Source organism: Aedes albopictus, chromosome 1 (assembly GCF_035046485.1).
Source record: "Aedes albopictus strain Foshan chromosome 1, AalbF5, whole genome shotgun sequence".
In the NCBI taxonomy this organism is placed as follows: domain Eukaryota; kingdom Metazoa; phylum Arthropoda; class Insecta; order Diptera; family Culicidae; genus Aedes; species Aedes albopictus.
Genome location: NC_085136.1, coordinates 137,567,862 through 137,639,950, shown reverse-complemented (window position 1 = coordinate 137,639,950; position 72,089 = coordinate 137,567,862). Strand labels below are relative to the sequence as shown.

Below are 72,089 nucleotides of genomic sequence, written 5' to 3'. Positions count from 1 at the left end.
ATGCGGCGCTCCTGGTGGGATGAAGTTCCACTTCGTGTTGGTACTGGTGAACGTGTTGGACAGTCCCTGGCTAATCTGGTGTCGCAGTACCCGGTCGGCGCCTTGGAAGTTCGTTCCGTTGTCGCTGAAGAATTCGGCGGGTGAACCTCGGCGACCCACGAACCGACGAACGCAGGAGATGCAGGATTCTGTTGACAGCGAATAGGCGACCTCGAGGTGGACGGGTACTGTTAAACAGGTGAATAGCGCGATCCACCGCTTTACGTTGGATCGGCCCTGCTTTACCAGCAGCGGCCCGAAGTAGTCCACCCCTGTGTAGGTGAATGCTCGTTCATGGTGGGCTACTCGTGCAAGTGGAAGAGGTGCCATTGGTGGGATTGCAGGTCGGGCTCGACGGACCTTGCATAAAGCGCAGTCGCGAGTCACTTGCTTGACAACCAGCCGAAGTCTTGGGATGGTATACAGCTGGCGGAGCTCGTTAACTACTGTCTCTGCATTCCCGTGGCGGTACCGCTGATGGAAATGGTGCACGAGAAGCTCTGTGACTCGGTGGTTTCGTGGGAGGATGACCGGATGCTGCACGTTGTAGCAGACATCTTTGGCAGCGCTGATTCGTCCACGCTCACGCAGTACACCGACGTTATCCAACATCGGCATTAGTCGGTAGATTGAGCTCTCCTTCCCTATGGCCTCCTGATCGATTTCGTTCGGTACTTTGTTTGACAGTGCTGCGATCTCGTCTGGGTAGCATTCGAGTTGCACCAGTTTGAGGATAACTTCTTCCGCTGCCCGGAGTTCTGCTTGCGAGAGCTGTCCCGTGAATTTCGGCTGCCTTTTAGCCGAATTATGCAGGAATCGAAGTACGTATGCTGTCGCTCGTTGTAGCCGGCCCCAGGAAGAAAACCGCTCAAAGTCAATGACTGGTACGAACGAACAGTGGTGAAGGATCGATGCACGCATTTCCTCGGTAGGGGCGGTCACGCGCTGTTTAGGGCGAGGCCACTCGGTTTCCGGCAGACGAAGGAAGGTTGGTCCATGGAACCACTTGCTCCCTGGGTCGAAGTACGGTCCGCTACCCCATTTGGTAGCTTCATCAGCTGGATTATCCTTTGACGGAACCCAGCGCCACTGGTTTGCCGTTGTATGCTCCAGAATCTCACCTATTCTAAAGGATACAAACTGTCGATAATTCCGGGGGTCAGCTTTGATCCATCCCAGTGGTACTGTGGCGTCGCACCAGAAAACCATCTTTGAAATGGGCAAACTATGATTCTCCTTGACGAATTTCGACTAACGTACACCGAGAACGCATCCTTGGAGCTCGAGCTTCGGAATCGACCATGGTTTTATCGGAGCAACCTTCGACTTGGCGGCGACTAGGCAACAGCGCGGTTCTCCTCTATCGTCGATTGTGCGCAGATAAATTGCGCAGGAATACGCCTCTCCGCTGGCGTCGACGAACACATGGTACTCCGAGTTCTGGTAGGTCTCCCTGGTGGCTTGGTGGAAGTAACATCGAGGGATCCGTATTTCCGCGATGTACCCGATCATCTGTATCCATCTTTTCCACTTCTTGTTAACGTCATCGCTTATTTGTTCGTCCCACTCCGTGCCTTCTCGCCAAAGGTCCTGGATCAGGACTCTGCCGTGGATGATGAACGGTGACAGCAACCCCAAAGGGTCAAACAGTGTCATGACGCAACGCAGCACTTGCCTTTTTGTCGGTCGCGTTCCGGTCTGGATCAGTGTTTGCACCTCTTCGCTAAGCCGGGTGGAGAAACTCAACTCGTCGGCTGATGGGCTCCACAGCATTCCAAGCACCCTCTCGGACTTCCCACCGTCGACTAAGTTCAGCACCTTGTCTGCTTCGGACTGCACTTCGTCCAGCTGTTCCAGTACTCTACTGCTGTTCGATCGCCAGTTGTGCAGCTTGAAGCCACCGTTTCCGTGTACGTGTCGTACATCGCGTGCCACCTTTGCTGCTTCTTCCTCGGAACCGAAACTCGTCAAATAGTCGTCGACGTAGTGGTCATCGATGATCGCACTCGCCGCCTCGGGATACTGCTCGCGGTGTTGTTCTGCGTTTAGATTTTTAACGAATTGTGCCGAAGCTGGAGAACAAGTGCTCCCGAACGTGGCGACGTCCATCAGGTAGACAGTAGGTTCATCGGACGGCTTGGCACGCCACAAGAAGCGCTGAGAATGTTTGTCTTCCTCTCGGATACGGATTTGATGAAACATCTCCTGGATATCCGAGCTGATTGCCACTCCGTATTGGCGAAAGCGAAAAAGAACCGCCGGAAGGGAGGAAAGCTGATCGGGACCTTTGAGGAGTTGACTGTTCAACGATACGCCGTCTACCTTAGCAGCGGCGTCCCAGATGACACGAACCTTTCCCGGTTTCTTGGGGTTGATTACTGCTCCAACCGGAAGGTACCACACTCTCCGCGGATCGGCTGCTTTCATTTCCGCTTTTGTGGTTTTGTGAGCATAGCCTTTCGCTTCATACTCGGAGACCTGCCGATGGAGATTTTCCTTCAGCTCCGGGTTGCGGTCCATTCGGCGTTCTAGGCATTCTAGTCGTCGCACGGCCATAGAGTAGCTGTCCGGGAATTCCACATCGTCTTGCTTCCAAATCAGGCCCGTTTCGAATCGATTCCCCACTCGCCGGGTCGTTTGTTCCAGGGTAGTTAGCGCTCGTTCTTCCTCCAGTGTCAGTGGAATATCCACCGGACCTGCTCCAGCTGCTTCAACGGCGAAGAACTCTTTCACTGCTTCGTGCAGTGTATCGTCACAGGAACATTCACATATATGGAAGCTGTAGGACTCGCGATTGTTGCATCCTTGGGGACCGTAGACGCACCAGCCCAGTCTAGTCTTCACCGCCACCGGTGCTGTCCCCTCTCCTTCCCGTACCTTCAACGGAACCGCTAGGCGCAGGTTGTCGATACCGATCAGGATCCTGGGTATCACGTTCTCGTAGCTGCTGACCGGAATGCCCTTCAGGTGCTGGTGTCTCCTTTCCGCTTCGTCCATTCGGAAAGTTTGCGAAGGAAGTCCCAGGTTGTTCACAGTCCTCGCGTTCAGCAGCTTATGTCGCTTCTTCTGTCCCATTCCTGCGATCTCGATTGTGACCTGTTGCGATCCCTTTTCGGTTCGCGAAGTGTTCCCAGTCCATCGGAGGCATAGCGGGAGCGGGGTACCTTGGATACCCAATGACGTAACCAGGTCGTTTTCCACCAACGTCATATCAGACCCTTCGTCAAGAAAGGCAAAGGTGTCGATCGAACCGCTGACTCCGTGCAGGGTCACTGGGATGATCCGAAACAACGTCGAAGAGGTAGGTTGACGATGTGTATGGTGTTCCGCCACCTGAATCTGTGGAGCCGATGCCTTTGGAGGTCCTGCCGAGGAGTGAAGTAGCTTATGGTGGCTATACTGGCAACCGTCGATCTCACAAACCTTCCGAATACGGCACGCTCTTCGTCCATGACTGAAGAGACAGCTTTGGCATAGCTTCAGTTCCCGAATCCGTCGCCAGCGATCGTCCACCTTTAGCTGCGCGAACGCATTGCAATCTCGCAATCGGTGTCCGCTTTTGTTGCAATGCGCACAGTTGAACTGCTTCGACGTCTCCTTGGAATCATGCGACGAATCTCGTGTTCCGGCTGTCTCCGTCGCATGGGAGTTAACGAACCCCTTATGCTTCGGATGGTCACGAGCATTGATCCGCTTCTGCTCCGGCTCGAACGTTGTCACGCTGGTTGCGTCTCGTACAACCGCCGCCATGTAATCTCCGAAGGTCCTTAGATTGACGTCCTGGAAGCCTCGCTTGTACCCCGCCCACATCATCCGTTGATCCGCAGGCAACTTGGCGACGAGCTCTTGGAGAAGTGACGGGTTCGAAAGGTGAGCGCGTTCGTTCGCAGCTTCGATGTGGTCGCACAACGCTTGCACCGCCATACCGAAGTCGATGAGTCCTTCCAGCCTGTCGGACTTTGGAGCTGGTATCTCGCGCACCTTCCGTAGTAGCGCGTTGATCAGCAACTCCGGACGTCCAAACCGCAAGCGAAGCGTCTCGATCACCTGTGGCACTGCTGCTGGAAGCACCAACCGACTGCGCACCGTTTCCAATGCCGGCCCGGATAGGCTCCGCTGGAGACGAAGCATGTTTTCGCCGTCCGTGTAACCACAGGCGTCTGTGGTGTAGCGGTAGTTGGAGATGAAGATCGGCCATTCAGTTGGGTCGCCGGTGAAGCGCGGAAGTTCCTTAGCCAGGGACTGCCTTGCTGCTAGCTGCTGCTGTGTGGGACGCACTGGATCTGGATGAGGAATGGCTTGACTGTTTGACAAATGACGAGGGGGCAGAGACGAATCAACCGCACGCGAGTGTAGATTACGCGTTTGTAGATGGGTTGAATTGTGTTCAAATTGGCTACTGAACAAAGTCGCATCTCCCGAGCGCGCGAAAGATTCTCGCGGCTGCTCGTGGGAGTTTGTGGGAAGCGAATGCGATTCTCCCGGGCGCGCGTAAAAACGCGACTGCTCTCGGGTAGTTGGATTATTGGTCGTGGGGCAATTGTTGGAGGAGTATTCGTTTGTATTTACAAAATTATTCAAGGCTTGACGCTTACCTGAGGGTCCCGCATCAATCGGACGCGTTTCGAGTGCTGCGATGGATTGACTTACCGGGGCGCAGCCGGTTTGGCTTGCCGGCATCTTAAGGGGCCAGATGTCCTTCGAAGTGGCGATTCCTCCCACTGCTCCAGCTAGTGAGAGATTCAACTCGTTCTCCACGACCACCGGCAACGTCCGACTCGCTTTCGGGATTGCGCCGGTCTGCTTGTCCACGCGCGTCGAATTTGCTGCTGGAGTTAAATACTGAAGCTTAGCTGGATTGCTTGTCTCCGGTCGTCGAGCAGCTTTGCTCGGTTCCGCACTTGTCTGGAAACCTTCCAAAAGTTTCCGGCATTTCTCTACTTGCACCCGCAGATCTGCCAACTCGGCAGGTGTTGGATTGGCGCGATGCTCGCATTGCTCAACCCGGTTCCTGAGTTCCCGCAGGGCAGTTTGCGGATCCTCCCTTGCTTTAGGAGATTCCACCGTCCTCGGATCTAGGGCCGAAAGGGGAACCGATACCACCACCGATGAATCCTCCTGTTCAGGTGTTGGATTGGCGCGAATCTCGCACTGCTCAACCCGGTTCCTGAAGGCATCTAGGGGATTTTTTCTCAATTTCAACGATTCCACAGTGCTCGAATCTAGCGCGGAGAGGGGAATCGTTACCATAAGTGGTGCGGTGGAATCAGTCGTTTCGACGGTCGACTGTTTTGATCGGCCAGCAGCCGACGCAAGAGGAGCACCAGGAGGGGGTGGTGTTGGAAGTGCCTTCGATGAAGGGGGCGCTAGCTCGTTGTTTGCGGCACCCTTCGCACCGCTCGGTAGACCACCGCTGCGATGACTTGCTGTTTCCTCCCCATCCAGCACCTTGTCGATCAGCTGCTGTTGCTCGTCGAGATGACGTCGTTGCAGCTCCAATTCGACCCGTGCGCGCTCCAGCTTCTGCCGCTCCACCAGCTGGCTCAGGCAAACGGAGAAAGCCGACGTCGTACTAGTGCGGCTAGATCCACTGCACACAGATATCACGTCGCTAGCGCTCTTCTCAGTTGTGCTTCGGTTGACCGCGCTCTGCTGGGCGGTACAGTTGCCGCACACGAACGATCGGTTAGCGACGCTGTCGTTGACTCCGGCACACGTGTAGTGTTTCCACACGTCGCATTGGTCACATTGGACCATGTCCTCCGCGCTATCCGGTCGTTGGCAATCCGCACAGTTGGATTCTTGCACGTGGCCTCCTCTAGAGCCATCCACGTGGCCGTCCTTATCCATGTCGCCACGAATTTTTGAAGGTTTTGTTGAGGGAGGTAGGGCGGAGATTTGATAGACTACGCCGCTTTTGATAGCGCATATAGTTTATTATAAACTTCAAACTGCAATAGAATCGAAATATCAAGTTAGCATAAGTTTTTACAAATATCATCATTTTAACCTACAATTCGGTGTGCCTTTATCTTATAGCACGCCCTACGGTTCTATTCACACCTCTTCACGTGGATTTGTGACCTAATTTGATTAATTTATTAGATACTTTGATATTAGCACTATTTCATATATTCTTACTTTTCTTTCTTTTCAGGTATTTCACTGACGGACTGATCGGACACCCGGAAACGACACTACGGACCAGACTGCAAATTTCATTAGTTAATTTATGTTTCTAGCAAACTTTTATATAAAAACTAACCTCAACGAGTTGATCGCAAACTATCCTCAATTAGACACGACCCACCGACTGAAATTAATCTATCTTGACAATTTCGTATCATCCACAATTCAGACGCAGGTCAATTTCACAAATTTATTTTAATTCACAAACGATTCTTCACCTCTAGTCTTAACTAAACTCTCTACTTCTTCACTTGTGTTCTCGGTAGAATTTTCTATTACTCTGACGAGCTCTGACCACCGGAAACTGTTAATGACGGGTCGTCCATCTCACGATGATGTCTGTCACTCGTTATGCCTCGACGCTTTGACAGATGACGCGTCGCTTTAGGAACGGTGGCTGACAGGGTTGCCAGCTTGCCGACTCCTGCGCCGACAATTATTGTCACCAAACTACCACAGTCGCAAAGCGCTTTATACTGAAAATTTGTTCCAAAATTTTTGGCTCTGGTGGGGGTTTTAACCCTAAACCCCCCCCGTGGCTACGCCAGTGGATTGGTGATCGTTGTACATAACAAATCATGCAAACATCGGTCTTCAAGTGTCTCCCGTAGATTTTTTTTTTGAAAAATAAAAAAAGTGAATCCAAATATCAATAACCAAACCAGCTTAATAACATAACATGGCGACCGTAACAGGACGGCCAGACCTGAAAACTAACAGCGAGCAGTGAAAAACTGCGTAACCAAAAATCAAACCCCATTCATGGCAATATTTTGAACATTCTACAAGAAGTTCCTCCGGTGATTCCTCTAGGAATTCCTTTAGTGATTTTATCCCGGGATTCCTTCACTTATTTCTCATGGGATTCCTCCAGGAGCTCCTCGTGACCTTCCTCCAGAAATTTCAGCTGGAATTCATCAGGAAATTCTTCCTACGGTTTTTCCAGCTATTCTTGCTAGGACTGCTCCAGAAATTTCAACTGTGATATGTATACATATATACAGGTCGGACTCGATTATCCGGGGATTCAATTAACCGGGGGCCCGATTATCCGGGGCTCGATTATCCGGCAAAAACGGCTTGATTATCCGGGGAAAATATTGTTTTTGCTTTGTTTACAATTGTAATCTAAAAACAATACGTCAAAATATGTGATAAACATCAAATACAGCTCCTGTAAATAGGATTTCGCCTATTAGAAAATTGTTTTTATTTTTTAACATTTTTCAGCAAAACATTTTTTTTAAAAAAACCATGGTTAATAATACCAGATGTTGAGTTTAGGCACTACAACCTCATGTATGTTAGCTTATATGTTTAACGAACGGTTTTTGATTGAAGATCATTAAAACTAAAAGAAAAAAAAGCATGGCTCGTTTATCCGGGTGATTCGATTATCCGGGGTGAAATAATTTTGGAGTCACCCGGATAGTCGAGTCCGACTTGTATTTTGTATTAAATAAATATAACCATGCTTTTTTGTATTGATGAATACCTAAAGGAACAACTTTGCAGAAGGCCATATCATGATACATAAAACTTATTGTGAATTTAGCACCAAAATGATGTCGAAAGTAATTTCATTGACTTCCGCTGCCTTTCCTATGCGTTAAACATAACGTCGGAAGTAGTGCGCTGTATAGTAAATCTGATGCTCTATACAGCGCACTACTTCCGACGTTATGTTTAACGCATAGGAAAGGCAGCGGAAGTCAATGAAGTCACTTCAGACACCAATTTAGTGCTAAGTCCACAATACTTAAGTAGCGGTTTCAGCTAACGAAAGCAGGATGAGAATATCTTTTTTTCCTTTTACTCTCGGTTGTTATAGGGTAACGGTCGAATTTTGGACCCCTAGAGGACATTAGTTTGAATTTAAGCTGAAATCAAACAGATTCAGAGGGTGTTACACATAATGATGATGTTGGTATGACCGTAAAAGCCTCCACTGTCCGCCAAAAATACCTACAAGGTCATTTCTGGCTGGAAGTTTCATGAAAATAACTGAGTTTTGAAGCATCAGTTTTCACTGTTTTGGACACCCCAATGTATTTTGGACCCTCTTATGTATATATTTTGGACACCCGGTGTTTAAACCCGTTTGAAACTATTTCCAAAGAATCTGCCACTTGGATATGCTTGATCACATCCTAATTACTTGATTGACAAAGGCTGATTAGACGAACTTAGCGAATTTAATGCGCTAGAATGATAAACGTTTTTGTTTACATCTGCAAGTTTCCTCAGCACCACTTTCTTTTTTCGTAAACATGCCGCGACACTGGCACGGATGACGAGATTAACAAAAAATAATTTCAAGGCAAATAATGATATTTCTAGTGAGGAAATAATGATTGCTGCTCGTGCAGTACCATCTAATTTAGCGAATGGTTCTAAGAATTTCCGTCATCTCTTCATTAAATCTGTGAAAGTTATGATAATACGACCCAGGGGGTCCAAATTATATTGGTTACCCTATGCTACGCGTGTTTGTCAGTCGTAACTTGCGCGCTATATCATAGGCAGCCGGCACGGTACACTGAACGAAAACCCCCGCCGTATAAAAAATGATTTGTCATTCAATGCGATACAGATCCGCAGAATCTGAGTTTTGAATGATTTTACAGCGAAATGATTTACCGCGTCCTCTTGAATGAAAATCATCCTGATGCAAAATTAGAATCGACACAATTTATGAATGCATTTTGAGTTGGGGTTTGTTGTGATTGATTATCATCACAAAACCAGCTGAAATCGTTTCTCTATGTGCCTAATACTAAAAATCATTCAATAAATAGAAGGAAAATCTTTACCTCTCGAAGAATGATTCCTCATTCAACCGTGGACTCAATCGATCATTCCTGGAACTGAATGAAAATCATGATCAATGATTTTCCGCGCAATTTCGTCGGATTTTCGTTCCTCTTTTGTATTATTATTTTCTGCAAGTTGTCTGACAAATTTGATAAGGCAAAATGAGCATATGAGCGTAATTCGAAACCAAGCTGAATATATTTCATCACAGCCCTATTCCGAAAATCATTCTATTTTAGTTTGACTTTTCATTCTGATGTTGGCGCACCAGATAAAGATAGAAAAACAAATGTGGCGGTCGAGAAAAATCTTCTGAATTATTGGCAAAAAATATTGCGGCTAGAATCCAGTGATCAGTGAACTAGTGGGAGCTGTATAAAATTATTTTTGAGTAGGTTTTGTGTGATATTTCCAATAAAGTGTTTTTCTACGACTAATTTTTGTCTGTTATTATTTTCAAATACTATAGGAAAAATAATGTCATAGCCTTTCCAAGTAGTATGAGAGAAATTAACTACATTGAATGAAACAGGTGACAAGTTCATTAATTTTAGTAAATTTCTTTCAAACTAGTTACAATGGCTGTGATATTATTTTTTCTAGAGTATTTGAAGAAGATTTGAAACAAATTTCAAGAAAATGAGACCTATATGAGCAGCATTATATTTTATAATGACATTCATTTGTATTTCAAACGCACGACTGGATGAATTTTGAATGATAATCATCCCTACTTAGATTTGTTTTGATTCTGAATAGAATGATTATAATAATAACATTGAATGATTGCCACACAGGTATGTTTTGTATCTGTCAGATCTGGAATTGAATGACGGCCTTCTACAAATCATCTGATTTTAGGCATGGGGCTCAAATGAGGCACTTTTCATTCAATTTATGGCGGGGATTTTCGTTCAGTGTAGGCTGTGTATGCTGCGCAATTCAGATCCCATAGACCACCTCACGGCGAAATTCTATCTCTTTCGCTCTTTCAGAGAGTTTGAAAACAACAGGACCAGTACCTGTCAAATTTGACAGGTGTTGGTCCTGTTGTTTTCTAATTTCCCGTAGGAGAGAAAGAGAGCGATTTCTTGATGACGTCACCGTGCAATGGGCAATTGTGATCCACTAGCCTCTGCCCAGCAACTCCTATCCTAGCAACCCCGGTGGGAACTTTGGTCGTAGGGTGACAGGGAAGAGGGGGTTTGCTTCGGTAAACCTGAGCGTCTGTTCTCCAGGAGGAGCGGCTCACAACAGCGTCTGATCCCCATGTTAGGGGCGGCTGATCTACGTCCGAGTGCCAGGGAAGGACTCTAAGCTCAACTGTGCACTATGGTCCTCCGGAAAGTAGGGTTGGTGTCAGGCCCTACGAGCCAGCCGTAAAAAACCATTGTAACGGAAAATCAGCAACAGAATAATACGAACTGAGACCAACCCCAAGTAACCAAAAGTTCAGATAAAAGGATACTTTATAAGCTAAGCAGCTTGTTCGAGGTCGCTCATTAGCCTTCTAAGCAGCTTCATTTTTAAGTAATTTTGGAACTTGAAAGTTCACATAAGCACGCTTGATAGCCTTCTAAGCAGCTTCTGGCAGAACTTTGTCAAAATTCATTCAGAAACAAAAATGTGTTTTTCAGAATCACACCCTGTTGGAGATTTGTGATTCACGTCTGGAAATTGCTACTGATAATTATATTCTCACATATGTCGCTGCTATATAGATTTGAACTGGATCCTACTGCGTGATAGCCTGCCGACTTACCGCTGCGCTGCTGAAGACACTTGACAAAGTCAAGCTAACTTCACTACTGTACAAATGTGCAAAACTAGCTGCCGACAGAAAATTGATTCAAGTCAGACTTTACCTGCTGTCCACTCAATCGCAGCTGTAGTACTGTGGTAGAGCGTAGGGTTCTCACGCTGCGACTGTCGGTTCGAATCCGATGGGCGGCATTATTTTTTTTTTTGCTCAAGCCTAGTATTCATTGATTTGATAAATTAATATTTGTCTTTTATTCGTGAACGCTTAAACAGTTGTTTTCTGTAAAAGAAATAAATTTAATCTTCATTGAAACACAATGCTACTGAACTGAACTTCTATGAACTTGAAAGTTCCGACAAAGTTCAGATAAAGTTCCGAATGGAACTTTCTGGCTGCTTAAGAGGCTAACAATTAGCCTTGCCGGAACTTGTGACCGAAGTTCCAGCGAGGCTTATCGTTAGCCTCTTAAGCAGCCAGAAAGTTCCGTTCGGAACTTTATCTGAACTTCGCGGAACTTGAAAGTGCATTTTGTCATGGGAAGCGGAACTTTTGGTTACTTGGGACGGCAACGACCCGGCGAACAAAAAGGACTTGCGATAAGAAACTCGGTACGTGGAACTGCCGATTTCTCAACTTCATTGGGAGCACCCGCATACTCGCCGATCTACTAAAGGATCGCGGGTTCGGCATCGTAGCGCTGCAGGAGGTGTGTTGGACAGGATCCATGGTGCGAACGTTTAGAGGTAATCATACCATCTACCAGAGCTGCGGCAACACACGCGAGCTGGGAACAGCTTTCATCGTGATCGGTGATATGCAGAGGCGCGTGATCGACGAAAGAATAAGCAGGTTGAGGATCAAGGGCCGATTCTTCAACTTCAGCATAATAAACGTGCACAGCCCACACTCCGGAAGTACTGATGATGACAAGGACGCATTTTACGCGCAGTTCGAACGCGAGTACGGTCGCTACCCAAGCCACTACGTCAAGATTTGAACGCTCAGGTAGGCCAGGAGGAGGAGTTTAGACCGACAATTGGTAAGTTCAGCGCCCACCAGCAGACGAACGAAAACGGCCTACGGCTCATTGATTTCGCAGCCTCCAAAAATATGGCCATACGTAGCACCTTTTTCCAACACAGCCTCCCGTATCGTTACACCTGGAGATCACCACAGCAGACGGAATCTCAAATCGACCACGTTCTGATTGACGGACGACACTTCTCCGACATTATCGACGTCAAGACCTATCGTGGCGCCAACATCGACTCCGACGACTATCTGGTGATGGCCAAACTGCGCCCAAAACTCTCCGTCATCAACAATGTACGGTACCGGCGACCACCACGGTACAACCTAGAGCGACTGAAACAACCGGATGTCGCCTCAGCATACGCGCAGAATCTTGAGGCCGCGTTGCTGGACGAGGGCGAGCTCGATGAGGCCCCTCTAGAGGACTGCTAGAGTACAGTGAAAGCATCCATCAACAACGCAGCCAAGAACACTATCGAGTACGTAGAACGGAGTCGACGAAACGATTGGTTCGACGAGGAGTGCAGAGCGGTTCTGGAGGAGAAGGACGCAGCGCGGGCGGTAATACTGCAGCATGGAACCCGAAAGAATGTGGAGCGATACAGAGAGAAGCGGAAGCAGTAGACTCGTCTCTTCCGGAAGAATAAGCGCCGCACTCCTAAGAAATGGAACTGCTGTACCGTTCCCAAGAGACACGGAAGTTCTACCAGAAGCTCAACGCATCCCGCAGCGGCTTTATACCGCGAGCCGGAATGTGCGGTGATAAGGACGGAGGCCTCTTGACGTACGTACGTGACGTGATCGAAAGGTGGAATCAGCACTTCAGTCAGCACCTGAATGGCGTGGAGAACATTGGCACGGGAGACCACGGCAATGGAGAAAACGACGACGCCAGTGCAACGGAGGACGGAAATGAACTAACTCCCACGCTGGGGGAAGTTAAGGATGCCATTCATCAGCTCAAAACTAACAAAGCAGCTGGTAAGGATAGTATCGCAGCAGAACTAATCAAGATGGACCCAGAAAAGTTGACCACCTGTCTGAACCGGTTGATAGTCAGGATCTGGGAAACCGAACAGCTACCGGAGGAGTGGAAGGAAAGACTAATCTGCCCCATTCACAGGAAAGGCGACCATTTGAAATGTGAGAATTTCGGAACGATCACTATTTTGAATGCTGCCTACAAAGTGCAATCCCAGATCATTTTCCGTCGTCTGTCACCTAAAACGAATGAGTTCGTGGGAAGTTATCAAGCCGGCTTCATAACCGGCCGGTCAACAATGGACCAGATCTTCACCGTACGGCTGATCCTCAAGAAATGAATACCAGGTCCCAGACTGCTTAAAGCTACGATGGACGGTTTACAAAACTGCGTAAGGGTTTCGGGTGAACTATCCAGTTCAGTCGAATCTCGCCAGGGACTGTGACAAGGTGACGGACTCTCACGCCTACTCTTCAACATCGCTCTGGAAGGTGTGATGCGACGAAACCGGGCTCAACAGCCAGGGAATGATTTTTTTAAAATCCGGTACCAAATGCACCATGTACAAAACGCTAATAAGACCGGTGGTCTTCTACGGACACGAGGCATGGACCATGCTCGAGGAAGACCTACAAGCACTCGAAGTTTTCGAGCAACGCGTGCTAAGGACGATCTTAGGCGGTGTGCAGGAGAACGATGTGTGGCGGAGAAGTATGAACCACGAGCTCGCTGCACTTTACGGCGAACCCAGCATTCAGAAGGTCGCCAAAGCCGGAAGGATACGATGGGCAGGGCATGTTGCAAGAAGGCCGAACAGCAACCCTGCAAAGCTGGTGTTTGCTACTGATCCGGTTGCCACAAGAGGGCGTGGAGCGCAGGGAGCACGATTGGCGGACCGGATGGAGCGTGACCTGGCGAGCATTGGGCGCGGCCGAGGATGGAGAGCGGAAGTTAAAAACCGGGAATTGTGGCGCACTATTGTTGATTATGTCTTGTCTTAAATGTGATGTTGAGCAAATAAAAGTATATTTGTATGTATGTCGTGATGCGTAATCCACAAACGTTTTCATCAGTCTGATCAGTTTCTAAAGAAAGCTAAGCTGTTGTTTGGATTTTTAAAGGATTTTCTCACAGTAAAACGCTTGTCTTTGATAGATAAAACTGTAATCAATATATTAACTGTTAAAAAATAAATAATCTCGTTTCTACACAAATCACTGGTTTGTCTCACGAAATGAATCATTCTTATCACATTTAAGTACTTAGTGGACTATCTATATACATACAGTAATACTCTAATGATGTTCACCACTCTTCACCTTGTACGTCGATTTCCATATCTCAAAAAGACAAATAGTGGAGTGGAACCGGTAGAAGATTGCCAACGGCATTGACACGTGCGTTATGACCGTCCACGCCCAGGTGCCGAAGAAGTCCAGATGAGTTGGTCGGAAACTGGCTCTTCCCTTCACCAAGGTGTTGATGAACCACATGGCCATATTGGCCACCAGAAGAAAAGTCACAATCTCGCGACCGGGTTTTGTGCGATTCTGTTGAGTACCGCGACATTTCCGCCAAACTGCGTTGAGGATGAACAGCGTCTGCATGGACGTTTGCACCAAGCTGAAAACTTCGGCTATGAGTCCTTCCTGCGCTCCGTAGATGTTTTTCTGTATCGCAAAGTAGCTCCCAACGATACTGAACATGCCGTAGACGTACACTCCGGTTTGGGCCAACACCAGAAGGGTGCAGTCCAAACTAACGGAACTTGCATGTTTGTCGTTGTGTTTTTTGCAGTATTTGAGATCTCGCATTCTGATCATGGCCAAGATGACGCCCGCAGCCGTTATCGAATACAGGACCGTTTCGGCAATGGTAACTTCTTGCAAGGCAAAGTACTCGTAGCCGGGTTCGTCGTGTAGAACAAAGTACATAATCAGACAGATGATGGTCATGACGGTGATGATGATTCCTCCGAACATTCCACGGTGCGCTCGGGAACAGTCTACGGAGAAGTGGTGGGCACTCTTCGTATGGACTACGCTGTGCACTTTTTGAGAATTTCTGCGCGTTCGGTCGATTTCGGCGATGGTTTTCACCTTCTTCCACATTTCATACAGAATAACTGCGCAAATGAGCGAGTATTCGATGGTGCATGGGAACAGAAACGGAGATGCATTCTGCACCAACGTGCCCATAATGTTGGTACGTTGGCATTCGATGTATTCGGCTGCATCATGGCTGGCAGTCCGTTTGGTGCGGTTCTGGAATGCGGCATTGAGAAGAAAATCGGTGTCCTCTTCGCTACTGCTGTCGAAGTTTGTCGTTGCGGAAGCGATGGTCGTGGTTGTCGTGTTGATGATGGCAGACACTGGAAAGGGAAAGGGAAAAAGTAGTATATGATTTATAACTGATATTATTGCCCTTTCTAGATGGTCGACAGAGCAGTTACCGCAGATGGTGCACCGTGGAGTTTATTAGATACATGGGTGGGAGGCTCAGGTAGGGCAGATTAGGGGCCGCAACAAGCAACGAAGAAGGTAGGATTGCATCCTCGATCAACTAAACCGGTCGGGGCAACAAGGACGGTAGTCCAGGGGCCTAACGACACCTGCCGTGTAGTTGTCGGCTAAGAATAGGACTACTAACTCCAATTCAAGGTGTCAAGTGACCTGTGCTGAGGAATGAGTGATCGTAGGGATGAAAAAGATGATTGATCGTTATCGGAGCCTGTGGGGTACCTGGACTGGGCAACCCCACAGTATTTCGTCCCTTACTGCGCTAATGCAGGGCTGTGGCGTGGTGGACCTTCTTTTCCGTGCAACTCGTGGGATCTAACATGGCGATGCTAACCCCTTCGCAAGAAGAGGGTTGGCAAGATATCTGTTAAGGAGAAGCAAGGAGGTAGGCGCAAGCAGCTCCAACGTGGGAGCTCCGATCCACGCCCCGGCAAACCAGCCGGTGAAGATACTGGACGGAGCATGGTTGCTGAGCAGCAGAAAGGAGGAGGGCAGCCCGCAATCGAGGTGGTTGAGCAGCAGCTTGACAAGAACATCGACTTTGTGTCCACGAAGTCCAACATTAGTAAAGACCTGAGAACGGCACTGTTGCGACTTCGTAAGTCGATGGACGATACCAATCAGGAACACGTGAGACTCGTGAAGACTGCAGCAGCAGCGGAACCGGTGAAAGCAAAGGTTACGAAGTCTACCCAGATGGAGGCCTTCAAAATGATGTAGCGGATGCGACAGCTCGTGATAACCACTCCCAGAAGCGGGTAACGCAGCCGTCACGTGCCAGGCCTGCCAGGCGGTGCCCGCAATGCTAGGCGGTTACTAACTCCGAAGGCCGGCAGTAATACCGGTAAGAGAATCCCAGCCAGGCGTCTCGGGAAGTTGGGAAGGGTGGATCTGAAATGACTGGCACGTCCCGTATGGAAGAAAACAGGGCTGCGATCGTTGTTAGGCCCTCAACACCCATAAGTTAGGGCGGACCAGGGGGAGGACCCCCATTTGGACGACAGTTGAGTGGAACAGGAAGAAGAAAAACACGCTAGATGGGCATGAGCGTAGGGACACCAAACCCAGCAGACGTAGGAGGGTAAGTGCCAAGCGCGAGAAAGATTACGACCGAACAGTCTAAGCTAAGTACTCGGACGTTTTGAAGGCGATGCGAAGCGACGCCAAGTTCGTGGATCTGGGAGCCGACTTGCGCAGTATTAGACGTACTCGTACGGGTGAAATGACCATCAAGCGCGACAAGGAACGCAAGGGCGCCGCCTACATCATTGAGGTGGAAGAGCTCATCACGGCACTGCGGCAACAATGCGAGGTGCAGGTAGCCACCGCAGCCGTTCAGCTACGGAAGGGCCTGGCAGGGACAAAGGTAGCATTGGTACAGCTACCTGTGGCGGACTAAAATAAGTCATTAAACTAGGGAACCTCAATGTGGGCTGGCCAGTATGCCAACTGACCTTGCACGACCCACCGGAGGTTTGCTTCAGGTGTCTGGAACCAGGACACAAGTCATGGACCTGCAAAGGCCCTAACAGGAGCAAGCTGTGCAGGCCATGCGGTGGCGAAGGCCATAAGGCACAAGGTGGCGCGAGTCTACCCACGTGTTTGAATTGTTCCGAGAAATCTGTGAACAACAAGCACTTCAGTATCGTCTACAACAACAGTAGGCATTGGATGGAGGATGAAGGGGCTTGGCCTCATTATACTTCAACGACGAGAACTTAGAGAGGCGCTCCGCCTTGAACGAAGCCTACTTGGTTTAAGCAGTGACGAGCTGGTAGCGGTGGCCTCGCGTGTGTGCGATGCGACCATGTCTAAGCAAGTCCACCCTAGTAATGGGAGACCACCGACTTACTACTGTTGGACTCAAGCGATTGCGGACCTGCGCCGCGGCTACCGACGGGCAAGGCGGCGGATGCAGCGATCACAACGAAACTAACGGCGGGTGTAGTTCGCCGCTGCTAAAATCGCGCTGAAGACTGAGATGAGGGCAAGCAAAAAGGCCTGCTTCGAGGGTCTCTTTCAGAGTGCCAATGCGAACCCGTGGGGTGATGCCTACAGGATCCTGATGGCCAAGACGAGATGTGTAGTGGCTCTTACTGAGCAAACTCCAGAGCGATCCCAGAGCAATCTTCAGAGATGTTGGAAGGGAACATTGAGGGGCTTTTTCCGCGTCATGATCCTAGTCCTTGGCCTCCTTTCGTAGGACAGCTAGGGACTGGGACTGGTAATAAGGAGAGGGTCACCGATGAGGAACTTGCAAGAATAGTAAAGTTCTTAGTGTAGGTAAGGTCCTAGATTCGGACGGAGCTCTGAACTTGACCTAAAAGTAGCTATTGCAGAGGCTCCCGGTTTGTTCAGGTTTGCTATGTAGAAATATCTGGACGAGGGAGTTCTCTCAGAGGTTTGAAAGCGAAAGATCCTGGTTCTATTGCCATAGGCGGGAAACCACCCGGAGCTCCGTTGGCATATGGACTAATATGCTTAATCGGCACGACAGGGTAGGTGCTCGAAAAAATTATCTTCAACAGAATGTTTAGGCAAACCGAGGGAGTGAAAGGTCTCTCAAGCAAACAGTATAGCTTTCGGAGGGGGAGGTCGACCAGCGGGGAGGGGAGGATTCGATACTGTGCAGTAGTGACTCTGGATGTAAGGTTTCATCTTTGGTTTGGTGGAATGTTAAGCACGACGAGGTGTTGAGGTTAAAGTTTCCGGTAGGAGTGGCAGCGGAGCTTTGCTAACGACATTACGATGGGGGTCTACGGTGAATCGATCGAAGAAGTAGAATTGACGCTGCTTACACGATCGAAATTGTGGAGGTTGGAGGAAATTGTGAATGTTGTCAGATGTCGAATCGAGAGTTCGATTGAAAAGTAGCTCTCGGAACGCGATTTGCACAGTTAAAGCTCCTTACTTACCAACATCATTGTGGTGGTGCGAGTGCGCCAGGTGGTGAATTTCGTGCTTCGTTTCCTCAACCAGTATGTACAACCACTCGCAGAGATTCGTTGCAATCATATGCATCAGGCCGAACCGGGCGAACACCTTGTGGCGGGCCATGTCCAGCTCGGCGGTGTTCAGAAAGATGAACTGCATCTGTACAATGGACAGAAGCATGCGAGTCGCCGGTGTTAGGGCCACGTAGATGCTCGAACAACCTGGCGAAGCGTTCAGCTCGAAGTACTGCCCGAACTCGAGCCCCGAGTATACCATGGTTCCGATACCGAACGCGATCGCTCCCACTCGCAGGTAGAAGCTCCCGAAGTGTGGAACACGCTTCTTCGTTGGGTATGCATTCGTCTTTTCATCTGAAAATTTAAAAGCAATCAACAAAGCAAATATTTGAGAGCCAATTCGAACACACTTACGATAAGTCTTGATCAAGGTCATTACCGCTCGTCGTCTCATGTTGGACGCGTAAACGAAGATAACGAATAGAATGCTCACTGTATACAGGTACAGATAGAACCCCTGATAAACGTTGGCGGGAATTTGAGAGGACAGGATCTCCGTTACGGGTAGTGCTATGCCGAGAATTACTATGACCTTGGCATACAGCGCTGATAGGGCCGTGCTCAGGGCATCACTGAAAGAAACAAACCAAAATTAGTTGACTATGCTATCTACTCAACCTCCACACGTGTTACCTACTCTCCGATTCGTCGATTCTTCCGTCGAGACTCCATGGCTAGTTCACTGTGTGCACCGGTTCCGTGGGGAATTTGGCTGAGCGATGCCTTACTGCCCATATTGGACTCGTAGTCGTGCCCGTGCTGGCCGGACTTGCTTCTACCAGGCAGCCACGCCATCGAGCCCCTCCGTAGGGCGGACATAATGGCCGACGGCCTGTGTGTAGATAGGATGTCTTGTACCACTACCGAAGGCCTTCTCGGTGTAGCGCCGTTGGTGTGGGATGTCGAAGCTGGTTTCTTCTCCGGTTGGGAATCCTCGGGAATTTGATCCAATAAGGATGTCGACCCATGGTGATTATACTTGACGGGCATGGTGGCAAATGTAGCAGCTTTCGGGATCAGTTGAATGGATTCTCCATCTGGTTTCGGTACTAGAAGAAGCTGTTGCTGCTGTTTCTCTTTGAATGCAGACCTATCGTCGGAATCGATGTCGACTTGCTCGCTGCGGGAGGAGAGTATGAATGAAAGAGCCAATCGTTAGTCATTGATTGGGCTATTGTTCGTTATCTATTGGTGGCTTCTTTATATCGCATTAAGCTCTACGATCCATTTGGATCGTGGCCTGTTTTCAGTGTTCTAATGAGATATTGAACGACTATCTCTAGGTTGAAAGTCCGATGTCATAATCTTCAGCCTATATAATGATAACTGACTTATCATTCTTTCGAGCATCACGTCTACACTACTGGAGTAAAGCCTATTTCTAAGCTTTGTGTATTACAAACGCTTTTCTCGGCTTATTTGAACCTAGCTATCTTCAACATAGCTTTTCTCTGTAGTCGCGGGCATTACCATACGTCTACAGAAGGCCCTTAGTTGAATTATATTTCACAATAAAATTTCAATTCTCTCTTTGAAAAAAAAAAGAAGATTGCGAACATCGTAGTACCGGAGTTACGTACGTCACATTTTAAGAAGCCAAGATTGTTGATATTTGGTACCGTATAGCCCTATCATTGCGTTGCGATAAGATTACGAGAGCAGAACAATGCAACGTTATCTATATTTTCAAAATGTAGGTACCTACCGTACGAGAGACATCTCAGCACGTGCTTTTAGGGTGCTTTTGGCGTCTCGTGAAAGGGATTAAATTGTGCAAGGTTCAATGGCAATCGCGTAACATATTGTTTTGGAGCACTCTGTCAGGCTTTTGAGTTATTGCTCCATTATCTGGCCTTATTTTGCTAATTTTAGGTGAGAGATTGACATGGATTTGAAAATTAGATACTTTTCTTCTTTAACGTGCAATCTATAGCTATCTCTCCGCTCAACGCGCTGATAGATGATTTCCGTCAGGTCAATTATTGTAGTAAGATAATAAGATTTTTGCATCGTAATTGATGCTTTCATATTTTATAAACGAAAAAAACACAGTTAGAATTTCCCTAATGAACAACTTTTACTATATCATTGACCTCGGAAACCTCCCGATCTCTTAAAATCTATTGAAGCCCTGTGAAACCCCTGGAAATCCACTGAAGGGACTCGAAAACCATCAAAAGAAAAGCTTTGAATTCCCCTTTGGAGATGATATCCATGTCATCCACTTTGGGGGCTCATATAGCCATAATCGTAAAGGTGAGGATACCTCGCACGACTACGCCAGGGGTGACGGATTCCACTTCCGTTCGGTCCGATAAGTTTTTCTAAAAAAAAAACCTTGACTTCCTTGGGCATAGATCGTACCTGCCATACGATACACATACAAAATAGTCATTGGTAGAGGAAGCTCTCAGTTAAAAATATGGAGTTGATGCTGAGAAACAGGCTATGTCCCAGTGGGGACATTATGTCAAGAAGAAGAAGAATATGTCATCCACTTTTACCCCGGACAGACATGTGATACGAGTGTGATTCTTGTACAACGGTACGCACTGTCAAGAAAATTCTAACAAGACTGACTTGAACTGAGAGAATTTTCAGTATGGCACTCATTTCAAGCGCAATTGTACAGTGATTATTGTATCACATGTGTGTCATAAGTATTTCCAGAAAGATGTTAAAGAATTGACAGTGTTGCTGGCAGCACTGCCTGCCTTGTCATATAAACCGGTTGACAGTATCAATACACACGAACTGTAATATCAGTTTAGGAATGTGTCATCCACGGTGACAAAAGGAAAGCTAAAGCTAGTAATATGCAGTTTGTAATGAAGGCTGAGTGAGAATTTATTTAGTTTAACTTTATTATACAGTTGTCCTACTCATTAGACTGTTACCGAGCAGAATGAAGTATCATGAACTGAAGCTAGATGTTATCACAGTGAGTTACTAAATATTATCACAGTTGGTTTCTAAATCTAAATGTACTTATTATAATGCAAACATTCTAGAAGAATAGTGAGACAAAAACAGCAAGAACATAGAGGACAGATCCTGTACTTGAACATGCGTTAAACCGAATTTTGTAGGTAATTTCTGTTAATGTTATTTCTAAACCTAATGCAAATAAATAATCCACAGCTTAAAGCTGATTCGCACCCACAACTTGGAGTTTGCGAGCTGCTAGAAAGAATTCGACCCTAACCTCCTCTGTGTTCCCGCAACATTTTAAGAAAATTCGACTCGATGTATTCGGAGTACAACACATCGGCTATGCCGGAATCATCCCGAGCGAGAGACAGCGTAACAAAATCGCGCCTCGACTCAAACGTCGATCTACCATCATCGGCTAGGCAGAAACTACCCCGAACGAGAGACAGCGGCACTAATTCGCGCCTCGATTCAAACGACCATCTGCCATCATCGGCTCTGCCGAAATCATCTCGAGCGAGAGATAGCGGCACTAATTCGCACCTCGATCCATACCACGATTTGCAATCATCGATTCTGCTAAAATCATCTCGAGCGAGAGACAGCGTCATTCAATCGCGCCTCGACTCACACGACGATCTATCATCATTGACTCTGTCAAAATCATCTCGAGCGAGAGAAAGCGGCACTATTTCGCGCCTCGACTCAAACGACAATCTGCCATCATCGGCTCTGCCGAAATCTTCCCCAGCGAGAGACGGCGTCAGTAACTCGCGCCTCGATCTAAACGGTGATTTGCAATGCATCAACCACAGCTGTTCTGTAAGTACTGCATCACCCAACAGCTCACGAATCGAACTTCGTCTTAGGCTACTCAAAGAAGAGCGCGCAATTCGGCGGCGCGAAATAGAAGCAGAGATGAGAGCCTTAGAAGAGGAGAAGCGCGTCATGCACGAAAAATACCGATTGCTTGAAGAGCAATTGAACCAACGACGAAAACGAATTAAGCGCAGCCAGGCTGCGGCTGTTGTGGAGCTAGTGAGTCAACATCACAGCAAACCCGATAGTGAATCATCGTCAGTTGTTCAGCATTTCACTAATACAGATGAAAGAACGGCTCAGCCGTCGAAGCAAGTAAGCCTGCCGGAGCAATCGACACACTTGTACTCTTCACTTGATGTGCAAGTGCATGAGACTCAGCAGGGGACTATCATCGCGTTTTCCGGACCTACTCCGAATGCAAGACCAATGGTAGAAGATGCCAATATGACGGCGATCAAAACAGAGCGAAATCATTTACTATCAAACCCTGAACGGCACACTGGACACTCTATCACGGTCAACGATATCCGTGCAGAAGATCTGTCTCCTGACGTAGACACTATCATACCAGGAGATGATATACAAATGGCACACATCATAGTTGATCGATCGCGTATAGATGGGACTCAGCAACCGATAATACGAGCGATTCTGTTTATATCATCTCCGTGCAAAACAACATCTAGGACAGGTATCCTAGGAGAGTGTCTATCTGGCACACTGAGCCCAACCAGTGGATTCCCCAACCGTGAGAGCCCAGTACTACTCTCTGCGGTAACGGATGCTACATCGGCTGAGGTGAGAGATGGCTGTGCGGACGACTTGCAATTGTGCGTTCCTCCAACCTTCGTTGCACCAAATCTTCCGGACCCTGCCCCCCCTCCTCCGGTGTTGGATAGCAGCCGACAAGTAACTTCAGGAGATTTCTTTACTGAAGTTTTTCGTGTTTGGTCAACACCAGTGGATGTATTTGGAAATACAGCCGCTGCATACAGATGCTTCCAAATTTGCTGGCGAAGGATTGGAGATTTTGTGAGTGATATGGTGCTCTTGCTAACTAATAATATGTGGTACAGTAACAAAACACTACCAATTCTGGTTTCTGCTTTCTTTAATGCCCCTGCGAGTGAGTCTCTGATGCACGAAATGGGTTGGTCAAATCACGCGCGAGACTGTAGTACATTAGAAGTGATACCTGTTACTGATCACTGGATGGTTGGAAAAAAATCAAGACTCTATCCCAGCGAGCTGAGCTCAAATAGTAGCAGCTGTTGCAGCACAGCCGATCATTCGAGAAATACCATTCGCGATCCGAATGAATACCAATCGTCGTTTCTGCGTCGCCGACATTGGTTTTTCCGAGTGTCTCTTCATCGTGAGCAAGGCCGAAAATATTGCCCAAAATCATACCAAAAGGCATTACTTTGATTTTGATCCGCGGTCGTACAATTTTCGTTATTGGACATGTCTGGATCAACAAAATGAATCATACGGTCTGTGGTTGCATACTGTTCGTTGTAGTCGATTTGGATGCAAATTGGAGATACGTTTCGTGGAGGCAAATGCATAGTAGTATCAGCGATAAAGAATGGACAGAAGACGAAAATGAAACGATTGAAGAATCTGTGTCGCAGTGGCTACGGAAATCAACGCCAGCGGTGTTTTCGAGAAAAATGGGCTCTGAGAACCGCATAGACTACCTGCCTCATTCAATCGATGTACTACATATTACAAATGAATCATCAATGGAAGCTGGAGTCATCCGAGTAACGAAATTCGGGTCTAATTTCTCCATACGTACTGTAGAGCTTCCAAATATGCCTGGAAACAGATTGAAATTTGAGTTGAACTATGGTTCTCCTACCAGGCTACCTGTGACAAGCGTATTAATGTTCCAACAATTTCGTCATTGGTTGAGATGCTTGAGCGGAGGAACTATTTTTATGGCTTCAACTGCGAAATTTGGACGTGTGGAAAAGACCAAGGAAATATGGAAGAGCAACACTTGATGCGGTATGGCAATGCGCATTACGTCGGTTGACTGTATGTTCAGGGCGATGATAGCAGTAACGATAACAGTCAGCATCGTCCAAAATTTTCGATCATTTTATGCGCTATACGAGTTTCTTATCGAATTAATTATTGTAAATCTGAGGTGGAGGTATAATTTAGAGAAAGTAATGCATAGAATACGATTTTCCTCGCCGGTCTCTATGATGTCCGTCTGAGGAGTCCGTGGTTATTCTGTCAACAGTACACGGTGTTAAAGTAAAACTGGTTCCGGCTACCAGTGTTACGGGGGGAGGATGTTGCTGGCAGCACTGCCTGCCTTGTCATATAAACCGGTTGACAGTATCAATACACACGAACTGTAATATCAGTTTAGGAATGTGTCATCCACGGTGACAAAAGGAAAGCTAAAGCTAGTAATATGCAGTTTGTAATGAAGGCTGAGTGAGAATTTATTTAGTTTAACTTTATTATACAGTTGTCCTACTCATTAGACTGTTACCGAGCAGAATGAAGTATCATGAACTGAAGCTAGATGTTATCACAGTGAGTTACTAAATATTATCACAGTTGGTTTCTAAATCTAAATGTACTTATTGCGCGCAAACCCCAAAATTTTATTCCCACCTTTGGGCTTCCGCGCCGAAGACCCAGCGCCAGATTCGGCGACAAAGAAAATTGACAGCAGTCGCCGGACAGTTGGCAATCCTGATATTTGACGGCGGCCGCCCGGTAGTCATGGGAGTGGATTGTTGTCACGCAAATAGATCTTTTCGCTGAAAATGCATGTGTATTGAGTTATTGTTGACAGATTTTCTGCAGTGTTAGTGTGAAATTCAGCGATTTTCTGTATCGCGTAAGCTTTCGCTGGAAGAAAACGTCATGTTGTTCAGCGAAGCAAGGAAAATTTTCAGTGAAAAAAGCAATATTATAATGCAAACATTCTAGAAGAATAGTGAGACAAAAACAGCAAGAACATAGAGGACAGATCCTGTACTTGAACATGCGTTAAACCGAATTTTGTAGGTAATTTCTATTAATGTTATTTCTAAACCTAATGCAAATAAATAATCCACAGCTTAAAGCTGATTCGCACCCACAACTTGGAGTTTGCGAGCTGCTAGAAAGAATTCGACCCTAACCTCCTCTGTGTTCCCGCAACAGACAGAGTACGTCACTTTGTCGAAGTCTCCAGCGAGATTCGAATAAACTGGATAGTTCACCCGAATCTCATACGCAGTTTTACACACCGTTACATGGGATATTGAACACATCGTGCGTTTGCTTTTTCCATGACTTTTTATAACTCTGTGCGGTCGATACTTTCGCGTGCCACGTTGAAGTCGGTAAGCAGGTGATGCGTTGGAACCTGATATTCACGATTTTTTTGGAGAATTTGCTGTACGTTGGAGATCTCGTCCATTGTCGACCGACCGTCGATGAAGCTGGTCTGATAACTTCCCACGAACTCACGAAAACACTGAAAACCGAAATGGACCGAAAACGGAAAAGGTGGCTTCCAGAATTGTGATGGCTTTTCTTGAAGATACGGCAAATGACCTCTTCCTTCCACTCTCCCTTCCACACTTCGGGTTTCCCAGATTCTGACAATCAGGACAATTGGCCAACTTTTCCGGGCCCGTCTTTTTTTTCCTTCTAAGCCATAGGGGGAAAAAATTGCTCAACAGACACCCTAACAGGAAGGTTAGGGTACACACTTAGAAATTCTGAAATTTGCACGAAACGGAATCACCAAAGAACTTAAACGTTTTCAAGACTGAATCACAATTTGGACTCAATTTTACGCGCATCATGTAAGTGCTGGTTGGTTGCGTTAGATGTCAACAAATTCGTTTCACCAGAAACGTAGAAGCAGTATCACGTTCATCAGCCACCTTCTAGCTCGGTGAAATATCTGAGAGGTAAGAGATGTGGCTCACGGATCAGGAGATCCGGTGTTCGAATCCATGCATGGCATTATTTTACTTTTCTATGTTTTATCTGTCAAATCGGTTTTATCGATTGCTAGACGCTAAGAAAAAATAAGTTTTATTTTAGGGTGTCTTGAAAGACGTAAAATTACATGTTTTAACCTCTTAATTTGTGTTTTTGAAGATGCTCGTATATGTCAGGTTCAGGACACTTAAAATTACATGATATTTTCTAGGTGTGTAGTGTGGGGTTAAGACCGTCTTCTACAACACTAGTAAAAGCCAGGACTATTCTCTCCTCGACCCACTAAAACACATTCCTATGGTCGCCAAACCCTACGTCTCTTCGGAACCACCAAGAAGGTATTGCTTCAGAGAGGGGCTAGTGCATATCGCACCCTCAAGGTTAGCTGCCGTAGCCTAGCAGCAACGAACATCGATGACTCGCTCTGGAGAGTCCATCACGGTAGCATGCTGGCGCTTAGCCAGTTTCCCGAGTGGTCCTCGCCACTCTCTTTGTCCTCGGAAGGCGGGCAGGGTCAACCCCGCCCGTGCCCAACTGCTTAGCAGACATCAAGAACTGATGCCCACGTGCAACCCGATCTGACCTGCTGAAGGCAAGGGTATCACTACCCTTCAGGCCCTATCAGATGCACCCGAAGGTTGCAGACAGCAGGGTCTCACCTACCCCGACCCTTGCCGGGGACCCCTTTCCAACCGCGGGCTCGGATCCAACCCAGTAGACCGACGCCACGACAGCACCGCTACCGGGACTTCCTCTCCGCGGCCACCTAATCGCTGTAAAGGTCGATCTCGACCGCAGGGCACCGGTATGGGGCTGTCCATAAACCACGTGGTCATGAAGGGGGGGGGGGGTTCGGCCAATGACCATTTTGTATGGACGAAAAAAAAATTTGTATGGACTAATAACCACGCGGGGGGGGGGGGGGGGGTTGACAAGTCCCAAAAAAAATGACCACGTGGTTTATGGACAGCCCCTATGACCTACGAAGCCGACTTCGAACCCCTGGACCACCTCTTGTACTGCATCTGAACTAGCCATTCTCCGAGTCCACGCGCCACCTCTTCTGTAGCTCCTAGACGATATGGGTGATAGCCGTTGAAACGGCGTTCCAGCTAACCTCATCTCTACACATCCTCTGGACCAAATTGTCCGGAGTTGTGTCCTCCCCGCATGTGGCAAGCATGCGGTCACGCATTGTGCGAAAACGCGGGCACACAAACAAAACGTGCTCCGCCGTTTCCTCTAAACCATTGCACACTGGGCATTCGGGAGAATCCGCATGCCCGAAACGGTGTAGATACTGTCGGAAGCAACCATGACCTGTAAGGACCTGTGTCAGGTGGAATGTTACTTCCCCATGGCGCCTATTAATCCAACAATCTACCCTCGGTATCAACCTACGGGTCCACCTTCCTTTGGTGGAACTGTCCCACGTGCGCTGCCATTTGACCATAGAGGCCATCCTGACAGTCTTGCGTATGCCTCTTTTGCCGCGCATTTCGAAGCAGTCCATGTCCTCACTGATAAGAATGATGATAGGCACCATACCAGTAATGACGGAGAGAGCGTCGTGTGACACGGTACGGTACGCGCTCGCAACCCTCAAGCACATAAGCCTGTAAGTACTTTCCAGCTTCTATCGGTAGCATTCAGTACTTAGCGCGATGCCCCACGCCGGGCCGCCATACCTTCGTACCTTCGTATGGACGTAGCAACACTAGCCAGAAGCTTGCGCTTACTGGCGTACACCGCAGAGCTATTGGACATCATCCGGGCCAGTGTCGCAATAGCTGTGGAGGCTCTTTTACAGGCATAATCGACGTGGCTACCGAAGGTAAGCTTATCGTCGATCATCACGCCCAAGTGTTTGACGGAGCGCTTTGACAGGATAGTGCACTCTCCTACACTGATCTCCGTCTGCTGCTCCGACTTCCGGTTGTTAACAACCGTCACCTCTGTCTTGTGGTGAGCCAGTTCCAGTTTCCTGGACCGCATCCACGCCTTCACAACCTTGATCGAGTGGTCGGTAGTCAACTTCACCTCCTCAATCGTTTCACCGTAGACTTCGAGCGTAATGTCGTTGGCAAATCCGACAATCTCCACTCCCACTGGGTTCTCTAACCTCAACACCTCGTCGTACATGACATTCCATAACACCGGACCCAGGATGGAACCTTGCGGGACTCCTGAGGTTATGTGAAAGCACTTCCGACCCACCTCCGTGTCGTAGACTAGTACACGATTCTGAAAGTAACTTCCGAGAATCTTGTACAGGTACTCCGGTATCCCCAGACGCAAGAGCGCATCGGCAATAGCAGACCAGCTGGCGCTATTAAACGCATTCCTTACATCCAGAGTCACTACCGCGCAGAAGCGAATTCCCCTCCTCTTAGGGTCGAGTGCTTTCTCGGCGGTGTTTGTAACCGACAAGATAGCGTCTACGGTGAACCTCCCCTTCCGGAAGCCGTACTGGTTGCTCGAAAGACCATTTTTGCCCTCGGTGTAGTCTTTTTTTTTTTTTTCCTTCTAAACCATAGGGGGATAATCTGCTCAACAGACACCCTAACAGAAGGTTAGGGTAGTGTAGGTCTGAGGCCGTCTTCTACAACAACAGTAAAAGCCAGGATTACTCTCTCCTCGTACCCACTAAACCATTCCTATGGTCGCCAAACCCTACGTCTCTCCGGAACCACCAAGAAGGTATTGCTTCAGAGAGGGGCTAGTGCACATCGCACCCTCAAGGTTAGCTGCGTAGCCTAGCAGCAACGAACATCGATGACTCGCTCTGGAGAGTCCATCACGGTAATATGCTGGCGCTTAGCCAGTTTCCCGAGTGGTCCTCGCCACTCCCTTTGTCCTCGGAAGGCGGGCAAGGTCAACCCCGCCCGCGCCCAACTGCTTTGCAGACATCAAGAACTGATGCCCACGTGCAACCCGATCTGACCTGCTGAAGGCAAGGGTATCACTACCCTTCAGGCCCTATCAGCTGCACCAGAAGGTTGCTGACAGCAGGGTCTCCAACTGCCCCGACCCTTGCCGGAGACCCCTTTCCAACCGCGGGCTCGGATCCAACCCAGGATCCAACGGAGTCGGTGTAGTCTTGATGAGTTCAACTGTAATACCATCCTTACCAGCTGCCTTATTGTTCTTGAGTCTTTGAATGGTATCCTTTACTTCACTTATCCAGAGAACTGGTTTGTTCCCGTCGTTCGGCGCAGTCATTTCTTCCACTGCCTTGATTTTCAGTGCCTGCGTTCTCTGCGTCATTCGGGCGTTCATCCAGAGGATGTGTAGGGATGAGTTTGGCTGGAATACTATTTCAACGGATATCACCCATATCGTAGAATGGCTTGTTCAGATGCGGTACAAGAGGTGGTCCAGGGGGTCGGAGTCGGCTTCGTAGGTCATGCCGGTGTCCTGGGGTCGAAATCGACCCTTATGGCGATAAAGAGGCTGCGGAGAGTACGTCCTGGTGGCGTTGCTGTCGTGGTGTTGGTCTACTGGGTTGGATCCGTGGTTGGAAAGGAGTCTCCGGTAAGGGTCGGGGCAAGTGGAGACTCTACTGTCAGCAACCTTCTGGTGCAGCTGATAGGTCCTGAAGGGTAGTAATACCAGGTGAGATCTAGTAACACGTAGACATCAGTTCTTGACGCCTGCAAAACAGTTGAGCGTGGTCGTGGGGTTGACTCTGCCCGCCTTCCGAGGACAAATGGAGTGGTGAGTACCGCTTGGGAAACTGGCTAAACGGCAGCATGCTATCGTGATGGGCTCTCCAAAGCGAGTCATCGATGTTCGTTGCTGCAGGCTACGCAGTTAACCTTGAGGATGCGATGTACACTAGCCCCTCTCTGAAGCAATGCCTGAAGAGATGAAGGGATCATTGGAATGTGTTTAGTGGGTCGAGGAGAGAGTAGTCATGGCTTTTACTTTTGTTTTAGAATACGGCCTTAACCCTACACCTGTAGCCTTCCACGCATTGCGTTATTTTTCTCTAAAGTTTCTCTACATTCCATTTTATGCAGTTGGAATTTCCTTCCACGATTCTGTCAGGTTTTTTTTTTCAAAATTCGTCATAGGATTTCTCTAGACATTTTTCGATGGATTCCTTCCGGGATTTCTCCAAAAATACCGTTGAGTTAGATTAATATGTTTTCTTGGTACCTCCCCATCACCAGGTCTCAGGGTCAGTAAGACACTCCTGACACTCCGCGAAAATGTAAATTTGTGTTATATGTCATGTAAACACACAGAGTCATCCTAAATTACATGACATATAATGGAAGTCTACATGATATTTTATGACTTTTACATAATATGTAATGCAAACCTCTGTGATATCCCACGCTCCAATCTTGTGCATCAAATGCCACAGAATTTTACACTCTTTTTTCGATCTGTGTATGATTGTTGTCTAGATACATTACTAGGCTAATGATCCTCCGTTTTAAAGATCTTTTATCACGAACCTTTGACCATTTACCAGTCGGAGGCGCCGAAGTTTCTCCTCAGCACAGCCAACCAAGGTCGTCCACCTGTCACCCCCCTGGTCAAGCAGCCCAGCACAGTCTGGAGGTGGCTAGCGGGACTGTCGTCCTATGGGGCAGCCATTGCCATAGGATACGGATGCGGCAGAGGATTCCGGATTAATAGCTGAAGCAGCAAACGAGCAAACATTAAACATTTCGAATGAGCTTGAGGAGCACCCAGCTCTAGAGGCCCAGCGAATATCTTTTCCGGCAGCTCTTCGAACCAACCAGTACGGTAAATGTGTTCAGGAGGATCTACGCTTGCAAATTCAACGAAGTCAGGGTCCGGTTCATCAGCAGGTGCGAGATCGCACCCATTTCGTACAAGGACTATACTACGCAAACAGCATATAGATGCAGTCTTACGCATGGCAGCAGATTGAACGCTATCAAACCGAGAGTCAACCAATACTTCCCGCATCTTGCGGACAAGCAAGGCCGCTGTCCTCAGGACTGCCTGAGACGTAGCGGCGTCAACACCAGAGAGAATGTCATGAGAATCAACCACGTCTGCGAATCTCTAACATCAGGACCATGTTGGTTACAACTTCTTCTTCTTCTTTATGGCTCTACGTCCCCACTGGGATTTGGCCTGCCTCGCTTCAACTTAGTGTTCTTTGAGCACTTCCACAGTTATTAATTGAAGGGCTTTCTTTGCCTGCCATTGCATGAATTTGTATATTGTGAGGCAAGTACAATGATACATTATGCCCAGGGAGTCGAGAAAATTTTCCCGACCGGAACGGGAATCGAACCCGCCGTCTCCGGATTGGCGACCCATAGCCTTAACCACTAGGCTAACTGGAGACCCCAGTCCAGCACCCTCAACAAATTTGTTCCAGGACAAGGATCAACACCGATACGGTTGGCCCATTGAATCATTGCGTTCACCAAAACAGCTGATTTTTGGACCAGTAATGGTACATTATATGTAGCTTATACCATACAATTTTCATCAAAATCGGTCTAGTATTTGCGGAGATATTGTTGAATCCTGAGGTCTGCAATTTTAAAATTTTGTTCAAAGAGGATTCAAAAATAAGAATACATTTTTACTCTTTTATTTATAGAGCAGGAAATACTGAACCGATTCAATGAAAATTTTTCTGTATGTAAAGTATGCATACAAAAATGTTGTGTAAAAATTTTATTCAATTTGATCCAGCCGTTACAAAGTTATATTTGCTGAAGTGGCATCCGGTCAGTTTTGCCTTTCTCGTACACCAAGGTGTACCGAAAGGCTATATGTTCACTCCAAAAATGAAATATCGATAGAGCCCCCAGAGGGGCAAGTATCATATACCAATCGACTCAGCTCGACGAGTTGAGATGATGTCTGTGTGTGTGTGTGTGTGTGTGTGTGTGTGTGTGTGTGTGTGTGTGTGTGTGTGTGTGTGTGTGTGTGTGTGTGTGTGTGTGTGTGTGTGTGTGTGTGTGTGTGTGTGTGTGTGTGTGTGTGTGTGTGTGTGTGTGTGTGTGTGTGTGTGTGTGTGTGTGTGTGTGTGTGTGTGTGTGTGTGTGTGTGTGTGTGTGTGTGTGTGTGTGTGTGTGTATGTGTGTGTGTATGTGTACAAAAAAAGGTCACCTCACTTTTAGATAGTAAATAGCAACCGATTTTAACGATCAACGGCTCATTCGACGCAGAATCTGGTCCCATTGTTTCCTATTGAAAATGGTTCGGATCGGTCCAGCCGTTCCGGAGTTATGGCCATTTAGGTGTTCCGGAACCGGTGCCCCTGGAAGGGGCCAGACATGAAAATGCACCAACCCCACGCATGCGACCCATCAAACCACGGCATTTACGATTATCTGATGAACGGTAAGCTGGAAAATAGTCTCAGACTATATCTGAACCGGTAGTGTTCCGGAACCGGTTCCGGATGTCCCACCGGAAGTGGCCAAATACAGGGGATGGCCAAAATGTTTGGGATAGGCAACTTTATTTCTTCCTCAAAAAAAATCAACATGCTGTAACTTTTCATAGAGTGCATCAAAAAATCTCAAATTTTGACTGTTTGTCCACCTATTATATGTGCATCATTGGTATAAATTTGGGCAAGATTGATTGATTTGTCGCGAAGTAAGAACTGTTTGGGTAAAACACTATTATTCAGACAACTAATTTTTGAAGTGTCATATCTCGGAAACCAGTGAACCGAATTGAATGAATTTTTTAACGTATATCAACAATATATTGATACTTAATACGACGCTATAAAATGTAATATTTTCTCACGGCGAGTTGAGTTATACCGGGTTGAAATTTTTACCCATATAGAGGAAAATAAGTCAAATTTACAATATCACGCAAAAATTACTAAATGTGTTCTTCCTTCAATCTAAATAGGCTCTAATATATCTGATTAGAGATAACTTGAGAACAGAAGTGGAAAATCTTTGGATATCAACACTAAAATTTATTGACATTGTTGTAGAAAAATTACGTTTTTTCGAGAAAAATCCAAAAAGTGTCAATCCACAATAACTTTTTTTAACATTTGAAAAGTACCTATGTTTTATTAGTTTGTGAAGCACTTACATACTGTTAGTGTACGATCAAAATTTCATTCAATTCGGTTCACTCGTTTCCGAGATATTACACCTCAAAAATGAGTTGTCTAAAAAATAGTGTTTTACCTGAACGGTTCTAACTTTGCGAAACATTATTCAATCGAGCCCAAATTTGTACCAATGATGCACTTATAATAGGTTGACAAGCAGTCAAAATTTGAGATTTTTTGATGAACTCAGTGAAAAGTTATATCATATTGAACTTTTTTGTGAGAGAAAAAAAAGTTGCCTATCCCAAACATTTTGGCCATCCCCTGTATAAAAGAGTACGAAACCCATGCATGCGACACATCAAACAGCGGCATTTTCGATAACCTTATGAACGGTTAGCAGGAAAACCATATCAGACCATATCTGAACCAGTAGTGTTGCAGAACCGGTTCCGGGGGTCCCGACGGATGTGGCCAAATATAAAAGAGTACCAAACCCATGCATACAATACAACAAATAACGACTTTTCTAATAACCTGATGACTGATTATCAAATAAATAGGTTAGGATTACATTAAAAACAGCCGGTTGTATTCCGGAACCAGTTCCGGGTGTTTCGCCGGAAATGGCCAAATATAAAAGTGAATCAAACCCATGCATGCGACACATCAAACAGCGGCATTTCCGATAACCTGATGAACGGTAAGCAGGAAAACAGTATCAGACAATATCTGAACCGGTAGTGTTCCGGAACCGGTTCCGGATATTCCGCCGGATGTAGCCAAATATAAACGAGTACCAAACCGAAGCATGCGACACATCATACAGAGGCATTTTCGATCATCTTACGAACGGTAAGCAGGAAAACAGAATCAGACCATATCTGAACCGGTAGTGTTCCGGAACCGGAAGCTCTACGATGTCGGCCCAAAATTCAAGATGGCAGCCAAATGTTCAACGTGGCGGCTCAAAATTCAAGATGGCGGCTGTTTACTAGAGATTTGAGTTCTTAAAGCATGCTATATGGGAATATTTAATAAGGGGAAGATGTCTGGACTCCTAAAATGGCGACTAGAAGACTCCTAAAGAAGCGACTAGAAATCCAAGATGGTGGCTTCAAATTCAAGATGGCATCTGTTTAAAGAAGTTTAAGGCTCTAAAACCATAGAAGATGTCCGGAGTCAAAAAATGTCGACCAGAATGTACAAGATGGCGATCTAAAATCCCAAATGGCGGCTTCAGTTTCAAGATGGTGGGGCTGTTTGATGGAGATTTAGGCTTTAACGGCTGTTCAATGAAGTTTTCGGCTCTAAAACCATGCAATATTGGTATATTTGGTATGGGGAAGACTTCTAGAGTCCAAAGTGGCGTTCAGGATATCCAAAATGGCGATCTAAAATTTAAGATGGCGGCTGCGAATTCAAAATCGCGGCTGTTTAATGGAGTTTTAGGGCCTGAAACAATGCATTATTGGTATATTTGGTATGGGGATGATGTCTGGATTCCAAAAATGACAACCAGAACTTCCAAGATGGCAATCTTTAATCCTAAATGGCGGCTTCAAATTCAAGATAGCGTCTTTTTTCTTAAGAGTTTGAGGCTCAAACATTAAAAGCCAGATAAACGATATGATTTCTGGTATCATGAAATGGATTTCTGTTAATTGTATGAAAGTGCGATATACATAAACATTTCGCTTGAGTTTTATTGAAATGGGGTTTCGAAGCCACGAGAAAGGCGCCATCACCGCTAGGTGGATTAATTTGGGTTTTTTCGTATTCAAACTGCTACAACTTTGGAATGAATACTCATGGCTCAAAATTTTACTAAGAACATGTTTTCATAATAGTATTATACTGTAAAACTTTGATAAGAATCGGAGCAGAATTGGTAATTCTATAAACAAAATTGTGCTTCACTGATCTTAAATTGCCGAAATTTACTATGGAGCGCCTTTGTACAAACATTTAAAAAGGTAGGTCGTTGGTTTAATCTATATATCAACCAGTACTTAATGGATTTTGATGAAAATTTTATGGTATACGCTACACATAATGTACCATTACTGGTCCAAAAATCAGCTGATTTGGTGTATGCAGTCTAAAGTTATGAAAAAAATGTGTGACCAAATTTTGACCGTATCACCCTTTATATGGGCCATTTTTATATAAAAAATCGATGGATTTCATCACTTTTAGAGCTTACCACTGCAGGAGTAGCTTATTACGGAATTCTGCTATTTTCTGTCCACTAGGACACTGCGTAAGCAATTCCAATTGGCGGCTGCACTTACACATTGTACAGCGCCTAAATGTATTCTATTCTAATTGTACTATATCGAACGGGTTGCCGTTGCGCTGCTGTCACTTTTCTACCCTGCCCATGGGTAGAATGATGAGCATGACCCAAGTAACACAACTTGTTATATAACTGTTAAAATTTCACATATCATACTAGTTCTGTTTTTTTTTCTTGCATTATTTACTTAATATGGAACACTTATATAATCAAAACAGCGCAAAAAATGGCGGCTTATACAAAATCTTTTAAGTTATATAAGATGTATTGTAATACACTTATAGTGCTAACATATTTATCTCTTGAATGATAATTAGTTGTAATGGAGTTGATTGTAGTAAATGACAAGCTGCAAATACTTATATAATACATCCTGTTTAACTTGTTGTAATAAGGCAATTTTCAAGTAATACAGCTGGCAGAATACTGTTATATTACATGCCATGTGCATTAGTTTGAACTAAGCGATATGACGGTATTATAACTTCAGATTTCCATCTCTGAAGCAATACCTTCTTGGTGGTTCCGGAGAGACGTAGGGTTTGGCGACCATAGGAATGTGTTTTAGTGGGTCGAGGAGAGAGTAGTCCTGGCTTCTACCGGCATTGTAGAAGACGGCCTCATCCCCACACTACCCTAACCTTCCTGTTAGGGTGTCTGATGAGCAGATTTATCCCCCTATGGTTTAGAAGGAAAAAAAAAAAAAAGATTCCCATCAATCATACACAATGCCAAACGGATTACATGAAAAGGTACTGTATGTAAGAACTAGTAAAAAAACCAAACATGACTTGTCAAGCTGAAAAATGATTTCAAAGTCAAAAAGATTATTTTCGGGTATAATAGCTAATAAACTATTTGGAAATTAAAAATTTTGAATTGGGTTATTCTCAGGGGCAGTAGTTTTGTTTCACCTGGGCTGCTAGATTTATGGTGAAACTTTTGGTTTTACTCCATCAAAATTGAAGCGCCTCACAGCCGAACTAAAAATGTCACTATAAATATTGAAATTTAGAGAATTTGTATTTAAATCCACTCGAAAAGCAATATGGCAGCTTGTATGGTAACTTTTCAGGAGAATCACAGTATCGTTCAAAAATATTAGTAATATTAAATTTGAACCATAATTATAATTTGATCAATAGCACTGTTCTGGTTATGCCACAAGTAAGATTGAAGTACTTTAAAACTAAGGAAAATATTGTTTTTAGAATTATAAACAAATGAAGAGAAATAAGACTGTCTATTTATATCAAACTTTTATTTGTGACTTCATACTTTTTGCCAGGACTGTCATCTGACTTATGTTTTTGGTAGAACATTAACGCGGCACAGAAAATTTCTACACATCTTAAGCACAGGTTATAAATAAGTTGAATTTACGTAAAAATTACATCCCACGAACAACTCGATAAAAATTTGAGGATCGATTTGTAATAAACGGTATAAATACATCTGGATAGCGTATTTTCAACATACTGAAACTTCATTCATATTTTTGTTATTTTAAAAGTAATCACGACACCGAAATAACTTATTTAATCTTTTGACAAAGGTAGCTGTCAAATGTCAAAATATTTTCACTTATAATCGTGCTGCTCATGTTCTTGACCGTGCGGTGGTCGGCGGAATGTAGTTTTCTTGAGATTCCGGGAGGCTGAAAATGTATCCGACGCAGCATGCCGAATCTGTGAGACAGGATCCAGGTAAGACATCCACCAGCAGGGAGTTGTATCAACCGTCAGCAATCATAAGCAGTGCCGGTATTCACGGTGGCGCCTAGGCAGCACCGTGTGGAAGAAGCTCACATTTCTACGGCGGCCAGAATGCAGGTTCCGCAGTATTGCTCCAAAAAATAGGATCAGGATAGCAAACACAGTGCTTCACTTTATGATTTTATGTTCATAAGTTTGATGTTGGTGCACCCAAGGTGTTGCTGTTTTGACGTCAGTCTGTGAATGTTTTGTTTGGGAAGAGATCGTCGTCTATCAAAAGAAGGCTTTATGATAAACGCCGTGTGAACCCAGAAATTTAGAAGAAAGCGACCAAATGTGTTCGCTTGTAGTGCGTTCTATTATGTCGTTTTCGAATTTGAACCTGGCTTAGAGCTGACCCTGACTCGCAATAAACGAACGAAAACGGATCCAGATCCGCCCGAGTCAAGTCAACATGTGAACATTGTGAAAATCTAACATACTGTCAGTTGCGAATTTTCACTAAATTACTCTTTTCAGCGCACAATTGAATGCTGAAATGCTATTTGGTGCATTGATTAAATAATTTAAATATCATCAATGAAAGTTTTCAACCTTCTATTTGATCATAGAGACAGCAATTATGATTTTCATGTTTTGTTATGTTGATTTGTTTACATTCATTTTCACAGATGGACCCCGCTCGTGTTGGATCGGAAAAAATCGGAAGAGCGAACCTCGCTCTGTTTGGGGCGGATCCAGATCCCACTCGATTGAATAACCGAACGTTTTGACAGCAGTTAGGGCGGATCCAAGGCGAAACTAGGTTCGCTCTAGGAATAAACGAAAACGACATTAGTTTTTCTCAAAAACTGAGCTGGTACTTGATCTTAGTAGAGGTCGGTCAGGCAAGTCAACTTGAACCGCTTACCGCTTAAATTAAGATTGGCATCGTCAGCAAATCCTATTTTATTTCATTTTAAAACTATGATTTTTAAATGGAGATTCAACACATTCCATACGGAATTAAGACAAATAAAAATTTCATTCTGTTTGTTTTTAACCGACTAATTTACAACTTTTGAATAACATAAGAAGTTTTCTGATCCACCAATATTACAATTATAATACATCTCGCGCAATTTTTATTTTTGAAGATGTTTTCTGTGTTACTTGGGGAGGATGTTGGTGTGTGGGTTTGGTTCCTTCTCCAGTCCAATTAATGGTCCATCATGAGTTGCCGATAGCCGATATCCAAGTCACCGGGTCCATAAGAGCATATGCTCAGAAGTACAGGGTCAGGTGTCAGCTGCTCTCTAAGGGGAAGAGCAACTGACGAAAAATTGCAAGTGCCGGGGCTGGGATCGAACCCATGACCATCCAGTTATGAAGTGAACGTGTAGCCACTACGCTACGGGCCCCGGCCTGTTCATATTTATGTACACGAAAGTGATTTGCGGACTTTTTAAGAGTCTCTGAAGAGTATCATATTTTAGAAATATTATGAATTATTTATCCTTATCTAGGTCCGCTAAGATTATTTACGGATTTATGAAGAATCTATGTTAAATTCATGACTTTTAGGAATACTTGGAATTCCTTGCCCTCATCTGGATTTCCAAGAATTTCTGAATAGTTCTACATTCTTGGAAAATTCTTGTAATTCTGCATTCCTAAAAATACTAGGAATGCCATGTTCATATCTGGGTCCGCTAGAAATAATTCTCGCAATTCCTACTTTTGTCATTTTCCTAGAAATTCTGAATTCATCAGGAACTCCATCTATGATTCACTCAGGAACTTCTTCTGAGATTCGTCCAGGAGTTCATTGAGAGATTCCTCCAAAAGATCCTTCTTCGATATCTTTAGAGAACCAGGGATTCACTGAAAAAAAAAAAAAATCACCTTGGTTTCCTTCATGAGTTCCTCCTAGGATTTTTCCAGGAATTTCTTCTGGGATTTCGTCAGCAATCGTCCTGGGATTTCTTCAGAAATTCCTTTTGGGATTCCAATAGGAATTACTCCTAGGATTCCTCCTACATCCGCTACATATTTTCAAATAAGAATTGTTACACATTAAACGCTTACACCAACCCGTTGCCAATGAGACTGAGTAAGAAAACAAAGGATTTTTCGATTTCTGAGTAAGACCAACTCAGCCACTGAGTAGAAATATTTCTCGGTGCAAAACGATTTGCTGGGATCCAGCACAATTTTGTGCACTATCAGTACAAATTGCTTGATGTTTCAGAAAATTGTGCTGAATATCAGCAATTTTCATTGCTAAATGCATTCAGCATGGCAAAACCCAGCAAAATTTTCTGGTTAGCTGTCAGAAATGTTTAGGGTGTAGGATAAGGACCTTTACTGTAGACATGGTGATCAAATTCACATGCTTTCTTCTCTCCTAAAAGGCTTTCGTATATCACTTGGCACAACCAGAAATGCTCTGCAGTTTCATTATCAGCAATCGTAAGTGATAATGACCGCTAGCTGCCTCACTATAATGTAAACACTAACATGAAGTCGCAGATATCACTTCGCATATCTCAAATGCGCATGAGCCATCAGTCACTGGCATTTATGGCGCCATTGATACACCGCATTACGCACCTTTCCCGTGTATAATTAAGATCCGACGGAACACCCATAAAGCACGAGTATACTGAAATATGTGTTAAACCGCGATTTCAAAGTCTCTTAATCCTTCGATAGGCTATCAAAGACGACCAGTGATGGTGCGGTGTGAATTACCACTCGCGCTTGAGAATTATTGGAGGATCTAATCCTTACTGTAGCCGAACAAGCACTGAACTGGTTTCGAGGCGTTATTCTCACGGGTGGTTAGATAGTGGCACCGACGTCGTCGTCGTCACCTTGCGGTCATCGTCGTCGAACTCTCGACCAAAGCAGTTCAGTACCTACCGGTAAGTTGCTACCGTTGTTGTGCGTTGTCGTGACGGTTGTAATCTATATTGCCCGCTGGCTGGCTGCTACGACAGCAGCGATGAGTGTGTCCGTCGTGATATGGCCAATTTTAGACGTAAACCACCCCTATCCACTCGTTCGTAGCCCTTCGTTCTCCAGGCGTTTTTGCGGCAGATAAATATGCTTGAATTGCCGCTTATCTTTCGGTTGTTTCACGGTGCCACCGATGCATCAGAATGGCGTAATGCTTGATTGCCAATCTATACAACACCTACATACATGTGTGACTTTGGTCGCATTGCATTGTCATCAACGGGTAGAGGATTGGGGTTTGTTGTGGCCCATATTTTCAATGATACAATCAAACCTTAACTTAGGTAAAATCTATTTAGGTCCCTCCATTACCTAGATGGAATTAAGGGTTAAAAGCTTTAGAGTATCCGAAAAGTATCCGAGAACTCCCTGGAGTTTGGGCCATCTGATCTACTAGCGTTTTCAGTGGTTTATTGGAGTTTATATCAATAAAAAGCCCTCTGCAACTATGTGCTGTCAAGTGGTGAGCTTATTTTCTGTTTGAGGACGCCCAAGAACTACCTTGAGTATAGGTCATCGCATCTACCAAGGTATCTGATTGTCTCTAATAGCTTTATGAATAAGGTGCGTACATGCTTACACTGCCTCAGGGTTTCCCTTGAGTAAAGGTCATCGAATCCGCGAGAGCAGCTAGTTGTATCTATTTGGATTATGAATAAGGTATATACACAGTCAATCAGTGATCGTATAAGATGTTGCATACGATGCTAAAGTGGAGGCGATATGCGTACAGTTTACATGCGCCTAAATGGAGGTATGCACGTATATGGCCTCCACTTTATCATCTTATGCATCATCTTATACGATTACTGGTTGTCTGGGTACTTTCACAACATCTGGCATCTATGTTCTACTAAGTCTTAAGTTCTATAATTGAATAGTAGTATCCCAGAACTCCATGGAATCTGGGTCTTCTGATCTACAATCATGTATCTATTGGAGGTTCCTATTTGGAGCATTATGAATGAAATTTGTGCATACACAGTCACTCGTAACTATGCGTTGTCAAGCGGTGAGTTCATTGTCACTATTAGGATGTCCAAGAACTTCCTCTAAGAGCTTTATGACTAAGACTATGTTACACATTCAATACTCATACAGCATCAAGTGGATATGATCTATCAAGTGCTGTCAAGTGGTCTGTTCATTGTCAACTTGAGGATCTCCAAGAACTCCATTGAGTATAGGTCATCGGATCTACTAAGGAAATTGGGTGGTCTCTAAGAGCTTTATGTGTACAGGTCATATTCACGCTGCACATAGCTGCATGTAACTATGGTCTGACACCTCGTTAGGCTACAGTTGTCTACGTCTCCACGAGTCTATTGTATATACCGTCTACCCCCGTTGGTTTGAACGACACCTCATGCAAACCAACGGGGTTCTTTTTTTTTTTTTTTTTTAATTGCAACTTCTAGTAACCCTGTGGGCATCGAAAAACACAGTGATGGTAACTCTTTTCGTTGTTTTGTTTTGATTCTGCGTTCCGTTTCCCCCCGTTCCATGAGCAGAATGACGTTTGAACCATTTTTAGTTTGAACGTTGTGCAGATTAGAGGGGTTCAAATTAAAAAGTGTTCAGATTGGATGAGGTCAAACCAACGGAGGTAGACGGTAGGTGTCTGAATTAGGAATTAAGTGCCCCACACAATGCATACGTTTGCGTGTGCGTGACAGTAGTTTGACACATTTCCCATGGGAAAACTGTCAAAAAAACGCAAACCTCGACGGAACGGACGCTATGTGTTCCAGGCTTTAGGTAGGCATGAAACAATGAAGTGCATGGTGCATCATAATTCCACTAAACTATCGCTCTAGACAAGCTGTCAAAGTAATAGCGCGACTGGATGAGCAATCATGGAAAAAGCAAGTGGGCCTATATATTCCCCCGAAACCGATCTGAACCCAATTGAAACGCTTTGAAACGGCTCTAGAGCCCCCATGAAATCTTCGTGAAAATCACCTGAGAGTCTCTGAGTCCCGCTTCAAGAAAACTCCAGGAACGCTTTGAAACGCCTTTGATACTCCCATGAAACAAACCTTCGGTAAATTCACCTGCGAGCCTGTAGAGCTCCCGTAAATCCCCTCAAAACCCTTGAAATGCCTTAAAACGCTTTGAAACATCATGAAACCTCCGTGAAATTCACTTGATAACCTTTGAAGCCCCTGAAATCCCTCTGAAACTTCTTGAAACGCAATGAAACGCCTTGAAATGCCCATAAAACGCCCATGAAACCTCCGTGAAATTCACCTAAGAGCCTCTTAGTCCCCCTGAAACCCACCAGAAACCTACTGAAACCCCTAAAACGCATTGGAATGCCCTAAACCACTTTGATATGTATCTAAAAGCCCCATTAAACCTCTGTAAAATTAACCTGTGGACCCTGAAATCACCCAGAAATTTCTCTGAAACGTCCTGAAACGCTCTGAAACGCCCATGAAACCTCCGTGAAATTCACGTGAGCCCCCCGAAACAATCTGAAACGTCCTGAAACGCAGTGAAACGCCTTTAAACACTTTGAAACGCCACCGAAACCCCCATGAAATCTCCGTGAAAATCACCTAAGAGCCTCTGAGTGCCCCTAGAACCCATCCGAAATTCTTTAAAAAACGCCCTGAAACGCCTTGCAACGTCTTGAAACGACTCTGAAACCCTTATGCAAACCTCCGTGAAATTCACCTGCTAGTCTCTAAAGCCCGCTGAAATCTTCTGAAACCGACGTCAAAACCTATCGTGGCGCTAACATTGGCTCCGACCAGTTTCTGGTGATGGTCAAACTGTGTCCAGAACTTTCCATCATCCGCCACGGTGTAACCTGGAGCGACTGAAGCAATCGGATATAACCTTAGTATATGCGCAGAATCTCGTAGCAGCGATGCTAGACGAGGGAGATCTCGAAGTGGCCTCTTTAGAGGACTGCTAAAGTACAGTAAAAGCAGCCATCAGCAAGGCAGCCGTGCTCTCGGCGTACTTGGACAGAGCGAATGGTTCGTTGAGAAGTCTAGAACGATTGTGGTGTAGAACGCAGCGCAGGCGGTAATGCTGCAGCAAGGAACTCGACAGAACGTGGAATGTTGCAAACAGAAGCGCAAACAGCAAACCCGCTTGTTTCGGGAAAAAACGTTTTAAAAGCCTAGATAGTCTTGAAATACAAAGTAATCAATGCTCTGTTGAAGATGCCCAAGATGCAGCTCTAGATGCATTTTGAATTTTCCATACTCTGCTCATTAAATATAGCAGAAAAAGTTATTAAGTGGCTGTCACTGGGACATTTGTCTACTTTCATTTTTTCATTAAATCGACCAAAACAGCAACTGCTTTTTTTCGGAATGTCCATACACGAAACACAACCCTTCCGGATCCTCTCCAATACGATTCAATATCAACAACAGCACTCTTGCTAAACATGAAACGTAGGTAGGTATAACCACAATCACCGGTTTTCGATATATTTTTTTTTCTCTGCTAAACATTCGCAAATGACCGGTTTCGACGTAGACGCGAATCAACAGGTAATTGATCGGTAAATAAAGTGTCTATCTCGAAACGTCTGCTGACTGTCTTGCTCCCCATATCATACTTATCTCATCCACGTCGCGTCGTCAATCGGTCGGTTGGGAAGTGCAATATTTTGCGAAAGTACTGTCTATCATTTAACGACCGATTGATTGGCTGACTGATTGGTGCAGTGTTCTAATTTTATGTGTACGCTGGATCAGCCGTCAAGGTCAGCTGACGATTTTTTTTATGAATTTATACGAACAATAGCGTCAGACGCAAGTATAAGACAATCGTTGGTGATGAATCATCTACTCCTTGGACTGCACTTTGAGCTCTCTTTTTTTCCTTCTAAACCAAGGGGGTATAATCTGCTCAACAGACACCTGAACTGAACAGGGAGGTCCAGGTAGTATAGGCTTAAGGACCGTCTCGTACAACAAAAGCAAAAGTCAAGACTACTTTTTAGACGACTCACTAAAAAGCCAAAGTCTTCATCTCTCTGGAACCACCAAGAAAACGTTGCTTCAGAGAGAGGCTAGTGCACATCGCACCCTCTAGGTTAGCAACGTAGCCTGCAGCCACGAACATCAAAGACTCGCTTTGGGGAGTTCACCAAGGTAGCATGCTGGCGCTTAGTCAGTTTCCAGGGTGGTCCTCACCACTCCTCCCCTTGTCCTCTGGAGGAGGAGGGCAGGGAGATCCACCACGCCCAGGCTCAGGCCTAATCAGCTAGTACCAGAAGCAGTTGCTGACCTGGGGCCTGGGCCCGTCCCTGCGCAGCAGCTTGGTTCCATCATTGACTTTGCGTCCTCAAAGTCCAACATAAGCAAGGATCTCAAGCAGGCTCTGTTGCGACTTTGAAAGTCAATGAACGAATCCAAGCAAGACCATGCGAAACCCATGAAAACTGCGATAGTGGCAGAACTCGCGAAGACAAAGATTCCAAAGTCTACCCAGACGGAGCTCTTCGTTTTCGCGGGTAGCCTAAAGAGTGCGTCTTTTGACAAGCATTGGCAGAAGCGGGTGAGCCAGCTGTGTGGTGAGGAGCTGCCTTGCGGTGCCCACAAGGCAAGGCGGTTACTAATCCCAAAGGCCGGCAGTAATGTCGGAAAGTCGGATCCCAGCCAGGCGTCCGGAAAGCTGAGAAGGCAGGGCCTGAAAAGATTGGCCCATCCCGGATGGAAGCGAACAGGGGGTTGCGACTATTGTTAGGCCCTCAGGAATCACAAAGCAGGGCGGACCAGAGGAGGACCCTCCTTGGACTACAGTTGAGGCGTAAAGTAGAGGGGAAAGACACCAAACCCAGGAGACGTAGGTGACGCGCTCGTCATTCAGACCAATCAGTCTAAGTACTCGGACGTCTTGAAGGCGATGTGAAGTGACGCCAAGCTCGTTGATCTGAGAGCCGACGTGCATAGTATTACACGTACTCGTACGGGTGAAATGATCCTCTAGCTAAAGCACGAAAAGAAGTGCAAAAGTCTGGCGGAAAAGGTCCTTGGCGAAGGAGTCGGATGAGGTCTCTCACAGCCGGGGCGACTCTGAAGGTGAAGAGCCTAGACGACATCACCGATGCGGAAGTGATCGTCACGGCACTGCGGTAACAGTGCGAGGTGCAGGTGGCCTCCACATCCATTCGGCCACGGACGGGCCCGGCAGGGTCACAGGGGGGCTTAGTAAAGTTATCTGTGGCGGGCGCAAATAAGTCCGTTAAAGTAGGAAAGCTAAAGGTGGGTTGGTCCCGTTTGCCTACTGACTTTGCATGAGCTGCCGAAGTTTTGTTTCATGTTCCTGGAACCAGGACACAAGTCATGGGACTGTAAAGGCCCTTAGAAAAGCAAGCTATGCAGGTGATGCGGCGGCGAAGGCCATAAGACACAAGGCTGCACGAGTTCACCCACGTGTTTGATTTGTTCCGGGAAACCTACGAGCAACAAGTACTCGATCAGAGGCCCAAGGTGCCAGGCCTTCAAAAGAGTTACAGATGACAAATTACGGTGCAGGTAACGTAACTGATTGCTGTGTCCGCCAGTCACTCTGTGAGAGACGTATATCGCCATATCGCATCCATTCCGAGTAACGGCAATTGGGTCGCGGATGGGCCCGAAAAAATGGCGGCAATATGGTCGACGGGTAATACCCCGTCCAGAAATTGGTGTATTCTACTTGCGAGTGTTTCGTGGTCGCCAAAGTAAACGAGGTCTTTTTCTGTAGCTGTTATGCGCCTTAAGCGGGTGTCGATCGTCCAATTCACGCAGATGATGGACTGTATGACGACCGTGCTGACAGGGTAAAGATCGGCGGTAATAGCGGGTGACTCCAATGCGTGGGCCGTGGAATGGAGAATGAACCAGCGGGGACGGATACTGCTACAAGCACTGGCCATGCCAGACGTAAATCTGGCTAATATCGGTGCCAAAGATATCTTTATCGGAACGGAGCGGAGTCGATTATCGACGTTATTTCTTTTAGTCCTGGCCTAGCAAGTAGTTTGAACTGGAGAGTAGACGATAGCTACACTCATAGCGACTCGCTACAGTATCGACGACAACAACAGCAGGCAGCGGGGGGCAGATGAAGAGACGACTAGGCCAAGGCCAAACCCTCGCAGGTGGAAAACATCATACTTCTACGATGGGGTATTCAGGGTGGCGCTCCGCCGTGAACGAGTCCAACATAGATATGGGAGGCCACCGGCTTACTGGTGGACTCAAGCGATTGCGGACCTGCGCCGCGCTTGCCTACGGACTAGGCGGGGGATACATCGAGCACGATCTGAGGAAGAGTGAAACGAACGGCGGGTGGTGTTCGCCGCTGCAAAAGCCGCGTTGAAGACCGAGATAAGGGCAAGCAAAAAGGCTTGCTTCGAGGGTCGCTGACAGAGTGCCAATGCGAATGCGTGGGGTGAGGCCTACAGGATCGTGATGGCCAAGACGAGAGGTGTGATGGCTCCTACAGAGCAATCTCCAGAGATGTTGGAGGGGATCATTGGAGGACTTTTTCCGCGTCATGATCCTAGTCCTTGGCCTCCTTTCGTAGGACAGCCGGGGACTGGGGCTGGCGATGAGGAGAGGGTCACTGATGTGGAACTTGCGGGGATAGCTAAGTCCCTTAGCGTAGGTAAGGCCCCAGGTCCGGACGGAGTTCCGAACTTGGCCTTAAAAGTAGCTATTGCAGAGGCTCCCGAGATGTTCAGGTCTGCTATGCAGAAATGCCTGGACGAGGGAGTTTTCCCAGAAGCTTGGAAGAGGCAGAGCCTGGTACTATTGCCAAAGGCGGGGAAACCACCCGGAGACCCGTCGGCATATAGTCCAATATGCTTGATTGACACGGCGGGGAAGGTGTTCGAAAAGATCATCCTCAATAGAATGTTGCGCCCGCCGGCAACGGCAACTGGGTCGCGGATGGGACCACAAAAATGGCGGCGATATGGACGACGGGTAAATACCCCGTTCAGGAGTTGGTGTCTACTACCTATGAGGGCTTCGTGGTCGCCAAAGTAAACGGGGTCTTCTTCTGTAGCTGTTATGCGCCTCCGCGGTGGCCGATCGAGCAGTTCACGCAAATGCTGGACCGCTTAACGACCGTGCTAACAGGGCGAAGGCCGGTGGTAATAGCGGGCGACTTTAATGCCTGGGCCGTGGAATGGGGAAGCCGTTTCACGAACCAGCGGGGTCAGATCCTGCTAGAAACACTGGCCATCTTAGATGTCGACTTGGCTAATGTCGGTACCAAGAGTACCTTTAGTCGAAACGGAGCGGAGTCAATTATTGACGTGACCTTTTGTAGTCCTGGCCTAACAAGTAGTTCGAACTGGAGAGTAGATGATGGCTACACTCACAGCGACCACCTGGCGGTTCGCTACAGTATCGACTACAACAACAGCAGACAGCGGATAGAAGAAGAGGCGGCTAGGCCAAGGCCAAGCCCTCGCAGGTGGAAGACATCATACTTCGACGAAGGGGTATTTAGGGAGGCGCTCCGCCGTGAGCGAAACTTAATCGGTTTAGACGGCGACGAGCTGGTAGCGGTGCTCTCACGTGCGTGTGATGCGACCATGCCTAGGCGAGTCCACCCTAGAAATGGGAGGCCACCGGCTTACTGGTGGACCGACGCGATTGCGGACCTGCGCCGCGCCTGCCTACGGGCTAGGCGGCGGATGCAGCGAGCACGATCAGAGGAAGAGCGAAACGAAAGGCGGGTGGTGTTCGCCGCTGCAAAAGCCGCGCTTAAGACCGAGATAAGAGCAAGCAAAAAGGCCTGCTTTGAGGGTCTCTGTCAGAGTGCCAATACGAACCTGTGGGGTGACGCCTACAGGATCGTTATGGCCAAGACGAGAGGTGTGATGGCTCCTACAGAGCAATCTCCAGAGATGTTGGAGGGGATCATTGGAGGACTTTTTCCGCGTCATGATCCTAGTCCTTGGCCTCCTTTCGTAGGACAGCCGGGGACTGGGGCTGGCGATGAGGAGAGGGTCACCGATGTGGAACTTGCGGGGATAGCTAAGTCCCTTAGCGTAGGTAAGGCCCCAGGTCCGGACGGGGTTCCGAACCTGGCCTTAAAAGTAGCTATTGCAGAGGCTCCCGAGATGTTCAGGTCTGCTATGCAGAAATGCCTGGACGAGGGAGTTTTCCCAGAAGCTTGGAAGAGGCAGAGCCTGGTACTATTGCCAAAGGCGGGGAAACCACCCGGAGACCCGTCGGCATATAGACCAATATGCTTGATTGACACGGCGGGGAAGGTGCTCGAAAAGATCATCCTCAATAGAATGTTGCGGTTCACCGAGGGCGAAAATGGTCTTTCGAGTAACCAGTACGGCTTCCGGAAGGGGAGGTCCACCGTAGACGCTATCTTGTCGGTTACAAAAACCGCCGAGAAAGCACTCGAGCCTAAGAGGAGGGGAATTCGCTTTTGCGCGGTAGTGACTCTGGATGTAAGGAATGCGTTTAATAGCGCCAGCTGGTCTGCTATTGCCGATGCGCTCTTGCGTCTGGGGATACCGGAGTACCTGTACAAGATTCTCGGAAGTTATTTTCAGAATCGTGTACTAGTCTACGACACGGAGGTGGGTCGGAAGTGCTTTCACATAACCTCAGGAGTCCCGCAAGGTTCCATCCTGGGTCCGGTGTTATGGATTGTCATGTACGACGAGGTGTTGAGGTTAGAGTATCCAGTGGGAGTGGTGATTGTCAGATTTGCCGATGAAATTACGCTCGAAGTCTACGGTGAAACGATCGAGGAGGTAAAGTTGACTACCAACCACTCGATCAAGGTTGTGGAGGCGTGGATGCGGTCCAGGAAACTGGAGCTGGCTCACCACAAGACAGAGGTGACGGTTGTTAACAACCTGAAGTCGGAGCAGCGAACGGAGATCAGTGTAGGAGACTGTACTATCCTGTCAAAGCGCTCCGTCAAACACTTGGGCGTGATGATCGACGATAAGCTTACCTTCGGTAGCCACGTCGATTATGCCTGTAAAAGAGCCTCCACAGCTATTGCGGCACTGTCCCGGATGATGTCCAATAGCTCTGCGGTGTACGCCAGTAAGCGCAAGCTTCTGGCTAGTGTTGCTACATCCATACTTAGGTATGGCGGCCCGGCGTGGGGCACCGCGCTAAGTACTAAATGCTACCGATGGAAGCTGGAAAGTACTTACAGGCTTATGTGCCTGAGGGTTGCGAGCGCGTACCGTACCGTGTCACACGACGCTCTCTGCGTCATTACTGGTATGGTGCCTATCAGCATTCTTATCAGTGAGGACATGGAGTGCTTCGAAATGCGCGGCACAAGAGGCATACGCAGGACTGTCAGGATGGCCTCTATGGTCAAATGGCAGCGCGCGTGGGACAGTTCCACCAAAGGAAGGTGGACCTATAGGTTGATACCGAGGGTAGATAGTTGGATTAATAGGCGCCATGGGGAAGTCACATTCCACCTGACACAGGTCCTTACAGGTCATGGTTGCTTCCGACAGTATCTACACCGTTTCGGGCATGCGGATTCTCCCGAATGCCCAGTGTGCAATGGTTTAGAGGAAACGGCGGAACACGTTTTGTTCGTGTGCCCGCGTTTTCGCACAATGCGTGACCGCATGCTTGCCACATGCGGGGAGGACACAACTCCGGACAACTTGGTCCAGAGGATGTGTAGGGATGAGTTTGGCTGGAACGCCGTTTCAACGGCTATTACCCACATCGTCTGGGAGCTACAGAGGAGGTGGCGCGTGGACTCGGAGAATGGCTAGTCCAGATGCAGTACAAGAGGTGGTCCAGGGGTTCGGAGTCGGCTTCGTAGGTCATACCGGTGCCCTGCGGTCGAGATCGACCCTAACAACGATTAAGTGGCCGCGGAGAGGAAGTCCCGGTAGTGGTGCTGTCGTGGCGTCGGTCTACTGGGTTGGATCTGAGCCCGCGGTTGGAAAGGGGTCCCCGGCAAGGGTCGGGGTAGGTGAGATCCTGCTGTCTGCAACCTACGGGTGCATCTGATAGGGCCTGAAGGGTAGTGATACCCTTCCTTACGGGCAGGTCAGATCGGGTTGCACGTGGGCATCAGTTCTCGATGTCCGCTCAGCAGTAGGGCGCGGGCGGGGTTGACCCTGCCCGCCTTCCGAGGACAAAGGGAGTGGCGAGGACCACTCGGGAAACTGGCTAAGCGCCAGCATGCTACCGTGATGGACTCTCCAAAGCGAGTCATCGATGTTCGTTGCTGCAGGCTACGCAGCTAACCTTGTGGGTGCGATGTGCACTAGCCCCTCTCTGAAGCAATACCTTCTTGCTGGTTCCGGAGAGACGTAGGGTTTGGCGACCATAGGAATGGTTTAGTGGGTACGAGGAGAGAGTAGTCCTGGATTTTACTTTTGTTGTAGAAGACGGCCTGTCAGACCTACACTACCCTAACCTTCTGTTAGGGTGTCTGTTGAGCAGATTATCCCCCTATGGTTTAGAAGGAAAAAAAAATAGAATGTTGCGGTTCACCGAGGGCAAAAATGGTCTTTCGAGCAACCAGTACGGCTTCCGGAAGGGGAGGTCCACCATAGACGCTATCTTATCGGTTACAAAAACCGCCGAGAAAGCACTCGAGCCTAAGAGGAGGGGAATTCACTTTTGCGCGGTAGTGACTCTGGATGTGAGGAATGCAGTTAATAGCGCCAGCTGGTCTGATATTGCCGATGCGCTCTTGCGTCTGGGGATACCGGAGTACCTGTACAAGATTCTCGGAAGTTACTTTCAGAATCGTGTACTAGTCTACGACACGGAGGTGGGTCGGAAGTGCTTTCACATAACCTCAGGAGTCTCGCAAGGTTCCATCCTGGGTCCGGTGTTATGGAATGTCATGTACGACGAGGTGTTGAGGTTAGAGTACCCAGTGGGAGTGGTGATTGTCGGATTTGCCGACGACATTACGCTCGAAGTGTACGGTGAAACGATCGAGGAGGTAAAGTTGACTACCAACCACTCGATCAAGGTTGTGGAGGCGTGAATGCGGTCCAGGAAACTGGAGCTGGCTCACCACAAGACAGAGGTGACGGTTGTTAACAACCTGAAGTCGGAGCAGCAGACGGAGATCAGTGTAGGAGAGTGCACTATCCTGTCAAAGCGCTCCGTCAAACACTTGGGCGTGATGATCGACGATAAGCTTACTTTCGGTAGCCACGTCGACTATGCCTGTAAAAGAGCATCCACAGCTATTGCGGCACTGTCCCGGATAATGTCCAATAGTTCTGCGGTGTACTATGGCGGTGTAGGTATGGCGGCCCGGCGTGGGACACTGCGCTAAGTACTAAATGCTACAGACGGAAGCTGGAAAGTACTTACAGGCTAATGTGCCTGAGGGTTGCGAGCGCGTACCGTACCGTGTCACACGACGCTCTCTGCGTCATTAATGGTATGGTGCCTATCGGCATCCTTATCAGTGAGGGATGTGGACATGGAGTGCTTCGAAATGCGTGGCACAAGAGGCATACGCAGGACTGCCAGGATGGCCTCTATGGTCGAATGGCAGCGCGCGTGGAGCAGTTCCACCAAAGGAAGGTGGACCCATAGGTTGATACCGAGGGTAGATAGTTGGATTAATAGGCGCCATGGGGAGTTACATTCCACCTGACACAGGTGCTTTCAGGTCATGGTTGCTTCCGACAGTATCTACACCGTTTTGGGCATGCGGATTCTCCAGAATGCCCAGTGTGCAATGGTTTAGAGGAAACGGCGGAAAACGTTTTGTTGGTGTGCCCGCGTTTTCGCACAATGCGTGACCGCATACTCCGGACAATCTTGTTCAGAGGATGTGTAGGGATGAGTTTGGCTGGAAAGCCGTTTCAACGGCTATCACCCACATCGTCTTGAAGCTACAGAGGACTAAGAGGTGGCACGATGACTCGGAGAATGACTAGTGCATACGCGATACAAGAGGTGGTCCAAGATTTCGGAGTCGGCTTCGTAGGTCATACCGGTGTTCTGCGGTCGATTACAGCGATTAAATGGCCGTGGAGTGGAAGTCCTTGTAGCGTTTATGTCGTGGCGTCGGTCTACTGAGTTGGATCCGCGCCCGCGGTTGGAAAGGGGTCCTCGGCAAGGTCGGGGCAGGTGGGCGCCCCTTGTCGGCACGTACTTCTGTGTGCTGGCTGATAGGACCTTACTTGCGGGAAGGTCGAATCGATGAACACGCTATATCAGTTCTTGATACTTGTTGTGTAGTTGGAAGCAGGCGTTAGTGTCGACCCTGCCTGCCTTCCGAGGACAAAGGGAATAGTGAGGATCACTCGGGGTACTAAGCGCTAGCATGCTACCTTGGTGGCCTCCCCATAGCGAGTCATCGATGTTCGTGCGATATACACTAGCCCCTCTCTCAAGCAATGCTTTCTTGGTGATTCCGGAGAGATGAAGGGTTTGGTGACCATGGGAATGTGTTTACAGGACCGAGGATAGAGTAGTTCTGGCTTCTACTTTGGTTGAAGAAGACGCTACCCCCACACTACCTGGACCTCCCTGTTCAGGTGTCTGTTGGGCAGATTAGTGCTGTACGAGAAAGACAAAAACTAAAGTAAATGAAATACTCTATCACATCTCGAACATCTTATTCCATTTTAATACACGAGCTGAACCTATATGTCAGCATCTTTGAGAGCAAATTGAAAGCGTAATCGAATAGTTGAACCGTGATGACCGCTTGCAAAAGTACACATTGTACGTTACTTTGCGAGATTACGGCAGTGCAATAATTCTCAAAATATTTTATCCAATCACTTTCCGATCTCGGACATACAGTTTCCTTCGTAATCACTCATAAACGCACAGCATTTGATTTGTTCTGTTGTATCATATGCTCCACACTTAACACTTAACAGGCACTACCATAGCATTATCACCTTTTTGAGTGCTTAAGATGTTGGTCCTTCAGATTTTCCGACACTAGTTTCAATTGAAGAAACGTATACATCACACTTCACCGATTATTTGTTCCAAGCCCAAGCTTTAATGGGTCGAAATCAATTAGCCGACAGAACCACTTAATACGTCCGCACTGTGCCACTAACGCGACTTCTGGGAATGATCGCCCAGTTTAGCTTAACACCCCGCTTTCCAGTCGAACGGTGCTAATTGTCCATTTATCATCTCTCTAACGAATCGGTAAATCCATCGTGCACCTGTAAAAGCGGGCGCGGAGCGGAGGAAAGGGCTTCGCTATGAATAGAGCTACTAACTACGCTTCGACGAAAGGAACGCTTCTGCCAACATGCCACAATCCTCCACAGGAGGATACCAGAAGCGATGAAAGCTAAGCTCTGCAATTACCGTGAAATATTCGTATGCAGATGAGGAAGATGATCACCGGCCTCAGGGCGTCGTCGTTGGTGGTGGTGGTGGTGGTGGCGTTCGCCGTCATCGTCATCATCTTCATCGTCGGCACCGAGGGACCACGTGACGACGGCCGGTGGATCGGCTTGATGCGTTTTACATTGCATCGTCGGCGACGACGACGACGACGGTGGCACTATAATTATCGAAGCGGCGGCGACATTTGACGACTCACACGAGAACTCCGACGCGGTCATCGTCGCGGTCTCTACGCGCTACGACGACGGTGAATGTTACCTTCATACTGGGAGAGACAGAGAAATGGCAAGTTGTTTTATATGGGCTTGGTTCGGCGAGATGGGACGACGGCGGGAAGCCAGCAGATCAGATTAGGACGACGATGACAGTCCCATGCATATATGCAGGGCAGGGCGGTTAAAGTGGCCCATAAAGTCAAACGGTGAAAATTTTCCGATAAGAGGTCGTTATCTGCTTTCGCTGAACGGCTACCATCGATCGATAGATTCGCGATAATGTACCGGTAGATACCGTTGATAGTTTGATAAAATGCATACTGTTTATTGACATTTCTCAAATTAATGCGTATTAGATATAATACACAATACAAATTACAACACATATAATCGAATTGAACGAATATTTAAATGGTGGTGTTGTCCGTTATCTATGTAGTCCCATTTTTAGGCATCTTTGATACACAGATCGAAAAAAGAGTGTAAAATTCTGTGACATATGATGCACATGATTGGAGCGTGGGATATCACAGAAGTTTACATGACATATCATGTAAAAGTCATAAAATATCATGTAAACTTCCATTATATGTCATGTAATTCAGCATGACTCTGTGTGTTTACATGACATATAACACAAATTTACATGTTATATCATGTAAACCATCATAACATTAAGTTTACGTGACTAAACTGAAGTTTACATGACGTGTAAATCTCATTATTTTTATCTGTGTACATTCTACCACCTCATAGATGTATATTTTTATTGCCCCCTTTATAAAATCAAAAGTTTACGAGGTAATAGACTCCCTCTTTTGAAGAAAAGATTTAAAATTTTTAGAACTACGATGTACATAAGTAATTAGAAAGTGAAATCTGACGATTTGAACCTGCCATGTCATATGCATTACATGATACTTCATGTAAATTCCAATCGAATGTTGTGCCTACTATTCACTATATTTCGCCCTGGAGGTTTAATGGGACGAGCTGGGCTGAACAGTTGGGGTACGGATTTTCACGAAATCCTGCCAATTTGTCTATTTTACGAATGACACGTATACACTTCATTGTCATTCGACAGCTGACACTCACTATTAAGATTTTTCCAAAATATTGATGTTGTGATTCGCAAGAAAACTCGCATCTTTCTGTAAATACCGTTTTGTAATTTGAGGCGTATTACTTTTTTGTAAGTACATATTAAACAGTTTTGCCCATTTATTGGCCAAATTTATATTGCCGTAAATCTATATAAATAACAATGGAATGGTGTTTGTATGTCACGATTTGGCATGAAAACGGGTCGTAGGATCAAATCCTAATTTGGCCGAAATCGGTAAAAAAAACAACATCAGTTCAGACCGTGCCTCAACCCTCAAAAATTCAACAGGAGAGTGAGAAAAAAGTAATAGAGAAAGGGAAGCCGTAAAATGGGCAGGGGGCAAAATATTTGTTTTTATTTTTGACAATCTGGCGGATAGGATCGATAAGCATTTAATCAGCCGTATATTGGGCCAAATCCTGCATTTAATTAGCACTTATGACGCATATACGGCAGATTAGCATTTAATGACCTGCCGTAAATACGCATATAGTGCCGAATTAATGCTATTATAACTACTTATTGGTTACCTGGGAAACTGTGCACTGGGGTGACTTGTAAAAAGTAAGTTAGGGTAAGTGTGTCCATCGTTGTGGTAATATTTAGTGTATTTTTTTTTCTTTTGTTTTGTCTTGCGAGTGTCACTGCGGCTGTATGCTTTGCAAGCGTACTACCGCCGCAGGACTCTAATAAAAGATAAGCGCGACAATATTATGGAAGTAAAATTTAATTTTGAATCCTAATGTAGCGGTATCTAATTGAATTCATATGGGATTTTGGAGAATAGAAACACTACCGCAACAATGGGAATACAGTAGCAAAAATATTAAGGAAAATATTTCATTTAAATAATAGGGTATGTGCACCCTTCTTCAGCCTATGCCCCTATGTTCATCCTATTGCAAAAACAGATGATTTAAGCACCAATTGTCACCGTTCTTTTTTTTTTATTATGCATACCCACTCCTAACAAAAAAATACAAAAAAAAAAACAAATAGCGCTATAGTGCTTATTTGCTTTGTTTTCGATAGAATGAAAATAAAAGCACTATGCTGAAGATGGGCTCCGTTCTCCTATTTTGGATAACTCTAAAGCCCACAAATGGTGCAATCTTATAATTGAAGCATAAAACATCTTAAGATTTTCTACTAAGAGTATAAGAGAGTAGTGATCAAAAAGGATAATCAAATGATAAATCAACAGTGGTTTTTATTAGGACCTAACTGCCTTCGTTGATTCTCTTTTTCGCTAATAACGCTAATCATAACATACTAAATCATTTGTCTTGTGTTCGTATAGAAAGATTTAGCCATCCTCTACGGATTATAAAGCCTGTATCCGCAATAATCGGTACACAGAAGTACGGCTGCAGCTCTGTAATGAATCAGTAAAATTGGCCAAATAATTGACTGAGAACTCTTTGATGTTTGTTTATTATCTATGCCAAATTTCATAAAAATCAATGCATTACTTTTAAACCTGGATAAAAAACAAACAGACGTGGTATAAAGCATTTTGAACAATCTTGAACAATTTTCATTCGCATTGTGGATGGTTCTTCTACGCTACAGTTAAAAGTTCTGTGGTGATAATTATGAAATTTTGTTAGCAATTATAATACTCATAGAGACACTTTCTTGCAAAATTTCATCCACTTTTATCAATTGGTTTGAAAGCTACTGGTGTTGATATGGGTTAGTGTTAGCGATTTTTTTGTGTTTTTCATGTGTGATGTTTGCCTATTCATAACTTTTGAATTTATCTGCCAATTTTCATTAAATTTTCACAGAAGGTAGTTGATTATGTGTATATTATGTCTGCAAAATTTGATGATTATTGGTGTAGTACTTTCAATAGTACAATCGAAACAATAAAGGGTGCTGACTTATTGCTGTCTGAGGGGCTAAAATCACGTTTAGTCCCAATACATGTTTCGATTAAAAATCACGTTTAGTCCTAATACATGTTTCGATTATAACATTGTTGATAGTGCATCGATTTTTTTGAAATTTTGCCTATGCAACGAATTTAGATTAAGAGGTTTGTGTTCAAAATTTCAGCCATTTCCTTTCAAAAGTTACAGCGCTGACAAGCAAAACTAGGCGCACATTCTACTCTTTCATTGCTACAACAAAAAGTACTGCACTGATTCACATGGAATTTTGTAGGTGAAATGAACACATCTTAAGATGTTATGAGACCGAATTTGAGCAACTTTAATGTATCTATTACAGAGTTACAGCTGTATTTCTGTGTCCCGATTATTGCGGATACAGGCTTTAATTAAACAAGCTTTGGAAAACTCAATATACATTCTGTAATAAAGCAAGAAAGGCTCGATGAAAAGAAATTGATCATGTCAGTTAGGCCCTAATGAAAAATCAACCGAGTTTGCCGAACGACCTCAAGTAGATCGACTTGGTTGATGATTTATACCACCATACCAAGACTGGATTTGGCCATCAGTTTTTGGTTTGGTCATAACTCAGGAACGGAAAAAAATCACGTCTTGAAAATTTTACAGAATATAGCTTATGTAATACCATAGACTAATTTCAAGACCTCGATGTACCAAAGATAACGATCAAATTTTGTGTGTCCAGTCCGCCAATAATATTCATAACCGTGTATTTTTTCCGTGTAAATTGCATTTTGGGTAAATTATATTTAGCGTGTTACACTAATCTGACTGCTCTGACAGTAAAGGACTAAACATAAATTACGTAAAGTGGGTACCGAGGATTGTTCACAATCTGCGAACTTGACGGCGGAAAAAATCGCGACTATGACGCCTTCCAAAAATATATTTTTTTAGAATTTTTCCGGACTTCGAAAATAATTTTTCCGACTTTTCCAACCAATTTTCCTTAACCGTGGAAAATTTTGTGGAAAACAATTTTAATTTTGTATTTTTTTTTGATTGCTGGGAAAATTTGCATACGATTTCAAAAAAAAAACATTGTGTCTACGATGCTTTGTTCTTAAACTATGATTTTTCAAGATGGCGGCTGTTTAATAGAGTTTTTATCTCTAAAACCATTCAATATGGGTATATTTGGTATTGGGAAGATGTCCAAAAATTACGATTAAAGTATTCAAGATGACAATCAAAATATCTAAGATGGCGACTGAAAATTTAAGATGGTGGCTCAAAATTCAAAATGGCAGTTGTTTAATGGAGAATTAAGCTCTATAAACCATTCAATATGGGTATATTTGGTATGGGAAAAAAATCAAAAAATGAGTATTTTACTCAAGAAGGCGTCTCAAAATTCATGATTGCGGCTGTTTAATTGAGTTTGGGTTCTAAAACCATTCAATATGGGCAGAAGTCTGGAGTCCAAAAGTGGTGACCAGAATTTCCAAGATGCCGGACTTAAACCCAAAATGGCGGCTCAAAATTCAAGATTGCGGCTTTTTTCAAGAGCTTAAGGCACAATTATCAAGAACCAGGTAGAGTGGACTACGCGATTTTTCGGGCAGGTAAAGATAAACTGAGGAATTCGTTAAACCTGAATTTTTCGACGTTATTTTGATGCAGATGTGTCATTATATAAAAGAATAATAGTATTTTTGGAAATAATGCCAGAGATTTGAAATTGCAAGTGCTTGCAGGACATTATCTCGAAATCTTTGAAAAAACAGATGGTCCGGTCTGACTTAACGCCGATCATTTGTTTATGTAAAGCCGTTGAACTTGTTGAATTTGCATGATTTTCGGAATGAAGTGCATAATATGCATGAATGACATACACATTACCTCATCAGCACCGTGTTGCTCGATGCCATCATTTGTTCGAACATCATTCCCATTTGCATGTCAAACGTGTGATATGGCAGAGCTCGTACAAATCCAGCAGATTCAATATAGCCACACTGTTGTCTGTGCGCATTTGAAGAATTACACCGGTTTGATGAATTGCAAATTGAAGAACAAATAGCAATTTTGAGGACATCGATGTCAAAACCTGCTTATATCCTACTCCATCCATTCAGATTCTGTAGCGTTGAAAAAAACTGTGGAGGTCGCGCTTCAGACGTTCATATATATAGAAGAGAGGAATTACGTATATACTGTCAGGCCTCCTCCCACTTTTCGCCCATCGCAGTTTCCAGGTTTACTTTCAAGTTAATTTTTGTTATGTGATACTCCTAAAATAATTTCAAAACTTTCTAAAAAATGTCAGCGTTATTCGATTCATGACAGCTGAGAACTGCAGTAGTATTTTTTGAAAATTCGGAAGCACGGGAATATAATTATTAACCTAACATCGCATTTTCAAAGCAAAGCAAAATTCGAAATCTAAATTTTGGAAAAAAATAAACAAATTAATTTGACGTACAATAAAACTAATAGTGCGAAAAGTATTATTATCAATTCAAAATTCAAACTGCACAATCGAAATTCTTTGCACTGAGTCACAGTGGGCTGATGTGAGCAATAAAACGTGGCCAAAAGATGCTGTAAAATCGTGAATAAATTTTGCTTGTCATCATCTAATTTATGCTGAAGTTAGGTTTATAGTTATAACCCATAAACCAAACACTAATCGCAGTAAGATCTATCGCAGTGACCTCCTTTTCTTTATGACTTTTAAGACTTTTAAAAAACGCTTCAAATTAATCGGAGCATAAATGGTTTCTCAGCCTTCAAATAAAGAAAACGGTGTTATGCTCCGTAGTTAAAATAACAGATCAATCGATAACAGCACGCTCCAAAGAATAAGATGTTATTATAGAATCGCAACTGATTGTAGTTTATAGATAGTTTGAGAAATTAAAAAAAACTATTCAAATTTGGATTTAAACTTATTTTTGGGTGGAGATTTAGATTTTTCATACAATAATCTGGGCACTCTTAAAGAACCTCGTAAAGAACAAAACTGGCAAAGGAACCTAAATTGTAGAACACTAATCTGTCCCAGTGAGATGAAGAAGAAGATGATAAAAGAAGAAGATGAGAAAAGAAGAAGACGAGAAAAGAAGAATAATAAGAAAAAGTAGAAGAAAGAAGGAGACGAAGAAAAATAAGAACCGACCGGAAATAGAACCCCCCAAGCAAGAACGAATAACTGACACTTAACTGCAGCATACCAAAGTCAGGTATCATACTTAGACAAGGTATTGGTCGGTTACCCAGGTATAAGAAATAACTTATTTTGGTATTATGTAGGTATTGATAAAATACCTAAATGAGTTATTGGTTTGGTAGTGAGGACAGCTTGAGGTATTAATCAATTTTGAAAAAATCTCCATTTGTATGAAAAAAATGTCGATTATTATTAAGGTATTGCCATACCTGATGTCATTATTTACGTGTTATGCACAGAATACACACCAGTTATTATTTTAGGTATTTTACCTCTTATGCAGGGTTTCCTAATACCAGAGATGTCCATATCCTCAGTGTGGGAAAGAGAAATAGAAAATACACCACTCACGCTGTGCATCTGAACAGGAGCCCTTCTCTTATATGTGAATCCACCACAGCGATTCGGACGCGCGCAAGCTTGGTGGGTAGAAATAAATCTCTTAGCTCCCTGAGCACTAGGCCACACAACAGTGCGGCGAGAGCGATTTAAATTTCTCTTCGGTGAAAGTGTAAAAAATCACCCGGGTGCGCGCTCCAGTGAGGTTTTTGCGCCAGAGTGCGCGCTGCGGTGAATCGCCGGAGAGTTCTCGCCCCGGCGACACCATGGTGATAATTCGGTGACTGCTGGGTGAAAACACGGGAGAGCGCCGGAGAGCGATGCGCGCGAAAGAGTGAGCCACACTCGATCCAAGGCGGACGAGCAAGAGCACGCACTAGCGCTTGGTCTACCTACCACCCAAAACAAGAGAAACTGGCTTCTTGGTGTGGTGAAAAATGTTCCTATCCCCAGTGTGGTCGATAAACTGACGCCGCAGTGAATCGCTACGGTGAAATGCCATCTCTGCCTAATACCTCAACCAGGTTGTAGGTATTCGGTTTTCCATACCTGAGTTTGGTATTCTTCAGCTATTTTCTCCTGCTCGGGCCGTTACACTCAACATGGTCTTACTTCGGATATCGTCAGTCTCTTGCAATAGGGATACAACTAAAAATTTCTCATTTCTAAGAATTTGATGGCAAATGATGAAAAACTATGTAAACTTTCATCTCACAAAGACCCGTTCCAAAATTCGTTGAGAAACGCGAGATTTTGGCATTTTTACCAATTTTCCGCAATAAAGGCACAACTCAAAATCAGTCAACTTTTTCAATAGTCGTTGAAAAATAGCAATCCAAAATACATGAAACAGATAGTCCTTCATCCCTTTCCATGATACAACCATAAACAACTAATTCGTTTACTTGACAAATGTATAATGAGAGAAATAAGTGAACTTGGACGAGTTGCTTCAAGAATCCCAATTTTCAAACGTTTATTCTGAAAATTCACTTTTTTTGAGTTGTGCCCCTTTTACAGGAAACTGACGATATATCGATGGTTTTTAAATATGTTAAAGCTGACCGGAAAACAGTTCGAAATGTTATTTTGCCAAGCTATATCTGTTCCTGATTTATCTAGCAATCTTTAATTATCCACACATTTTTTTTCATTATCGGTTATTAAACAAGTACATAAAAAGTTGCTCTTCAATTACCTGAAGGTCACGGAATTCTTCTTGCTGAATTTGTTGCTGCTGCTGTTGCTTCCACTGGCACCGCCACCACTGGCGCTGCTATCACCACCAGCGATATTGACGTTGCTCATGTTCACCTTTGGGCAGGTTTTTTTTCCTGCCTCGCTGTTGACTAATTGTTGTTCACACTAGGTACGCGTATAAGTATATCACTTGCTTCCTTTTTCAGGTTTATCTGCTGCCGCGCCGGTCGTCGTCCTAAACTAACCGATCCGTCAGCAGAACAGCAACTGGTTTGATGTTTTTTCGTTCAGGTTAACCGAAAGCCGATATGCTACCTTTGTCTACTCAAATACTTAATACTGGTACCATAATCATGGCAATTCACAGCTATCGCTACACTATTCCCTGCTGGTGGTCCAATTGATATCGCCGATGTTGTATAGCTACGACGTATACCCAACAGAAGAGGGTGCTGCTGATATCATGGCAGTGAACAGTCTTTGTTGTTATGAAAAAGTATCAATAAATTATCACAAACTGATAGATTGAGGTTGTTGGAAAAGAACAGGCATTTGTATGACCATTTCATTTAGGCATTGATAAAGGGAAACTAGGATGAGTGGCATGCGTTCAACCAGGTACACTTAATTGCTGATTTTTTTTTTCAGGAAATCTGATATTCTGTGATGGGCTCACTTGTATGACAATGACCGACTGGACTATATTAGGTTGCACATCTGTGTATCAGATTCTGCTTATAGGTACTATGGGATGAGAATGAGACAGGGCCATTGGCGTAGGTAGGATTTTTTTATCTAAATTTTTGTGTCTTGCACGATAGAGCATGTGGCCGGTCCCATTCAACCACCGCGAAGCACGATTATATTGATGGAAACTATCATATTCTAATGAAAGTTTTTCTTTCATTGCAAAAAAATGTGTATGCAACTCGTTGCAAAACTCGATTTTTACAGCACGAGTTGTACATTTTTCCAACGAGGCTTGCATCTCGTTACATAAATAACTATCATGATGTTGCAGACGGTGTTGCCATAACAATCAAGAGTTATGACAATAAAATATTCTTGCCAAATGCATCACTTTCATTAGCGTCGCCGAGCATCTTCTCTCGTATTGAACCGGGCAAGAGAATGGACAGCACATTTCGGAAAGCGTTCCCGAGCACGTTGCTTCACGATGTGTTATACTCGTTGAGTGTAGCACAAGCTGAGTATAGACCACTCAGTGACTCGTGATGAAATTCCCAACTCTGCCTCCAAAGATACCTCAAGGATTTCCTCTTTAAAGATACCTCAAGGATTTCCTCTAGATATTCGCCCAGGGATTCATAGAGAAATTCCTCCACGATTTATTTAAAGGATTTCCGCAGGGACTCTTCCTGAAAGATATTTAGCGATTTTTCAAGAAAATCCCCCAGAAATTTCTCAAATGATTTCTCTAGAGATTTTTCCAGGAGTTTCTTGGACGATTTCTTAAGGAATTTCTCTAAAGATTTCTCCAGAAATTCTCTTAGGTATGTCTACAGGAATTCCTTCAGGAGTTCCTCTAGGGATTGCTCTAGGAATTTCACAACAAATTCTTTTAGGATTTCCCCAGGATTTTTTTAGGAATACCTCCAGGCATTCCTCCAGGGACTTCTATAGGGATTCATCCAGGCATTCCTTCAAGATTTAATCTTGGGACTCCTTTAGGAATACCTTTAAGAATTCCACCAGAAATTAGCCCAGGAATTCCTACAGAAATTACATCATGAATTCCTGCAGCATTTCCTACAGGAATTGAGCCAGAAATTCAATCAGATATTACTACGGACATTTCTCCAGGAATTTCTTTAGGAAATCATCCTCCCGGAGTTTGTACAGTGATTATTCCAAGAAGTCCTCTAGGGCTTCCTGCCTGAATTCCCCTTGAGATTCGTCTAGGGATTCCTTCAATGATTTCTTCAGGATCCTCCAGAGATTCCTTCAGAAATTCCCCCAGGAATTATTCAGGGTATTCCTTCAGGATTTCATCCAGGCATTTCCCCAGGAATACCACCAAGAATACCTCTAGGAATTACACAAGAATTTCTCCAGGAGTTGATCCAGAAATTCTTCCAGGCATTCCTTCAGAAATTCTTACAGCAACTCCTCTAGGAATTTCTCCAGGAAATCTCCCAGAGATTCCTTTTTTGAAATTCTTTCAAGAATTTCTTCAGTAATTCCTCCAGGAGTTTTTCCAGGGATTCCTCCAGGCCTGGTTTTCTTCCAGGATTTCCTTGAGGAATATTTCCAGAAATTTCTCCCTTAGGTATTCCTCCAGAGGTTTCTCCAGGAATTTGTTCTTCAAGAAACTCATCCAGGGATTTATCTAATGATTTCTTCAGGAGTTTCCCTGAAGATTTCTCAATTTCTCTAGAGATTTCTCCAGGAATTCTAACAGGCATGTCTCCAGGCATTCCTTCAGGAGTTCCTCTAGGGAATCCTCTAGGGATTGCTCTAGGAATTCTTTTAAGAATACATCCAGGTATTCCTCCAGGAGTTCCTCCAGGAATTTCTAAAGGGATTCCTCCAGGGATTCCTCCAGAGATCCATCCAGGTATTTCTTCAGAATTTATTCTGGGACTCCTAGAGGAATATCGTTAAGAATTTCACCAGGAATTACCCCATGAACTCCTGCAGAAATTACCTCAGAAATTCCTGCAAGAATTACTTCAGAAATTATTAAGGCAATTTATCCAGGAAATCATCCTGCCGGAGTTTATACACGCATTATTCCAAGAATCCAGGGATTCCTCCAGGAATTGGTTCAAGGGATTTATCCAGAAATTCCACCAGGAATTCCACCAGGAATTTACCAGGAATTCCTTCAGGGATTCTACTAAAGATTCTTCCGGAAATTCCTCCAGGAATCCCTCGGATGATGCCTCCAGTAATTCATCCAGATATTCCTCCAAGAATTCTTTCTGGAATCATGGATGGGAACACTCACTTGCAAAGAGTTACACTCACATGCTGTTTTCTCAGCTCAGAAGCGTGGAATCAAGAAACGATATATGGACGACTTTTGCCGTGTGATTTTGTCTAGAAGTTTCACGAATAGAGTAGGGGTCGTACACGGATACCGAAGTAATGAGAGAGCTGCAAAGACAACTCTCCACGAGGTGAATGTAAATTACACTCACCTCGTGGAGAGTCACTTTCGCAGCTCTGTCGTGGTTTTGGTATGCGTGTGGCAATTTGGCAAACTTTTAGATAAAATCACAAGGGAAAAGTTGGCCACAAATCGTTTCTTGATTGCACGCTTCTGAGCTGAGAAAACAGCAAGTGAGTGTTCCCAGCCCTGCCTGGAATAACTCCCGAAATTCCTCTGGGAATTTGTCTAGGAATTTATTTAGGAATTCTTTTAAAAATTTCTCCACGGATTTCTCCCAGAATTCCTATAGAGATTTCTCCAGAATTTCATTCAGAGATTCCTCCAGGAATTCTTCCAGGGATAGTTCCTCGGAAGTACCCCAAGAATTCCTCTAAGATTTCTCCAGGAATTCTCCCTGGAGCTCTGCCATTATTTTTCCAGAAGTTCCTCCAGGTATTACTCCTGAGGTTCCTCTAGAAATTGCTTCAGAGCTTCCTTTAAAGATTTCTCCAAGAATTCCCAAGGGATTTTTCCGAAAATCTCTGCAGAAATTTCTCCAAGGGTTCCTCCCGAAATTTCTCAAGAGTTTTCTTCAGAAAACTCTCCAGGGATTCCTCCCAGAATTCCTCCAGAGAACATTACAGGCATTCGTCCAGGAATTTCTGTACGAATGCCTTCAGAAAATCCTCCAATTATTCCTTCAGGGATTTCTGCAATAACTCTTCTAGCGGTTTCTCCAGGAATTCCTCCAGGTATATTTTCAGAAATTCCCCCAGAAAATTCTCCAAGGATTCCGCCAGGATTTTTTTCAGGGATTCCGCCAGGAACTTGTCCAGAAATTCCTCCTGGATTTCCTCTAGAGATTCTTTTAGAAACTGCTTCAGGATTTTTTCCAGGAATTCCTCCAGCGGTTTTTCCAAGAAGTTCTCTAGAAATTCCTTCAGGAATTCGTCCAACAATACCTCCAAGGATTCTTTCAGAAATTTGTGTAGGGATTTCTCCCGGGATTCTTCAAGCGATTTTGCAGAAATTTCTCCAAAGATTCTTCTCATATTTTCTCCAAGGATTCCTCCAGGTATACTTTTGGAAATTCCTACAGGTTTTACTCCAGGTATAACTGCAGAAATTCCTCTAGCAATTTCTTCGAGAATTCTTTCAGGGATTGCTCCAAGAGTTTTTTCAGGGATTGCTCCAGGAATTCCTGTAATGATGCCTTCAGAAATTTCTCTCTGGATTTTTTCAACACTTTAATCAGGGGCTCGATCAGAATTTTAGGAATCCGTTCATCATCTTTTCCAGGGATTCACCCAAGAATTTTTCAAGAATTCCCTGATGATTTTTTGAATTATTTGAAAAATTTCTAGAGGAATTCCTCCAGCGATTTATATTGGAATACTTTAAAATAATTTCAAAGGGATACAGGTGTCAGGAAATTCTCCAAGAATTCATCCAGGAATTCTTTCATCCACAGATTCAGGAATCAGATATTCAATAGTGCATCCATAAATTCTTTCAAGAATTCATCCTGCAATTGCAATTCTTTCAGGAATATATCCTGTTTTCTGTCACGAAACAATTGGTTCGACGAAGAGTGCAAAGCGGTTTTGGAGGAGAAAAACGCAATGCAGCGCGGGCGGTAATGCTGCAGCATGGAACGCGACAAAATGTGGAGCGATACAAACAGAAGCGCAAGCCACAGACCCGCTTCTTCCGGGAGAAAAAGCGCCGCCTGGAAGAAGCGGAGTGCGAGGAAATGGAACTGCTGTACCGTTCACATGAAACACGAAAGTTCTACAAGAAGCTCAATGCATCCCGCAGAGGCTTCGTGCCGCAAGCCGAAATCTGTAGGGATAAGGACGGGAGCCTCCTGACGGACAAACGTGAAGTGATCGAAAGGCGGGGGCAGCAGTTCGACGAGTCCACCGCACAGAGCTATGGAAAATCAGGGACGAGAACAGCTTTCCCGTAAAGCTTACCAGACTGATAAGAGCAACGATGGACGGTGTGCAGAACAGCGTAAGGATTTCGGGTGGACTATCCAGTTCATTAGAATCTCGACGGGGACTACTACAAGGTGATGGACTTTCCTGCCTACTATGGCAGCAATGTTACGATAGCCGAGCAGAAGGGAATAGCAACAGCATAATAAAATGCGTTATTTTGACAAAATAACTGAATAGTATGATCAGTTATTTTTGTGTTATTGACATAACATATTATATTATAAACTTGCCTGTCATAAGCGGCAAAATAACAAACATGATAACAAAAATGTTCCTGGAAGACCATTTCGATAACTTGTTTTGTTAGTTTCAATAACAACTTAAAAACAGTGAATTTGAAAAATATTTCATTAACAAATTTTGAAATTTATATGTTATTGATAACAATCCGAGAGCAACATTTGTTATGATATCAAACTCATAACAATGCAAGTTATAATTCTGTATTTTAGTTTACTCCGGAAATTTCTTCGATGATTCTTCAAAAATATCTTTTAAAGATTTCTTCAAACAGCTTCTCTAGAAATTAATCAAAATTGAATGATTTGATGGTGAAAACCGACCAAAAATCTTATGCTGTTGCGAGTGACTTAAACAGTAACAGTAGTTTTTTTTTCAAGTGTTGCTTTATTTACTGACTACTGTTTTGAATATGTAATGACAAAACAAGTTAAAAATTCAAAACTCAAAATGCGTATTATTATTTTACAAAAGTAAGTAACTTTCTACTTTTTTTAGTTTTTTAGCATTACTTTAAAAAGAGAGTAAATTTGCCATTCACTTTAAAGTGAGCTGATTCACTTTGTTTCAAACCACGTAAATCTCAAATGAAAAATCACAGACAAACAGACGTAACTCTTAGAGGAAATTCATCAAAAACTTTTGCCCGGTGTCATTTTCGTGAGTACACTGCCACCTGTTGGTAGAACCAGGCGCGACGCTGTCGGCCATGATGGATTTCGATTTGACGTTTTGCTAACACGCACACTACTACACAAATTGCCAGTAATTTTCGTTAGCATCATTCAGCAACGTGTTCACTAGCAAACGTCAAAGCGATCGAACACTAGCGCCTCTGGTGGAACGATCGCGAAAATCAAATGAAATTTGAATTAATCGTTAAATGCATGTGCCAAGCTGTTTTGAAGAGTGTTACGTCTGTTTGTCTGTGGAAAAAGTTTTGATTTCAAAACTATTGTGCTATTGTTGATCATATATGTGTTCAGTCTCAATAGCACAATAATAGCAGAACTTTTACTGGAACAAAACATATTAGTGAAGTTAACGTTGATGGATGTATACCAATTGCTTGATCATAACAAAATGAGATTGTGCTGCTTTCTACGGTGAACCCAACATACTGAAAGTGGCTAAAGCTGGACAAATACGGTGGGCATGGCATGTTGCAGAAATGCCAAACAACACCCCTGCAAAGTTGGTGTTTGCTAACCATCCGGTTGGTACAAGAAAGCGTGGAGCGCAGAGAGCACGATGAGCGGACCAGGTGGAGTGTGATCTTGCAAGCGTTGGGAGTGACCGACGTTGGAGAGCTGCAGCTGCAAATCGAGTATTATGGTGGCAAATTGTTCATTCAGTGTTATCATGAATTTGATGTTGAACTAAATAAATGAAATGAATGAAAACATTTTATTTGACTGAAAGTTATGTTTCTTATACAATTAACAGTTAAGTGAAAGTGTGAGTGGTATCATAATCCTTAGGGCTTTACATTTAATATCTGCGTGAATTGTATTGTCCAATCACAGATTAGCGACTACGAAATGAACGTACATTCTTTATTCATGCTCAAACTCTCATTATAGTGTATTACATGAATCATGCGTTCAATAAACGCAGATCATGTTTCTGCCTTATACACAAATATTTATAACAATTCTCATGAAACCCTTAATCTGAATACCTGTTCATAGTAATCTAGTTGTATGATCGATAATAAAAAGTGATGGCACTTGAACTTTTTGTACGTGATATATGAACAATCAGTCGCAAAATATCAGCTGATTCACTGCCATGATCACAAGTTTTACGATGCTACATCTCTGTGCGATTTATTGGTTTGAACCAGATAAAGTACTGTGGAAAGAGTGAAGCTCGTACACTATTGCATTTCACCAACTAGCCAGGTAAACCGAACCTTTCAGCATGTGATTGATAGCCCTAGAAGGCTAATAACATGGTCACGACAGTTTGTTTATCACATTTGTCCACGCGGTGGCGGGCGGCGTTCGTTTAGCTCGGTATCAACACGCGACGTCATTTCACACCTACCGCCGCACAAAGGGGCCGATAATGTATTCGCACAACATAAATGGCTCACCACAACTACCGGGATCACGTCGCTCGTGAAGATCCACGAAATACAAACAGAAGCATGCTCAAGACCCCCTGTTTACGAGTTCGCGTATTTGAGAGCTTTATTATGACGGAGACGTCGAGACGACGACCACCAACACTGACCGAAAACTGACTCGAACGTGTTTCAGTCGAGACGACCGACGAGAAACTACCATAAACTGGCAATCCCGCGGCGACATGGAACTCGCCGCGATTCCGAGCACTGCTCGGGGAGCATGTTGGCTGTTGAAAAAAGAGCTGTTGAAAAGCTCGACAACGAGTTGGTTGGTGGAGGACGCACGGAGGAACGGAAGCCTCCATGGTGGTGACGCGGAGGGAAACAGGGCCGGGTTGGTACGACACGTTGAAGGCGGTTCACAACAGCCCAATGTTTGTAGATAAATTGGAGATAAACGACGGTAGTTGGTACCTACGAGCTTAGATGGGATCTTAGAGGTGCCGAGAGTTGCTCGACTGAAATAAATAAATCAACCTCATCAGAGAGGTACCTAATATGGACCGCGCAATTAGGATCGGATCGTTTTTTGAAATCACATTTTTTTTCTCGCTTCGCAAAGTAGATCATGTTCTATGATTGTTCGTTTACAGACTTATTTGGATTGGGACTGCTTAATCGGAAACAATTTCGGAAGGAAATAATCCTTAGGTACGTAATAACTGCTTTGAAGGGAACTTTTTTTTGTGTCACTCCAATCAGGTAAATATTTGTTTTAACCTGTGGTAGTTCATAGCATAGTATAACAACATTACAAATCATGTTGGAATAATAGGGTTTTGATTTTCACGAGATGGAAAGGGTTAAAAATTCTAGAACACAATCTGCGTAGGTATGTACTTGAGAGATTGATTGTATGTTGGTTTTGAGTTGAGATCATTCGCACATACAGAACCTAGTGAATGCAAATGAAACAAGCGAACCGATTTGTAAGAGCTATACTTCAGAGATAAAATCCAAGTTTATTCAGTGACACGCTTATACGTGTGATCGATTGGTTTGAATCGCTTGTCTCTGGGTAGACAATCATGTGTGTCAACAAACCGGCTCTAGACCTTGTGGCGACAAGGGAACTGCGCCATACCGGTGTGATTGTTGATCCGGATACCCTACATATATGATAATTTTGAAATGAATCCTTGCTTTTCGGCTTCAAGGGTCTGGCATATATAAAAAAGATAACCATATTCTATCCCATAATTATACACGTTAACGTTAAGCAATATAATTACTTCATACTATTAATGAAAAATAAACTCGATGCTACTGTAAGTTTTTGGGGATGGGGATAGACAAAATGATCGGAATGAGCATAATTTTATTTTCGAAAAATTGTTCCTTCTGGTTCTATGCTACGATAATCTCGTCGATGATCATGACGTCGCAGTTTCGCTGGTGATCTTCATGCGCCAGATGGAGGGCGCTTCAACCAGGATCAGCTTCACATGAAATGCAATATCTACATTTAGTGCCGGTTCTGAATTTCTGTATCTGAATATAGGTGACCTATTAGAACGCCTCATGGTCAGTCTTGTTCCACTATACCATTCCGAGCTTGTGTGTTTGGGCTTAGGAATCACCCTTAACAATCAACAAAACAGGCAGGACTACTAACATCCCTGACGCTCGCCATTTCTATTGCCGCTAAGCACTAAGCCTCTCCCAGGATCATCAAGAAGGCATTGTTTCAGGAAAGGTTCACATCACACGCTTGAGGTTAGCTACGGTGCCTTGCAACAACAAATATACTTACCTTACCGGTCAGACTAAGGCCTGAGTGTCTTTTGCTGCACGTAAGAGTCGTCTCCATTCTACTCGGTCCATGGTTGTGTGTCTCCAGTTCCGTAGTCTGCGAATGGTCCACAGATCATCTTCCACTCGATCGACCCATCTAGCTCGCTGCGCACCACGTCTTCTTGTGCCGGTTGGATTTCCTGCCACAATGCAACTTTGAATTTCTCTGCTGGTGTCGCGACATGTCGTTGTCGGCGGTAACCAATGAGCCCAAGTACACGAATTCTTCAACCGCCTCGATTTCATCACCGTCGATAGAAATTCGGAGTGGCGGGCGCGGTGATTCCTCCCTGGAGCCCTTTGTCATCATGTACTTTGTCTTCCACACATGAACGACTAATCTGATTCGTCTGGCTGAATTTTTTAGTCGGACGTACGTTTCCTCCATCGTCTCAAATTTATGAGCTATAATATCAATATCATCAGCAAAGCCAAGTAGCTGAACGGACTTCGTGAAAATCGTTCCACTCGTGTTTATCCTCGCTCTCTTTATTACCCCCTCAAATGCAATGTTGAACAGCAAACACGAAAGACCATCACCTTGAATTAACCCTTTGTGAGATTCGAAGGCACTCGAGAGTGTCCGTAATACTCGAACTACGCACATCACTCGATCCATCGTCGCCTTGTTCAATCGTATCAGTTTATCCGGAAATCCGTATTCGTGCATAATCTGCCATAGATGTTCTCGATCGATTGTATCATACGCTGATTTGAAATCGATGAGCAAGGGATGTGTGGGCACGTTTAGCGTTTTAGCGCGTTCACCCATGAATCCAGCCTGATACTGCCTAGCGAACTCTCTTGCAATCGGTGATAGACGGCACGGTTACAGAAGTTACACAGATTTGTGTACTACTAGATCAGCCTCACCGCTGTGTCAAATGTACACATATACTTTTCCGGCTCCAGCGCTGGCATGAAAACAAAATTAACAATTATTTTTGCATTGATCGATTCCTGATAATGCATGTCACCGTTTAGAGAAAATTAGTTATGAACTTTGCTCCCATACCAGCGCTAGAGCCAGAAAAGTGACTGTGTACATTTGACACAGGGGTGGAGGCTGATCTAGTAGTACACAAATCTGTGTACATTGTACACAAGCCTGTGTTGTTTCGTTTTAGGGTGGGCGGCATAAAATTTGAGAGAGTATCTTCTAGGTAGCGCTAGGTAGTGTGATCGCGCGATAGTTGCCGAAACCCAACTTGCCGCCCTTATTGTAGATGGGACACACGTTACTTTCCATCCATTATTCCGGTAATACTTCCTCCACCCAAATCTTGGTAATGACCCAGTGTAGTGCTCTCACCAATGCTTCTCCACCGTATTTTAGAAGCTCACTTGGTAGTTGATCTGTTCCAGTGGCTTTGTTGTTGTTCAACCGGCCAACCTCCTCCTCAATCTCTTG

At 45.0% G+C, this 72,089-nt stretch overlaps 1 protein-coding gene across 5 annotated transcripts; it reads right to left on the bottom strand.

Moving 5' to 3' along the window:
* Positions 1-13,960: 13,960 nt before the first annotated feature.
* On the bottom strand, positions 13,961-61,848 carry LOC109423056 (proton channel OtopLc). Of its 5 annotated transcripts, none has more exons than XM_029852525.2 (5): positions 61,394-61,848; positions 18,986-19,468; positions 18,703-18,920; positions 18,253-18,642; positions 13,961-15,189 (listed from the first exon to the last, which is right to left on the bottom strand). In XM_029852525.2, the coding sequence occupies exons 1-5, from the start codon at positions 61,501-61,503 to the stop codon at positions 14,114-14,116; spliced, it is 2,277 nt and encodes a 758-aa protein (XP_029708385.1). In that variant the 5' UTR covers positions 61,504-61,848; the 3' UTR covers positions 13,961-14,113. The 5 variants fall into 5 exon arrangements, with proteins under 5 accessions (XP_029708385.1, XP_019553505.2, XP_019553513.2 ...); XM_019697960.3 differs by lacking the exon at positions 61,394-61,848 and adding an exon at positions 53,401-53,718; XM_019697968.3 differs by lacking the exon at positions 61,394-61,848 and adding an exon at positions 52,974-53,342.
* Positions 61,849-72,089: the final 10,241 nt, after the last annotated feature.

Coding starts and splice junctions, on each gene's coding strand:
- LOC109423056 (XM_019697960.3), bottom strand. CDS start 53,660: ATGACCGCGTCGGAGTTCTCGTGTGAGTCGTCAAATGTCGCCGCCGCT. Junction 18,921..18,985: donor AAGAATCGACGAATCGGAGA/GTAGGTAACACG, acceptor TGTTTCTTTCAG/TGATGCCCTGAGCACGGCCC. Junction 15,190..18,252: donor GCACCACCACAATGATGTTG/GTAAGTAAGGAG, acceptor TTCCCTTTCCAG/TGTCTGCCATCATCAACACG.